General features: G+C 38.3%; 2 protein-coding genes across 2 annotated transcripts in view; both read right to left on the reverse strand.

Annotated features, from left to right (window-relative positions):
• Positions 1-4,546, reverse strand: part of LOC121315398 (Krueppel-like factor 11) — a 7,267-nt gene extending 2,721 nt beyond the window's left edge. The window contains exons 1-2 of the mRNA XM_041249453.1: positions 4,378-4,546; positions 183-437 (exon numbers count right to left, since the gene is read on the reverse strand). Of these exons, the coding sequence (XP_041105387.1) occupies positions 183-437; positions 4,378-4,395 (273 nt within the window). The 5' untranslated portion in view covers positions 4,396-4,546. The remainder of the gene's footprint in view (positions 1-182; positions 438-4,377) is intronic.
• A 7,739-nt stretch (positions 4,547-12,285) lies between these two features.
• LOC121315400 (grainyhead-like protein 1 homolog) lies at positions 12,286-39,118 on the reverse strand. The gene is made up of 15 exons (XM_041249455.1): positions 38,948-39,118; positions 31,441-31,627; positions 31,137-31,210; positions 30,041-30,419; positions 29,503-29,573; positions 29,212-29,368; positions 28,866-28,977; positions 26,447-26,541; positions 23,648-23,894; positions 23,129-23,256; positions 22,546-22,574; positions 22,275-22,363; positions 20,676-20,761; positions 14,383-14,447; positions 12,286-13,955 (listed from the first exon to the last, which is right to left on the reverse strand). Exons 1-15 carry the CDS (start codon positions 38,965-38,967, stop codon positions 13,841-13,843), a joined length of 1,854 nt encoding a protein of 617 aa, XP_041105389.1. The 5' UTR covers positions 38,968-39,118; the 3' UTR covers positions 12,286-13,840.
• Positions 39,119-62,500: the final 23,382 nt, after the last annotated feature.

Below are 62,500 nucleotides of genomic sequence, written 5' to 3' on the forward strand. Positions count from 1 at the left end.
CGATTTAAATGTATTTGAGCAAGCAGGTCCCTGTTAGATCACACTGATCACACAGCAACACGACTTCAGACCTGTATTAGAGTTACAATGTGGAGGTCAAACTTTTGAAAGTGTTACAATGCAGATTTGTGATTTTAGAAGATTGCACAGTACTGTAGTTTCAACATCTCACTGCTACTTACCATTGATGAACACAAAACAAAGTCCTTATGTAGTTCTACGGGGGTCTGAATTAGTGAGTCACAAGAATCGGAGGCCGGAGTGAGCGGCCTCGCTCTGAACAGGTCCTGCTTTTGCGCCCTCTGACCCCCGGAGCTCATACACAGAAGAGCCTCCACAGCCTCAAAATCGTTCTGTTCCAGCGTGCTGCAGGAGGACTGCTCGCTGTCACGCCGTTTTCTTTCCATGATAGATTCACAGATATCCATTATGTCAACCTTAACAAAAGAAAAGAATGTGTAACTCAAGAGATCAACCTCAAATCTCTTTTTAAAATTGTTATATATTTTCTGGTGTTGACAAAACGTGTGATGTTGCTAAGGTGGTGTTTTTTCAGCTGTTGCATGCATTTTCTTTTTATTTCACAGTTCTTATCTCTAACAGTGAGCACACAATCCAGAGGCCAGTCAACTGCCGATTCAAGCCGTTTTGTGGTTGTTAAGTTGCTTTATTTTTGAGGGGACTCATGTATCAAAGCACTATTGCTACCTTACGTTTTTAGTGCAAAACTCAAACACTTAATGTACTGTAGCGTAAGGAATCTTGTAATAGTTTTTGTGTTAGAACCGATTATAATATGCTATTTTGTGTTACAAATTGAACAAAAAAGCTGGGAGTGGTATTTGGGGTTTATTGAGTTCAGGACTGTAAGGAAATCTAATAGTCCATACTCATATTGTTAAAATATTTGGAACTTATGGTACTTTCAATGGAGAGGTATTGAGCACAGAGTTATAGCGGGGTATTTTGGAATGTAGGGTTTGCCTCAATAAACTGCAGATTGACTAAAGAAAGGGCAAACATGACCATTTATGAGGGGGGTCCTTGGTTTTGTTCTGCTTGGTTACCTGGTGGGGGTGGGAGAATCTCAGAGATAACATGATGCAAATGAATGTTTGTGAGGCTTGGCAAATTGCCACGTACCCAAAAATAGTAAGGAGAGGGTACTCTATGACATTATTAAAAGGGTGTGTTTTGGAATCTACAAAACTAAAGTGAAAACATTGTTCGGGGCACAGCTCTAGCAATCTCACTGCAGCGCAAAGTGACGCGACTCTGCTCAATACAATTAGCTATTCCATGCTATACCAGTAAACACACACACACACACACATATGTGTGTGTGTAATATATATGTGTATATATATATATATATATATATATATATATATATATATATATATATATATATATTAGCTCAAAGAGCCAGCTGCCCAACGTTTCGATATGTTGTACATATCTTTCTCAAGGGAGCCTGTGTTTGAATCAAAACATTGGAGGTATTTATAGGTGTTTGACGGCATGACAACTACTTGTTATTGTTTATATTCAAATCCATGATTTATTCTTACATGATGTAATGGTGTTCTATATGTGACATCATTTTTACTTATATCTTTAAATCTATATTAATTCTAATTAACATTATTTTATATAAACTTATATTTATATTATCATGCAATGCTGGCTCTGAGGATCAGCCTTGATATGGTCTCCCCAGCGCATCAGCATGCACAACTTTTGAATTAATTTTGTTTATTTAATTATTTTTAACTTTTATATATTTATTGGAATTAATTAGTTCATTCTTTTCTGTTGAGTCCCGCTGGCATAATTGTGTTCAGTCTATTTATCCATTTACTTTCTTTTATTCTTCTATATGTCGCATTGTCTAATTTTAGCTGTTCTAATACTACAAACTTTACATCATTTATGTCATGTCCTTGACTGGTGAAGTGCTGTACTATTGGTTCATTCATTTTTTTATTTCTAATTAATGAAAGGTGGTTCTGAATTATTTTATATAAAGTTGTTCCAGTCTCTCCAACATATTTTATTTCATCACATTTTTCACAGGCTATTCCATAAACAACATTGCTATTTTTACAGTAGGTATTAGTTTTTAGTGGATATGTGGTGTTCTTATGTTTAATTATATTTTTACTTTTGTCCATGTATTTACAAACTTTACATGTACTAGTGCAAGTATTTGTAGAACCTATTCTGTCAATTATTCTTTTATGTTTACTGTGAACTAGAATATCACCTAAATTAGCTTCTCTTTTGAATGCTACAACTGGGGCCTTAAGAAACAAGTGACAACCTGGGCCTAAGACTTAAACATCTTATGAGTAAAATGGTTATGATTTTACTAAATATCTATTTTTATAATCTAGTAGATCATCTCTGTTTAGTTTATCCACTTTTCTTAACTCTGACTCTATAATTCTTTCTTTGTATCCTCTTTTTTTTTAAGATTTGTTTTTAATACATGTCTTTGTTTTACATAGTCACTTTCTTTAGAGCATATTCTTCGTATTCTTATTCCTAGCCCCTTTGGGATTGCCCTTTTAGTGTGTATTGGATGTGCAGAGGACATGTGTAAATACTGGTGCATGTCAGTAGGTTTATAGAAGAGGTCAGTCTCAATTGAACCTTCTTCAAGTTTTACTACGGTATCTAAAAATTATATTTCTTTTCTTGTCCATCGAAGGTCCACCTTAATATTACTGTGTATTTCATTTGCCATTTTATGAAACTGGAAAAGAGATTCTTCTCCATGTGTCCAAACCCCAAAAATATCATCTACAAACCGAATGTATTCTAAAGGTTCTCTTTCTGATTTTCTAAGTAATTGTTCTTCCCATTTCCCCATGTATGTACTGGCAAAATGCATTCCTAATTTAGAACCTATCACACACACCACACACGCATATATGTGTGTGTGTGTGTGTGTGGATACACCATTGATATGTTTTATAGTTTCATTATTCTCTACAGATGTATATTATCATGAGAAAAGTGGATCTAGCCTGCAGCTTTACATTTTTGCCCTTCTAAGCAGTATTTATGATCCCACCACTAATTTCATCTATGCTTTTTGTTAAACTGTCATTCCAGTTATACAGACATTATTTCTTTGGTGGCAAAGCAGGTTATTCTTCAACAGTGGATAAACCCCCCTCCCCCTCCTTACAAAGCGGAATGCAAAAGAGGTAAGCCCTTACAAAAAGAACAGCACACACCTAGCACAATTAGCAACACATCTGAGAACGTTTTTTAAAATATGGTAAACATAATGAATCCTAATTAAGGACATTTGTCTCAGGTGATAACATTGACACGACTATATATTTAAAACAGAACAAAACATATCTATATGATAAATTATTTTATATACCAGTAGTCACTTTCTCCAAATGTGTTAATGTCATATTTTATGAACTGACATGATGATTACTGTATAACAAATTAACAAAAAATATATATTAGAGAGGGGGCAGGGAACTGGGACATAAACCAGTGCTGTACTCAAAGTAATTATTGTTGAATATGTTTAAAACGTTTTTTGTTTCGTTTTTGTTGTCTGAGGTACCTTCAGCAAGCAGTAAAACCATAGTAACTACTCTTCTGTCCAGATAAGTTAAATGTGTATGCAACTGAAGCCACGGTCTGTGACTAACACAAGATTTATAGCACTGGCTCACTTTATTCAAGTTCTGTGCTTCAGTGTGTGCGCGTCCTTTGTGCCCAAAGTTGTGATCTGCGCTACACCGCACCCTAATTTAACTCGAACACAGGGGAACCTCCCATTTCAAAATATAGACTTTATCATGACGACGCTGGCCAAACAGCTATGCAAGAACCACGATTTAAAAAAATAGCACAAAAACACGCACCAACTTTAACAAATAGTGTCCTTTATGCCGCATTCTGCAAAATCTTACTCAAAACGATAAAACAACAAGTACCGTAATAGCGCAGGTATGTGTTTTAGTAGATTGCATTCCGAACAAAACAGCGTAGTTACAATAGCTTCTATGTAATATATAGAAATGCCCATCTTTAATATAGAAGCGTTTTTGTTTGTTTGTTTGTTTTGTTTTTTTGTGTTTTTTTTGCTAATGAAAAGTTATAAATGGCAATATAACCTATACAAAACTAGACCCGTTACAATTACATAACCGGCAGTTGTGAAGCACTGTAGTAACAGTTACATTGACATCATTTTAACTTTACCATTACAACTTTAAATGCATCCGCTCTAGAGCTGATACAGCACAACAAGTCTGCTAATAAAATGCTGAAATAAAAATAAATAAATAAATAACAATTTTTGCTTACACTCAAATGTGCATGCACTATCACTGTACTTACACCACTCGAGTCTCCCATGTCCGAACTCTGACAACAGGTATAACTTAGCACTTTTTAAAGTAAAAATACGGTATATAGCCGCTAAATTAAAACCAAAACGACCGCTCGATAATTTCACAGCATCTGCACTAAACCCGCTGAACCTCAGCTGTGTTCTACACACAAAAAAGGAAAACAAAATACAGAGAGTCCTGGCGGGTGGCAACACGCGACCAATCAGAAGCAACGGTGCAAAAGCTTTCCACCAATGGGTGAATAAATAGCGCGTGATCAGAGCATGGTCGCAGGGTGATTGGAGGAAATAGGGTGCGTGGCCGTAGAAGGCGTATCGGGGGAGTTAGCGGTGTCAGAGTGAACCTGCTGAACCAAAAGCATGAAAAGTAGGGGAAAGGTCGCCGCGCTGAGGCAGCTGGATCGACGCATGGGTATGTCTGGCGCAGCGTGCCAGGGCCGCCGTGTAGCAGTTTGTTGTAATAATGTATTAAACAGGCAGCTGCTAAGGTGTTACACTAATATTTATATGGTAAAAACAAATATTCAGTGATACATTTTCTGTTATTGCTACACTGACGATCCTTTCGCAGAATTTGTCTAATAATATACCTGGCCTTGCCCTTACCAGTAAAGTGAAATTGCAAAAGGTGGCAGTCTGATTACAAACGGACCTTGGGAAATGAGAGATAAGCACGGACCTTTGCATCCAATAAATGATTTGTTTTGTATTCATGGAAGTGCTGCTGTTTAATCAGAGACATTGCTGAAACCCACTCATCCTCTCTGTGCATCCTCAGTGTTGTGCTTTCTAGGTCCATGTTGCTGCTGTCACTCTACAGTCAGTCAGCACTTCCAATTTGTTGCACGTGCAATATTAGTAGAATATTCCAGTCATGTGGTAGAACTATAAGCACCACAGTCCAGACAAAAGTACTGGCACTCCATGCTTAATATACTTCAAGAAAACATGATAAATACAAGCATTTACTGAACATTAGCCACTAATTTACATGACTAAGACCAAGGTCTGGAAGTTTAACAAGCAATGTGTGTAAAAACAAAACAACAAAACTGCTTAAGCTATTTCCAATAGTTGTTCCTGACAAACATATTGGCATCTTTACATTAAAAGTCTGTAGAATTTAATATAACTCATTTTAAATATATACTCATCAATTGAAAACCATTACACAGTAACTAAGCTGCATTATAAAGTCAATTCTTCCAGGGGAGGGGCTAGGTGGCAGAGGGCTGGAGAATGTTTTCTACAATAGCCAGAAGAAATATTGTCATGACACATCATAGGGGTCTAAATCTTTTCTTTTTTCTTTTTTTTATCTCTATGATCACATGCTATCCAGATTTCAACAAATTATTACTGATGGAGCTCAGTTGTTGGATATGGAAACTTTAGCTAAGCTGAGTGCATGCACATCTCATTGTTATTAGGAACTCATTATCTCTGCATAATAACTCTACACAACGAGAGCCAACCAGAGACTCCAGCTACTTACCCTCCTATATGTTCATATACAATATAATGTTATAATCTGATTGAAGAAACTATATAAAGAAATCTAAGTTAAAAAAAAAAAGAAGTTTATTACAGTTTCAGATAGTCCTGCCCTTATAGTAATCAGGCCCCCTGAAGCAATCACATGTTCTGGTTAAGGTCTACAGGTTGACCTTGAGATTATTGATTAACTAACCCAAGAACATAAACCAAACCATAGGTACCTCATTTTTCTTCTTTTTTTAATACTATTAATTTAGATAAGATAGTTTGGAATGACTCATTATATTGTTACATCTAACTAATCAGACTTCTCTGGTAAGCCTTGTCTTACAACACATGATTAATCGTTGTTCCCCACCTCACTACCGGATTGGGTACAGCAATGAAAGACAAATCTGATCGGATCTCTTAAAAGTCAAATAAGTTCGTATGCTTCAGTGTTTTGATTATAAGCACTGAGGCTGTGAGGGTTGGGCTGAAATGTAACTCAGTACACAGGACACACACATACATACAGTACCCCTGTATGCATATGCTGTGGCATTGTTATAGTGTTTGGATGCAGGGGAGATAAGATCGCAGAGCCAGTTGCTATGGCAGGTGTTCCCAATTGATCGTCAGAGTCCTGCCTGCTAAAGTGTGTAATCCACACAAGGACCTTTTTTTGGTTATAATTTAAACAGGGAATAATACACACATATTCCAGTGCTGTATATTGCTCATGCTCTTCCTCTATGGATAATGGACTTCAATAATGGCATTCAGTGTATGCTAGCAATGTAAATAGACCACCTGAGGATACCACAATCGCCCTAAAAGAGAGGTTCTTAATTTATATAAGATGTCTAAGTTGTTGTTGAAAACTTGAAGTGTAACATGACCTTTCTGTGATGCTGTTGAGCAATGCTTGGATATCTTTAGGCATGCTCCTTGTTTAGTAAGTGGCACAAATCAAATGAACCTAGCAAAGGAACTAGGGGAAAGGTTACTCTGAACATGCGTGTAACAGTGCAGCCTCACTCAACGGAGAACTAGAAGCAAATCTGGGCAGGTTGAGTGGGTGCAAGCAGTCGGGTGATGATTATAACTTATTTTTGTGGCTTGCTGTCCTAGCACGTAGGCTAAAATAACATCCATTACAATTATATTCCCCTCAGCCAATAAATTTATAACTGCACACCACACATTACACTTACATGGTGTTACACCTCAGTGATCTTAAACAGTATATTGTTTACTCTGTATGTAAGTGTGGTGCTGTGTCCCGCCCCTGTGTGAATTTTTGTGTTATGTACGTGGTGTGTTATTGTTGTTTATATATATTGGTGCATGGTTATAAATTGGGCTATGTAGCACAAGTGTTGTAAAAATGTATATGGGAGGATGCTGTAGATGAGGCATATGAGAGGAAGAAACTTCCAGACGCTCAACTAGCATACCACAGAACAGTGAGGGTGGAGAGCCCAGGTTTACCCACTGGAGGTGGGTTGCTGAGGATTTGTAGCACACTCTACAACCCGGTTTCTCAGAGACGTCCGATTCAATGGCCAAAAGTTGTGAGAAACTTATCTGAAGCAGCAGAGAGGAGCAGCAACTGGCTATGTTTGAAATGAGAAGATTCTAGTTGGGGATCTCAAGCACAATAGAAAGAAAGCAACGCTGATGTACGGGTAAGTAAGCTGGGTTGAGTTGAGTGGGGGAAGGAGTGGGTGATGCTTGGATACTAAAATCACTGTTGAGCCCTCTTGAGGTGTCGTGGGCTAGTCAACAAAACACAGAGGATGGAAGGTGCCGACTTGAAGACCCCAGAGATGTACCCATCCTAGGTCAATCCAGATGGTTGTCAAGCTGATGCGCTGGGGAGGCAAAATAAGCTGATCCCTGGAGCCAGCATTACACTTCAGCCATCAACACGAGGCAGAAGGATATCTACATCATCAGATGGAAGGAAATGCAAATGGATGGAGATGCAGATGGATCACATTAGTTTACTACAAAGCTATATCTGAGTTGGTGCTTATCTTGGTGGGAGTCGAGTTCAAATTAGCATGATGTTTTAACATCTGCTCTCACGTAATGGAAATCGGGGATTGCACAATCACTTCACGTGCAGATAAAATGAGTATTAATATGTGGGCACAGGATTGCACATGTAACAGGGTCAAGAATGCCATGTTCACATTTATTTTACACTTTTATGTTATTATTTTTATAGTTTTATTTTATTGATTTGATTAGTGCATGCTTTATGTTGTCTGACACTATACTATTGATTTGTATCATGTTATTTTGGCTTCTCCACCCATTTCCCTTTATCTGCCTTATTGGGCACTGACTAATTGAATTATTGATCAATTTACACACCTGAATATACATAGCACATGTTTCCCCCATGCTGGGGTTTGTGTTTGTCTGTGCAGGAGTAAGAGACAGTGAAATGGATCAGTAAATGGAATAGCCGGACTAAACAGTGGGCTGATATGCCAGCTTTGAATAATGGACATGAGCAGCTTAAGTATTTTTAGCCTGTCAGTAGATGACAGGAATTTAGGAAGTGAAACAGAATAGGCTATACTGCAATGGTGGTTTCTCTCTCTCTCTCTCTCTCTCTCTCTCTCTCTCTCTCTCTCTCTCTCTCTCTCTCTCTCTCTCTCGATTGTGGAATTGTGGGAGGGGCCTGTGAGCAAAGAACAAGGAGCAGTGAACTGTGCGAGCGGTGAGCTGTATTAGTAACTTTAAATTAGTTTAAATAAATATATAAATAAATAAATTTTCTATATAACTTTGTTTTAATATCTGCAGACGTTTTAGTCAGCGTGTACCCCCGGGGAGGGGTTCCCACTCGATTAGGGTTGTTACACTTCAATACATGACCACATTAATAAAAACCTTGTTTAACCATTTGAAATTTCATATCTGTGATTTTCTTGGCGACCTTGTTCCTGCTATTTTATCTGTTTTCTGATAATTTGTTCTGTGCCATATTGCACTGAACTGGTGTAGTTGCTCTACATTCTGTGATATTTTGGAATTACATTATTATTATTACACACAAATTAGTTCGCATGCTGGGATTCAAGAGATTGGTCTGAAGAGGTGGACACCTCAGACGACTGGTTCCACCTCAAAAAAGCGAGCTAAGCAGCCTGAACGTCGACAGCCCAAGAGAGGAGAGGCCAGGTGTCCACATCCTAAAAGGGGTCAGCCTACGTCTTCAGTGTCCAGAGCTCAAGAAAGGGAAGCCCAAGCCTCCAGTGATTGAGGGAGAGCTGCACCAGTCTCAAGAGATATAAATGGACTACCTGCTGCTCCTGCCTCCACCTCTAGAGGGAGACAACCTGCTGCTCCTGTCTCCACCTCTAGAGGGCGACAACCTGCTGCTCCTGTCTCCATTGCTAGCGTGAGACTGCCTGCTGCTCCTGCTTCCACCTCTAGAGTGAGCATTTGTTACCAGTAATTAAATAAACTGTTTAAAGATTCTTTTTTTTAAGTTTTAAAACTTTTAACTTCTCTATAATGGTTGAAAATGGTTTCATGAACTGCAGATGGGATTTAATTGATCAAAAGGGGCTTTCATATACATTTCCTGGCTCTAGCATAAGAATTACATGCTAAAACTTTATGAAACAATTGTTAGACTTCTCATCTCTTAAACAACATACACAGCTTGAACAACAGACTAGACCATCAACATGTTTGTCACTCCAAGTGTACGTACCACACATTTTAACATGTTAGTGCCCTGTGACAGAATAAATCTTGGTTATAAATCTCCCTCCCAACCTGTGATGGTGCTGTGTAAAGGGAACAGAGTGCCCCGGACTGGATGGTCTGACAATTAATTCCAGGGAAAGGTAGAAGTAGGCCATCTAGAAAGGGGGTGGAGCTACGGTACACAAAGTCATCGCCCCAGAAGGGCAGTGATGTGGCAGCCACGGATTGGAGGAGAAAAGGTTGCACTCGCTAACCAAGGGCGTGACTGATGGTACAAAAGGGGACGTGGCCAAACCAACTGGTCCTTTGTTATGGTTGTGAGCAAAATGCTAAAGGAGAACTCCAATTCTACCGTGAGTGTTTAGAGTTTGTTTATTTAGTTGTTTCTAATTGTACTCGTTTGTTCTTATTAGACGGCTAACGTACTGGGAGCTGTCGCTTAAGGCTAGCACCAACCCGGACAACACTTCACAACTGTACACTAAGAAATTGTATTTCACCACTTTCATGTTAGCACTCACTCTGGACTTGTGATTGTGTGTGTGTGTTTGTTTCTTTGTGTTTGTTTATACTGTGTTTATTATTTTGGGACTGTAATCTATTGTTCTGGAACAGTGCAATACACATTGTTGTCTATTGCCTGGGATTATTCTTTGCAATCGCCAGACAGGGATTACAAAACTTTGTATCGTGGATCGTGAGCTTTGTTGTCTGTCTTCTGTTTTGTAACCCCATCACCTCTACACCTGCGCACTGCAAACCACTTTGCCACATGTCCCCAAGAGGAAACACCCTGATTTACCCAGTAGAAGTGCTTGTTTGCTGCTTTTGAGAAAGCTACCCCTTCTGTTACACGACTGAAGTTTATGCTTTGTTTGAACATGGTTACATCTATTTAAAAACTGCTGAGAAATGTTTCATTAGTACCATACCTTGCTTATTTAACCACAACAGGCAGCAGTAGATTGTTTTTAAGATGGAGGTGCAACCCATGTCATGAACAATTAGTCGATTTTCCTGCAAACCAGCAAGTAGGTCCAGGAGACACTAGAGAAACAAGAACACAGCCAGCTTGGCACTCAAACTTCATTGTTTGGAAGTTCTGCCAAAAGAGCTTTGGAAACATTCACCAGCATTCAACATAGTACTGAAGAACATTTTTAACTGCAAGCCTGTTAAATGCAGTGTAATCCACACTATGAGCTTATTTTGGTTATAATTTAAACAAGGAATAATACACACATATTCCAATGTGGTATATTGCTAATGCTCTTCCTCTATGGATAGTAGATGTATGGATACAATGGTGTATAATTGTATGTAAGCAGATAACATAAAAAAAACACAAACATTTTAAATCATCTTAATATCTTACCTTCAAAGGAGAACATCCCTTTTCTGTTCAGTAAGGAGAAAATTCCTCGAAACCGATGTAAGAGACTGACCAACAGTTACAAGAAACGTTTACTTGAAGTCATCGCTGCTCAAGGGGGTGCCACCAGTTACTGAATCTAAAGGTTCACATACTTTTTCACATGTGGATATTGAATGTTGAATCATTTGTGGATAAATAAATGTAGAAAAAGTATTATGTTTTGTGTCATTTGTTTAATCAGATTATCTTTGTCTATTATAAGGACTTAGATTAAGATCTAATAACATTTTAGGTTTGAAATATGTGAAAATCCTCTGGGGTTCACAAACTTTTTCTCGGCACTGTATAGCCACAGACACACACGTGCGCGTGCACGATTGCTACAGCACAGTTAATGGTACGATATTCTTGTGACGTTTGCTTGGTTTGTGAAATTAAAAAGGAAAACCAAACCGTTTTTGGGGGTAGATGTCTAGACAATACATTCTATGCTACAGTACCACAATGTATTACCAATGGTTTGTAAATAGCTTTAACTCAGCACCTCCTATATTACGTCAGTTTAAGAAAAGCTCATAAATCCCTTTTTTTCCTTGTCTTTTAAAAAGACAAATTTAAAAAGTCTATTTAATTGGTTCTTCTGGCCCATTTTAACCCCATTGCCACTCTCTCTGATAGGACTGACTGGCAAGGGGTGTTGAGGCTGGGATTCAGGTAAGCTTGTAGAGCTGTGAGGGGAAGCTCTCCTTCTGCCAGTATGCACTGTACCTGACATTTAACAAAACTGCATTCACAACACCAACTATAATGATGAATATGAGGATCTGAGGATTAAAAAAAATACAAAATCTTAAAAAACAACATCATCCCCCCCCCCCCCCCCCCCCCCCCCCCCCCCTTTTTTTAATTGTGCCTCTCTGCTCATTTTATATTTAAATTGGTGGGGGATATGCACGTTTCTAAATACAGCACTATACCGTAGGCAAAGAGTTGCCGCTCATCCCTGATTCCTGATTATTTCATATGTTGTAGTACAAATGTACAGACCATGTAACCCTAGAGCGAAAGTACCAGCATGCGGCAGTTTAATCATAGGGTTGTATTGAAATATTTACGTATCCTGTAAAAAAAAAAAAACAAAGAATAGAAAAATCTAAATGATTCTGCACTGTTTTAAATAAAGGTTTTGCAGCATTGCAATAAGTGACCTGTGGTGGGCTTCAAGTGGTAATGTTGCCACTGGCAAGTATGCCAGTCTAATTGCCCCTTCAGATAGAATGTTGACTCAATTCAGGCAAGAGCAACAGAGTTCATGATATCATAAACAGGGTTTATTAAAAACAAAAGATCTCATCAATGTAAAACAAACAAACAAAAAAAGCTGAGCTCAATGTTTTCCCTTTGATATAAACATCATTTATACATAATTTATATTACACAAGCAAAACAAAAGGACATACAACCCATTCCCTGTTTTATGACAAACAGTTAAGTACTTTGTGTATGACAAGTACAGTATAGCCTTTTACCAATAAGACTGATATAAAAATAAAAAATAAACATAGCGTTTCTATGACCCGAAATATCCGTAACAGTGAGACAATGCATGACTGAAGTTACCATTTTGTATATGTTTAAAAAAAAAGAAATGTTAACACAATATCTGGACACTGAACACATTTTGTACCCATTCCTTAGCAAAACATTAAGAAGGAGAGTAGAGTATAAAACACATATATTTATATTATATATTTAAAATTATGTATTGCACTTACTATACACATAAGACTGGATACTTCTAGATAGGTTATAGTAACAGGATTCAGACCCCCAGAACTGAGGCAGTAATTTTAAAATAGAAACAGATTATACAGCTTTGTAATTTTGGTAATTAAAAGACCCTGGCTGGCAACAATTCTACACGCAAGTGATGGAAACAGCACCTTTAATAACACCACTTGAACATTTGCTTTCCATGTACCACTCTTCACAAAAAACACCAGAAATGTCAACATTGTTGTTATTTTATTGACCTAAACAGTGGCACGTCTCAATACTGTTAAGGACCTGCTGAATTTACAAGTCTGTGTTGCTCAGTTCAATAACTGAGTTAGGGGTTAAAACAAGGTCCGGGACTGCAGTGCATTGAAAGACACACACTTCTTTATATTAACCAACTAGGGTTTTCCTCAGGGCTGATTACAATAAAAAAAAAAATACAAATAATATATTCAGTGATTAATGGAAACAGGTGTAGAGCAGGGTTAAAGGTTTTCGGATGTTTTTAAGATAACACCATTTGTTTAATATTAATGTAATTTAGTACTATTTACTAAAGATTTTGAGGAAGACCTTAGGTGTTTTGCAGCAAAATATGGATCATGTACCACAAGATCCACAGTACGGGCAAGGCATTCTTATCTTTTCCTTATACATCATCACATATGACAATTTACATTATGTTACTGTGCTAAACATTATTATTATTATTATTATTATTATTATTATTATTATTATTATTATTATTATTATTATTATATATGACATGATGTTTAGAACAAAAATGCCACCAAATTTGCCAGTTCTAATGAAATTCCTTCACACAAAAACATGGGAACCAATTTTCCAAATGCCCACTTGCTACCTGAAAGGCAACAGTAGTTCAAGAAACAGAAAATAATTCAACTTTATAACGCAGAAGATAATAGAAATGTGTAAACTAGTGTCCTGTCTGTATGCTGTAACATTTGTTACAGCCCGCGTATTGACAAGCTTCGTACGTCGAAATATTCATGCACTTGATACCTAATTAATGCACTGTACAATTTATTACTTCATCAATTCTCGAGTTCTGAACCTCTGAATTATATTTCAGTAAGGGTGAGTTTATAGGATCCTCCCATTTCCTCAATCGCTATCTGGAAGGTGTCTTCGTTGGAGTAATGCTTCACAATGTTGTCATCCATATTAACCAGGATCCTGGAACACATGAAGTGCAGTGCTAAGTTCAGGTTAAATTGCATAGACTATAAAATGAGCGATAACTAAGGATTTACTAACAATAGCGAGACTGCTACTGGGTCACTTCCTTATTTTACTTAAATACAGCTAGCTCTTGTCTTGAAAAGTCAAAGAACTGAGATGCATGAAACAGGTGGAATGCAGAAATGGCAAGGAGATCCATGGAAAGTGACGATGAACTCTTCTAAGCTAAAGAGAACAGTTTTATGCTGTTTGATAAAAGCTGATTCATCACGTAATTGTGAGCTTTCCTTAAACTCAAGAGCTACCGCTGTGAAAACTAGGATGTGCATTTCTTTAATCAGAAATTACATCTTGCCCAGGACTAAACTGCAGAGATGATGCCTTTCTAAGGAAAGTAAAATAACAGTTATTATATACTCACCCTTTTTTGCACTTCTTGTAAACTTTTTCCACTTTTTCTATTGGCACATCATATTTCTCTGAAACCTAAAACACAACACCTACCAGTTACATTTTACACCAGAATAATAATAAAAAAAAAAACAATACACACAGAAATACATTGTTACAATTATAAAGAGCAGCTCATTGCCTAAATCAGTGGTTCCCAATTGCCTAAGGGTCAGTTAAATAATTTAGGAATGGAAATAAATCCTGAATGGGTACGGACCCTGGGGGACAGATCTGGGAACCACTGTCTTAAATGGTTCATGCTGTCAAATTATAGCAAGTAAGTATAATCTGAATAAAACATAAATAAGTGAAGTAGCCCTGTGCTGGGAGAATGACATCCAGCCTAGGGTGAAGGATAGAACACAATGAGATCCAGTCCAGGGTGAAGGCTGGCACTCACAATAAGATCCAGCCCAGGGTGAAGGCTAGAACACAATGAGATCCAGCCCAAGGTGAAGTCTGGCACTCACAAAGAGATCCAGCCCAGGGTGAAGTCTAGCACTCCAATGTCTTCCCAGCGACAGCGAGTGGAAGCAACAGCGAGTGGGAGAAGTACAGGCGTGGAAAAGTACAGAGCAGTTTAGAAGCAGTAAGGAGAAATTGCATCTTGAATTGCTTTAATCAGAAAACAAAGGACATTGGGGAAACACACCAGCAGCTCAAAGTCAAACAGCCGCGTGTGTTTTTCTGATAACAAACAAGCTGAAACTCGGAGCAGCTGATTCAAATTCAGTGCCGTTCTGAGACATGGGCGAGGGGAGGAGCCAACAGCACAGCAGAACAACGCAGTTTAACGAGGCAGTCTTTTCAGCGACAGCGAGTGGGAGAAGTACAGGCATGGAAAAGTACAGAGCAGTTTAGAAGCAGTAAGGAGAAATTGCATCTTGAATTGCTTTAATCAGAAAACAAAGGACATTGGGGAAACACACCAGCAGCTCAAAGTCAAACAGCCGCGTGTGCTTTTCTGATAACAAACAAGCTGAAACTCGGAGCAGCTGATTCAAATTCAGCGCTGTTCTGAGACACGGGCGAGGGGAGGAGCCAACAGCACAGCAGAACAAAGCAGTTAAATGAGGCAGTCTTCCCAGCGACAGCGAGTGGAAGCGACAACGAGTGGGATAAGTACAGGCGTGGAAAAGTACAGAGCAGTTTAGAAGCAGTTTGAAAGCAGATTGATGGCTGCAGAAGAAACTCAACTTCAAAAAAAAAAAAAAACCCTCAACATGGTCTTCAAGCCAGTAATCTGTGACACCTGCTTGATGTGGGAAATCTGAGAAAACCCAGCGGAGCTAAACCAATTGTGCTGCGCGATCCAGGATTTGCATAAACTAGTAAGTATGCTAGAAATGGAGCTGGAAGAAGTGAGACAGCAACAGGATCTTGAGGAACTGGCACACCCACAATTCATGGAAGTCTGCATCACCCCTAACAGACTGAAAGCCACCAGGGAGATAGAAGGTCAGAACAGCTGGGTTCAGGTAGGCAGAAGCAGGGAAAAAAAGAAACTTCGTCAAACACAACCACCAGAAATCAAAACAACCAACAAATTTGAGTCACTTCAGAATTTTGATGAGCAGAACCAACAACAAGAGAATGAAAGGAACAACATCCAGGATCCCATTGACAGTGGTGACCAGAGAGCAAAAAGAAGGGAGGTCATGATTGTTGGGGACTCCATATTGAGAAACACAGCAAGTTCAATTCGCAGTTTCGACCCCCTTACTACAACAGTGTGCTGCCTTCCGGGAGCCTCGGTCAAGCACATCACTGAGAACGTGGACAGGCTCCTAGAACGAACAGGAGACGACCCGGTAGTAGTCATCCACATCGGTACAAACAACATTGGAAGAGATAGACCAAAATCCCTGCAAAACAAATTCAGAGAGCTAGGAAGGAAATTAAAAGAGAAAACCAAAACTGTGGTATTTTCTGGTATACTACCGGCACCTTGCAAAGGACCATATGGACAGCTGGAAATAATTAATCAAAACGCATGGCTGAAGACGTGGTGCACACGGGAAGGCTTCACCTATCTTGATCATTGGACCACATTCTACAACGAGGACTATCTGTATAGACGGGATGGACTGCATTTAAATAACAAGGGAACCAGTCTACTTGGAGAAAAGATCCTCGAGCAGGTTCAGAAGCATTTAAACTAGAAAGGAAGGGGGGAGAAATCAACAAAAAAACAGAAGGGAGACCGCATCAAAACAAGAACAACAACTCAGGTAAGACAACCATTAAATGTATTTATCTAAATGCTAGAAGTATCAGAAACAAAATTCTAGAACTTGAAGCTACTGCACTAACAGGTAACTATGATGTGATAGGTGTTACAGAAACGTGGTTGTCTGAGAGTGATGGGGACGAATATAATATTTGTGGGTATACACTGTATAGGAAAGACAGGCAGGACAGAAGAGGAGGAGGGGTAGCGCTATACATAAGAAACAGTCTTGAAGCCCAGGTGTTAAACCTGGACAAAGAAAATAAAACCGAATCAATATGGGTCAGAATAACAGACAAAAATTCAAAGGGCATAATAATAGGAGCATGCTATAGACCGCCAGATTCAGACAGTGAGCACAATAATCTGTTATACAATGACATTAGAAATGCGTGTAGCAAAGGAGAAGCCATACTAATGGGGGATTTCAACTTCCCCCAAATAAAATGGGAAAACCCGGTGGGTAGCGCGAAGGATGAAATAGAAATGGTGGAAATGACAAATGACTGCTTCCTAACACAATTTGTCAAGGCACCGACTAGAGGGGAGGCATGCCTTGATTTAGTCTTTTCAAATAACGAAGATAGAATAACTAAAACAGAGGTCAGAGAACCACTGGCAAACTCAGACCACAACATGGTCTCATTTGAAGTGTTTTTTAAAACCCCAAAAGTAATGACTAAAGCTAAGGTTTACAATTTTAGAAAAGCAAACTATGAAGGTATGAAACAGAGACTAACAGAAGTAGATTGGAGTAAAATAGAGAAAACACCCACAGAAGAAGGATGGTTGTTCTTCAAAAATGTAGTACTGGAGGCGCAAAACAATTACATCCCTAAAGTAGACAAATCTAAATGTAAAACTAAATTGCCAAAATGGTTTAATAGATCAATTAAAAAAATATTCAGTGAAAAAAGGCACTTTACAGAGCATTAAAAAGGGACCAAAAAGAAAGTACACAGAAAGAGTACACGGAACTGCAAACGCAAGTCAAAAAGGAAGTTAGAAAGGCCAAGAGAGAAATAGAAATGAACATTGCTAAGGGGGCTAAAACCAATTCCAAAATGTTTTTCCAATATTACAACAGCAAGAGAACATTCAAAGAGGAGGTTAAATGTTTAAGAGATACAAATGGCAAAATCGTAGATGAAGAAAAATAATAGCAAATATATTAAATGATTACTTTTCACAAGTTTTTCCAAAGGAAGATACTGACAACATGCCCCACATGTCATCCAGTTCCTATCCAGTTTTAAATAACTTTACCATAACCGAGGCAGAAGTGTTAAAGGGACTAGGAGCTCTTAAAATAAACAAATCCTCTGGGCTGGATGAGATCCTCCCAGTAGTACTCAAAGAAATGAAAAGTAATTTACAAACCGCTAACCAAGATCATGCAGCAGTCTCTTGACACAGGGGTGGTGAAAGGAAGATCGTGTCTAACTAACTTGCTTGATTTTTTTGAGGATGCAACATCAAAAATGGATAATTGCAAAGCACATTACATGGTTTATATAGATTTCCAGAAAGCTTTTGGCAAAGTCCCGCGTAAAAGATTAATTCTCAAACTGAACGCAGTAGGGATTCAAGGAAACACATGTACATGGATTAGGGAGTAGTTAACATGTAGAAAACAGAAAGTACTTATTAGAGGAGAAACCTCAGAATGGAGTGTGGTAACCAGTGGTGTACCACAGGGATCAGTATTAGGTCCTCTGCTATTCCTAATCTACATTAATGATTTAGATTCTGGTATAGTAAGCAAACTTGTTAAATTTGCAGACGACACAAAAGTAGGAGGAGTGGCAAACACTGTTGCAGCAGCAAAGGTCATTCAAAATGATCTAGACAAGATTCAGAACTGGGCAGACACATGGCAAATGACATTTAATAGAGAAAAGTGTAAGGTACTGCACACAGGAAATAAAAATGTACATTATAAATATCATATGGGAGATACTGAAATTGGAGAAGGAATCTATGAAAAAGACCTAGGAGTTTTTGTTGACTCAGAAATGTCTTCATCTAGACAATGTGGGGAAGCTATAAAAAAGGCTAACAAGATGCTCGGATACATTGTGAAAAGTGTTGAATTTAAATCAAGGGAAGTAATGTTAAAACTGTACAATGCACTAGTAAGACCTCATCTTGAATATTGTGTGCACTTCTGGTCACCTCGCTATAAAAAAGATATTGCTGCTCTAGAAAGAGTGCAAAGAAGAGCAACCAGAATTATTCTGGGCTTAAAAGGCATGTCCTATGCAGACAGGCTAAAAGAATTGAATCTGTTCAGTTTTGAACAAAGAAGACTACGTGGCGACCTAATTCAAGCATTCAAAATTCTAAAAGGTATTGACAGTGTCGACCCAAGGGACTTTTTCAGCCTGAAAAAAGAAACAAGGACCAGGGGTCACAAATGGAGATTAGACAAAGGGGCATTCAGAACAGAAAATAGGAGGCACTTTTTTACACAGAGAATTGTGAGGGTCTGGAATCAACTCCCCAGTAATGTTGTTGAAGCTGACACCCTGGGATCCTTCAAGAAGCTGCTTGATGAGATTTTGGGATCAATAAGCTACTAACAACCAAACGAGCAAGATGGGCCGAATGGCCTCCTCTCGTTTGTAAACTTTCTTATGTTCTTATGTTCTTATGTTTAATGAGATCCAGCCAGGGTGAAGGCTGGCACTCCCAATGAGATCCAGCCAGGATGAAGACTAGAATACAATGAGATCCAGCCCAGGGTGAAGGCTGGCATTCACAATGAGATCCAGCCAGGGTGAAGGCTGGCACTCCCAATGAGATCCTGCCCAGGGTGAAAGTTGGCACTCCCAATAAGATCCAGCCCATGGTGAAAGTTGGCACTCCCAATGAGATCCAGCCCATGGTGAAAGTTGGCACTCCCAATGAGATCCATCCAGGGTGAAGGTTGGCACTCCCAATTAGATCCAGCCATGGTAAAGGCTGGTACTCCCAATCAGATCCAGCCATGGTGAAGGCTGGCACTCCCAATGAGATCCAGTCCAGGGTGAAGGCTGGCACTCCCAATGAGATCCAGCCCATGGTGAAAGTTGGCAATCCCAATGAGATCCAGCCCATGGTGAAAGTTGGCACTCCCAATGAGATCCATCCAGGGTGAAGGTTGGCACTCCCAATTAGATCCAGTCCAGGGTGAAGGCTGGCAGTCCCAGTGAGATCCAAACAGGGGGGAGGCTGGCACTCCCAGTGAGATCCAAACAGGGGGAAGGCTAGAATGCAATGAGATCCAGCTCAGGGTGTAGGCTAAAACACAATGAGATCCAGCCTTGGTGAAGGCTGGCACTCACAATGAGATCCAGCCCAGGGTGAAGGCTGGCACTCCCAATGAGATCCTGACCAGGGTGAAGGCTGGCACTCCCAATGAGATCCAGCCCAGGGTGAAGGCTGGCACTCCCAGTGAGATCCAAACAGGGTGAAGGCTGGCACTCCCAGTGAGATCCAAACAGGGTGAAGGCTGGCACTCCCAATGAGATCCAGCTAGGATGAAAGCTGGCACTCCCAATAAGATCCAGCCCAGGTTGAATGCTGACATTCCCAGTGAGATCCAGCCCAGGGTGAAGGCTGGCACTCCCAAACAGATCCAGCCCATTATGAAGGTTGGCACTCACAATGAGGCATACTACAATTTACCACCACGTATATAAACAGACACATAAAGAAAACAATGTTAAACATTATAGGCTTGACTGCATGTTGAGATTACAGGGCTCTTTTTCTGCTGACAGCAGTACTTTTCTCTCCGGTGGACCAGGGCATTCATATGCCACTGTTTTTATAACCAAGAAGAGATTTTTTTTTCCAACACCCTGGCATATTGCCAGGCAGTTCCAGAGAGGCTAGATTACATTATGAAGGATTAACCAATCAAGACACGAGGACTGAACTCATGATGACCTCCCTCTGTCTGATGACTAAGTCACTGAATTGCTGTGGCCTCCCCAGCCTCCCTTTCTGTAGTGAAAATCCTGATTACAGAGGGACTGGATACTTACTGCTTCCATCAGTCCTTTCAGAGATGGGGTCTTCAGCAAAATTGCATCAAATACTTCCTCAGACTCTTTCCTTACATACAGGAGCACTAAAGGAATGGGAAGAAAATGCATGTTACAAAAACAAGCCTAGACAGTGAAGATTCAGCTAATGTTACTGGCAGGGTGGTTGCATTGTAAGTTAACATTGCTCTGTGATTGGACTGATGGCTCAGGCTGGCAGGGCAATAATTCTGTGATTGAGAGCATGTGTGTTTAAGCACCTTTGCATACTTTTATTTCTATGTATATCAATAATTCACTTGATTCAGAAATCTTAATGCCATCTGCATCACAGCAGTACACTACCTTTCTTGTGTATACTACTGAACCATTCCAATTTCTCTCAATCTCACAGGTACGATAACAAGAACACCTGTAACTATGGAAACCCCTTCCATACTGCCTCATTGGCTTAGAGAACCATTTAGTCAATGTCTACCACAACACAGCTCATATACTGCAGAATGTATTGTGATTAGGAATAAAAAGCACAACACATCAGAAACAGGTTTCCCAATGGCCACTTCGGGTGGAAGAGACAGAGGTTTACTAGTTAACAGCAGTTCCATGGAACAGTGCATTCGATTCAGTATAAAAACTTCATTTCAGCACAACAAAGCTCACATTGGCTTAAAGTGCTGTGGTGTGCTTAATATAACACTTTTGTTAGTGTCTAAATAAAGCACCTTGTTAGTGTCACCTTTGTCCCTCCAAGTAAAGCAAAATTACTCATGACACCTGCTCCTATTAGAAATGACCATGCATTTCCTCGTGCAGGTTGAAATATGTATACTGCTTGGAAATTCATTATTTGCCTTAAAAGATAAATATAGTCTTCATGCCTTCTGTTTGAATTAACACTAACAAGAGCTCCGATCCAAGTGTGTATAATAAAAACACCAAGCCCTAACAAAACAAAAAAAACAACAGCTCAATGGTTCAATTCACATTTTAAAGCATAGTGAAAATCACACGTACTCCAAGTGTGTTTTATTTCTTTTTCCTGGTCACCTGACAAGGGGACCACTCTATCTGAACAAAGTGCAGCTGGGTTTTCAAGGGCATTGACTTGAAAGGCCAAACAGTGGTTTTGTTGGCATGTGCCAGTCACATGTCACAAGAACAAGCAACAACATCATTTAAGGGTATATTGAAGTTCTTTCTTTGCTTTTCCCCTAAAACCAGAAGATCATGCATAAGTAGATTAGCATAACCTAAACTCTCTACGCTCAAGAAGTTGTTCTAAGGAGTGCCTATATGTTTCATTATCATTTTATGAAAAGTTTTGAAGATATAACCACAAATATAAGTCTGGCATATGTAAGTACATATGGGAGCCCCAACTGTTTCCAGGAAATATTCAACCCTCACAGGGGATTACCAAACTATTCTGTTCAAATATACAAAGCAAACACCATTGTTTTTTTTTTGGCTTTGTTTTTTAAAAAAAGGGGTATCTTATACCAAACCCCAAATCGTTGTGCCAGGGATAAACGAAAACAAGCTCAAAGCACATGAGATAAAAGTATTGAAAAAATAATTTAAAAAAATAATAATAACCTTTTGTGTGCTCATCAATCCTGGCGACTTTTCTCGGAGTTGAACCAAAGTCTTCATCGGACACGAAGGGTCCCCTTTTCATCCCATCCCTAAATTAATGCAAAACTGGACAGTGAGTATCAGCTTGGGCTTTCAAAATCTGTGCTGATGCTACAAAAGCTCGTTTTTTATAATGCTAGCACTAAGGCAATGCAAACACACAGCAGTCATTCACAATCAATTAAAAACTGCCACTATTCCATTTTTTAAAGTTTAAAAAAAAAATCCTTACCCTTCTGCCATATCTTCTGAGCCAAATGGCTAAAAATAGAAGAAGAAAAGTTACAATTATTTTGTGCACTCTTAAAAAAAGTTAACTGCACCCCATGAGTTTTCATACTATGAAGGTTTGGGGTCGTAAACTTATTTTGTGACACACAGCCTTTTTTTTCTGTCCTTGTCATAGAATCTCCAGTACTGTGTTTTGTGTCCACTGTAGAAAACACTACAGTACAGTATTGATTTAAACTTGAAAGCAGTAAAATAGTTTGACATAACTGTTCGTAAATATACTCATTGGATAAATTAGTATTGTAGCCTATTAAGGATGATTTGCAGCTCTACTTAGAAACACCTGATGTGTAGATTTGCTCACTCTGTTTTTTCTTCCCCCTGATGAAGTCAGATACGGCTGTGATGAAACACGTTGGGGGTAACTGTCCTTTAAATGGACTTTTAAATTTACTTTAATAAAGTTTGATCTTTTTATCAAATCCACCTGTGATTAATGCAGAATGGTTTGGATCTGGGTCACAACAATACAACCAGATACAGTATATTAAAAAAGCTTTAACAAAGGGGGAGGTGGGGCTTACATTGCGCTGCAGGTTCGCAAAGTGGAGATCAGGGATGAAGAGAACGGGCTGAGTCTCAAACTCGCTCATCGGTTTGAAAGTTGTGATGTCAGTCCTTTTGACAATAAGTGGAATCTTGACGTCTGAATCTGGAAAGAGAAAGCCAGCCATGACACCCTGCGACTTCTTTTGGATGTGCAACCATAAATAAAGGTGTGGCTTGATATGCACAGAGCAGAAATGATCATGCAGAGCTGCATGGGTTTCTCATTTTTGTTTATTTATTGAATGCAAAATAATTAAATACAAGAAACTTCTCAGTCTAGAAAACAGTTTTGACAGGTTTTTTGTATTTCATTTCCCTAAAGTCACAAACTCTCTTCTAGTTATACACTGTTATTAATAGGATATTGTTTTCCTGTTTCAGATAGAAGAGCCCTGTTGTTCCAGCTATAATACCCATCACCCAAAGCCAGTGTCCGCCTCATTGTAATATTACAGGAAAGCTGTTGCCAGTGTGTGCAGGCCCCGCATACATACAGGTACTGAGGGGAGCAGGGAGGTCAGTGCCCTTCCCCTTCCTCCTAGACTGCTTCCTCTCCTCGTCCCGGATCTTGCGCTCAGCTCCCTTGTCGCAGAACACTTTGATCTGGCAGAAGGCACGGTGGATGGGCTTGTTGCTGCGGTTGTTGTAGCTGTACGTGTCGATCTGGAGGTTGAGGGGAAGGCCCTTGACACCCTTCTGAGAGGAGAAGTCAGTGCTCAGACAGTTCACAGAGATGAAGATCTGCAACAAATGATAAAGAGAGAGTCAGCATAAGCACTGGTGACCACCACTGGTTGTGTGTTCTGAATAACTTGACTACAGGATAGAATTAATCTATGACCATGAGCAGTGCATACATAAATGAATAAAGATGCAATATGTCCTACTGAGTTGCTTTGCATTTGTGATCCATGGTGAAATTTTATACTCCAGCAGGTCTATGGTGGTTTTACTTATTATCCAAGGCGACTTACAGAGACTTGGATGTGTGAACTATGCATCAGCTGCAGAGTCACTTACAACAACGTCTCACCCAAAAGACGGCGCACAAGGAGGTAAGTGACTTGCTCAGGGTCACACAGTGAGCCAATGGCTGAGCTGGGATTTGAACCCGGGACCTCCTGGTTACAAGCTCTTTTTTCTTTAAGCACTGGACCACACAGCCTCCGACGGAGTCTCTGCATTCCAGTTGATAGAAGTTTTTAAATATTATGCTCTGTGGTAAACATCGTGCTGTATCATCTACTGTACCGCGGCTGTTATTTCAATATTGTGATATTGTGAGATATGCACGCACTTTGCCACTTTCATAAAGGCAGCATCAATATATGCATATGGCTCCCCCTGTTGGAAACTTTGTTTAATACTTTTTCAACACTAGTTAATGCATGAAGACTATTGGAAAACATTTTAACATTTAATGTTTAATTCACAATTAGGGATATGAAGATAAAGAAAGAATGAATTAATAAATTAATAAATAACCAATAATATATAATAATATATATATATATATATATATATATATATATATATATATATATATATATATATATATATATATATATATATATATATATATATATATAAAATGATATAATAAATATTTAGATGACTAAATGTTACAATGGCTTGCCAAAGAACTCAACTCTTTGAAAACTGCAGCAATGTTGAAAAAATATGATTGCTTCCATCTATGAGCACTAGATGGCAATGCTAGCACAGGCATTCTAAACTACCATCTATGGTTCCTTGGCCACTGTTTAAATGATTCATCAAATAGGTGGAAAACTGATGGTCTTGTTTACAACGTATCACTGAGGCAAGACAGCCTTCCTAACACTATTGTGTATTGTGCAAACACAAATCCTACAGTTCCTCTTTCAATAAAACAAATGAAGACCATAGTTTTGGCAGTACCTGCAGTTCGTACGTTATGGGATAGAAAAACAGGATATTCTGCCTCTAGTCTGCTCCCCACAATCAAACAATGCAGTTCTGTACACAGAGTCAACTGTCCCATGAAAACACCTTTGCAGAGCTGCTGGTTACGAGCTCATATCATCCTGAACCCACATCCTGCTTCAAGGGAAACCCAGTGTAAAGTCTTTGAGTGTCAAATTCATGTACATTGGAAAGCAGCTAACACTGGCTGCCACACCGTTGTTCTGCAACCCACAGAGAGGAAGTAAGAAAAAGGGAAGTCCAGAGAAAGGAGATTACAAAAGTGGATGGCATCTTGTGGAGATCTTGAGGGGTGTTCTCCACTGAGGGAACCAGTCAACATCCTTGAGTGTGTAGCTCAGAGCTAATGACCTGCATCTTACAGCCATCTCAGTCTTTAGAAAGGGTTAAAGTGTCTCTGGAATTACCCCCATCCAGTCTTGCAAACAGTCTTTCTCTACCTGTCTGGTGAGATTCCACTGCTATGCTGTCAAAACTAGTTTTTTGCACAATGCAGTTCCTCATTCTCTGTAGCATAGGCACTGCTTAGCAGAAATACATTCTGTGTAGCTAGCATAAACAAAAAGGGCTTTGCGATGCCAACTGGGAAATTCAAAGCCCCTTTTTGTCCCCTAACCACTTCACCACTGTAACAGTAAACTGCAGTTTATCTGTGTTTTCGTGAGGTCACTTGAAAAAACGTAGACTTCACTAGAATCAGAGGAAGTTTTCTGCCTGGGGGAGTTTCAGTGTCAGTGCTCAGAGGAGTATCTGTTTTCAGATATAATCCTCTTTAATAAAACAATAATAATAACCGGTTTCTACTTCGCAGCCAAGAAAAGCTAAAGTGACTTTAAACAATGTGTGCATTTCAAAAGAAAATCCCACAAACTTCCTCATCTTCAAACTCTAACTGGCATCTCCTGCCACTTTCAACCATTAAAGTGAGCGCTAGCTGACGGGACAAGGGGCCTTGTTACTTTTACATGACTGCCGCTATTGTTTGGTGAACTGAATGTAGCAGGACTCGAAGTCTGGAAGTTCTTCTTTTGGCTTAACTTAAATATGTAACTTACCCTCAATGCATTTAATCAAACTTTCTTCTATATACATTTTTGGAACCTATTTGAACAAATTCCCTATTTTGGCGATAATAAAAAGAAGGTAAACAGCACATGATTTGTTTCAGCATGTAGTTGCCTAAAAATGACCCACAAAAATTTGTTCCTAACAGAGCTACATTATTTTTTCAGATTTGCTCAGATCATAGCAAATTGAACAAGTTACTCCACAAAACCCCTAGAAATGCTCACAGAACAACACTAGTTTCTAATTCATGTCTGACTCACCTTTGCTTCATCATTTATGTCCCAGGTGAAGGAGATGGCGTTGTATGAAATCTCTTCAATGTTGCTGATCGTATTGAAGCTTTCTTTATAATCAGCTGTTCAAAGAGGGATGAAAAATATTAAGACACAGATATACAATGTAGTGGAGATACCAGGACGGGACACGTTGGAGGATTCTATATTTTCATAATTGCTCACATGAATTTCAGTTGGCTTATAAGGTGCAAAAAGGCTCCTGTTGTACCAGAACCACAATGCTATTTAAGCAAATGAAGGTGGAGTATTTAAAAAAAATGTGTTAACCAGGAGAAAGACAATTTCTCTTGTGAACAAAAGAGTGTATCCAGATCACGTTCCCTCCTGCAACAATGTTCATTTTCTGTTCACACAATAGACACTCGTTTCAATCACAGTGCCAACATTGTTGCAGGAGGGAGCATGATCTGGATACGCATTATCATGCCTATAAGAGAAATGCTCTTGATCCTGAAGATCGTTCCCAAGGAAAAGTTGAGAAATATGTTTCCAGCAGATTTATCGCCATATGTCTATTTTAAACAGTTTGTTTCATTGTCAGTGACAGAAACAGTATCACCACAAAACAAATAGCAGAATGCAAATAGTAAATAACTGGGGAGAAAAGCTGGCAAACAGTCACATTGCTAAATGTGTAATGGGAGCACTAACAGCTAGAATTAATCATTACTGGTGCAGCTCTGGGTCAACTATGCAAATAGGGCTTTTGAGAAAGCAGAAGCTAAATGAAGCCTGTGGATCTCACACAGTAAGTTTTGAAAGTTTGCTGTAAACAGAGAGTAATCTACTACTCACTGTATTTGAGTCAAAACATAAATAAAGAACAACCGTTGCCTTTTATTTTCTTTTATTATACTGTTAAATAATACAAAATAATACTGCAAAGTGCAACAAACTGAATTTACAGTACAGTTCAACTAGGCTGCAGTACACCAGTTTTGACACCAGGATAAGACGAACCACTGACTTGGCAAACCTGAAGAGGGCGCTCACAATTGGTTTCTGAAATGGGGCCGTACATCTTTTAATTAGCGGCTGATTCTATCACACAACTCCACTCTCTTTGCTTATTTGTATTAAACAAGGAAAAGATAAACAGGAGCTGGTGAGCTGTAGGGGTTTGTTGCAGAATCAACGACATGTAATCAAACAAACACTGAAATAGAAACCTGTTTGAGATGTTTGTCTCCTTCTTTGGTGACTCTACAAACAGTGATTTTACTGTTAACAATAACATGACAATGCAGGTCGCGTTATTTACACAATGCCCCCCCCCCCAACCCCGGGGGGGCCCCACCCCACCCCATGCCCAGACTGAGCTTGTGTTCAGTACTATAGGATATCCTCTCATGCAGGGGTTAAACAGGAATCCGGGTGAACCCTGCCCCTCTCCCTCCCTTTTCAGTTCATAGCAGTTAATCTGCAAAACCAGAAAAGCCAGTGACAGCAAGTGTGACAGGTAGCTGAGCCCTGTACCCTGTGGTTATGGGTGAGGAACAGCACATTGCATGACAAGGATTCTGGTTCTTAATAACAGCCTCAGAGCAAGCAAAACAAGAATTTGCATGAATGTCTCTTGCATGAGACAAGTAATTAATCATACTAGGCTGAACTAGATGCTGGCTGAGAGGCAATATCCCTTGCCTGGTTAAAATAAAAAAAAATTAAAAACTGTTCAATAAATAGTTTTGAAGGAAAATGTTCTGAGACAGTAGAGCTAGCTATTTGTCATCTTTCACAGACAGAAGAAGATAAATAATTCTGCACAAGACTTGATTAATGAACTGTGGCTGTAACGATTTCAAGTGAGTAAGTGAGTGATTTGTACATATACTGACATTGTCCCACAGACAGGCAAACTGAAGCTCTTGACTTTTGTTTTTTAAACCTGCTTAATTATTTTGTTTCTGTACATTTTTGTTCCCCCAGCTGATTTTACTGTTGCTATTATTGTTAACTAGTCATTTAGCAGACGCTTTTATCCAAAGTGACTTCCAGAGGAGGTGAGCTATGCATCACAACTGCTGCTGCAGAGTCACTTACAATAGGACCTCGGTTTTATGTCTCATCCAAAGGACATTCAAATAAAACAGTTGTGTAACTGCAGTTGTAAAGTATGAAGAGATACATGAACAGTGACAGCAGTGAAAAAATATGACAGGAGTGGGGAAGTGGAGGAAGAAAACCAACTCATCAATCAATGCTTCAGTCACATAAAGGTAAGCAACATGTTGTACAGAACAGGCTTACTTAAATAGGTATTTATAGGGGACAACATAGGGGGCTAACTTTCTTGTTTGGGTACTTTGTAACCATTCTAGTGATTCCCTTTGACTCCCTTTATTCAAGTGGAAATGAAACGTGAAAGCAGAAGGTTTCTTACCAATGTCAACGCATCTCTGTTTGGCGGTGTGTTGCCGAGAGTGCCAGTATTTCCAGTGCTTGAGCTGGTCATCCCTGCATTTCTCTTCCCCAAACACAACCATGATGACACTCTGCAAAATAATATAATGAAGTCCTGGCAGCAGCATTTGTTTTATTATCTCAGTACGACTCTAAGATAGAGTACTATACAGCAATCGTCAAACAAGCAGGGTTACAGTAAGGTAACTAACTGTCCTAAAAACTACAGTTACAGGAACATTTAAAAAAAAAAAAAGGATTTAATACCGTTCGACTCTCGTAGAAGTACAATATCAATACAGACTGTCTGAGGGGAGAGCGCTCACCCGGACTTTGCTGATTGGGTGATGCAGTCCTTTGCCCCTTCCATGCTCCTTCAGTGTGATTGGATAGAACTGCCCCTTGTTCAGGTAGGTCATTGTGCCATCTCCTGACTTCTGCCGAAGGGATTTCGAGGCTTCCAGTGTGTACTCGAAATGATTCCTAAAATAAAAACCCATACTATTTATTAAAATAATAAAGAAATAAATACATGTTCTTAATGTCAAAATCATTAGGTGGTATACCATGTACAGAATCACAAACGTATATTCAATAAGACAGAAATGATGATTTACCCTGAAATGCTGTCAAATGTATAACCATCCGGCTCCATTCTTAACTGCAGGTCGCTAGGGAAAGAAAATACCTGAAACAGTGAGAGGAGAGAAAGAACATTGCTGTTTTATATATAGAACAAATAATACATAAGCCAACAACATCCTAGAATGGGTCTGGTGTTTTATTAGATGAAAAACATTATTTAAATAACTTGTGAATGAAATCTTTGTGAATGGGCCCTGCCTTGTATGATTAATCATGTTCCGATTCAATTTTTTAAAACTTTTATAAGGGTAAATATGGAAAACTACCTTATATATATTTTTTAATTGTTCTTGACTGGTATGTCACCTGACTAAATATCAGCCATTATTATTTCCTGTTACATAATGAAAGCAAACAATGTTCTAATTTCCAAAAATGAGACCTGTAGCCCGGTCACTTGTATAAATCTCTCACGCTACGCTACCATAACAGAAGTTACGAATATCCAGCTCCAGCCAGGAAAAAAAAAGGAACCTGAGTTTTGAAACACATTAGCGACAATGATTTTACCTGATCGGCCTCGTCTTTGAAGCTCTCTGTGAAGGTGGAGTCTGGTGTCCTGCGTTGGGAGTTCTGGGGCTGGGGGTTGGGACTGAAGTGGTCTGGGTTGAGACGACGGTCAAACACAACGATGCGGCTGTCTGGCTCGGCACAGTGTACACCGGGAGGGTTCCCCACCGTGAAGCTGTGGGACGATGCTTCAGTCTTCATGGCGTAGTTGGGGACTGTGGCAATTGAGACAGTTACTGTGGTATCCGGGGAGGGGAAGTGGTTCCTCTTGTCCTGCTGGTTTCCAGGCATGACAATGTTGAGTGGAAGCCCCTTTAAAAGCTGGAGTCTGTTCTCTCCTGCCAACATAGCTGGTTCTGGCACAGAAACCATGCAGTTCCTGAATAAAGAACATACATATTCAGTATGCATAGGTTTCCTTTTCATGTTGTAATGTACCTCAATAATACATACAGTATGTTAAGCGAATATGCATTCATATGGATACGGCCACATGTGTATGGCAGGTTCAACAGCAGAACGTTTGACTTCACAGTTACCAAACTGTTGGTGGTTCTGTTATTGGAAGAGTTAATTTGCATTATTTTGTATAAGTAGTGTTCTAATTTACTTACAATATGTCATACATTAAAAACAAAACTACCCACTGACAGAAATTTCAAATAGAAAATTCAAATAGAAATTTCAAATAGGTTTATATGGCCAAATGCTATATATATATATATATATATATATATATATATATATATATATATATATATATATATATATATATATATATATATTGCTGTAAGTTACATTTTAATATATTGTAGGGGTCTTATCTGGGTTTGGCCTCAAGCACGGCTCAAGGCTTTTAAGGAATCTTGAGTGAACTAGAGACAAGATGAATACTTACTTTGAAGTTACAATTGACAATTGCAGTTAGAGTACATTGTTTCACAAAGGCAATTATGAATATTTTTTATGTTGTTTAAAAATGTCAGCTAAAGATTGGACTGGAGAAGTGGGGGAGGTCGTGGCTTCAGGTGACTGCTGGTCAACTTAGTGGCCTATCGTCTTGGTCTTATTTCATTTGTAATCAACGCCATCATACCTTTTGGCGAGATCACCATCAGTCAAAGTAACTTCTGGTTTTGAAGTCGAGAGCATTCTCTTTTCTCTTGGCACCTAGAGGAGATCATCACACGGTTATCATCACGCATCTACTCTTACACAAAGGCATAACAGAGGTATTGAGCCAAAGCATGAAACTGAATTTGCTTTGAATTGGAAATCATACCATGTCTATTTCAAATCTGCTTTTCCTGTTGGAGCATGGATGCCAAGCCTGATTGAAATTCATAGCTCATTTTCTTTTCTTTTGCTCTTTTTTTTTACTGTTCCCAAACTGTAAGCACCTTGTAATAATCGTACAGCAACCCCAAAGCCTCTGCGCTGTCGTCATCTCCGTTGATGCTCATCATTGCCTTGGTGGCAGCTGTGAGCGGATTCTCCAGGAAAGACTTCCAGGCCTCGTCCTCGTTGGTATAGGATCTCCGCTGGCTGTACGGGGCTTCATTCTGCAGCACCAGCACCGCCCTTTTGCTGCAAGTCAAATGTGCACATTACTATTTACAGGACTGATACACAGGTTTTACAGAGCAGAAGTGTGGCATTTTCCAGTTACCCTTCTTCACCCTGCTTAAGCTTAGCCAGCAGTGAGACAGGTCATCATGTGTAAATATTTTCAATAAATCTATTTTTCATAAAATGTGATATGCAGCGCATTTATGTATATGGAAATTCTTGACACATGCCATTCCTGACATATTTGTATGTATTCTGTAATGCAGGGGTCTCCAATCCTGGTCCTGGAGGGCTGGTGTCTCTCCTGGTTTTTGTTCCAACTGTGTCCTAAATGACTTAATTGGACCAATTATTACCATTTATTGTTCTAATTAAGAAATTTCGAGTACAGCTGGAACAAAAACCAGGAGGGACACTAGCCCTTCAGGACCAGGATTGGACACCCCTGCAAGCCTGCATCTGCCTTTTGCAAGTCAGTTTCATTCACAACGGGGAACAGCATATATGATGAGCTTTGATAGTCATTCATGGGAACCGACTTTGCTGCAGTTTTCCACCTCCAGAAGGAATTCGTACTGAAGCGATTATAATAATAAAATCCAGGTATGTGTTTATATAGTAATACATGTGTGCGTGCTTCTTTTACCTTGGGTCAATTGATTTAAGAGGTTCTGCTGAGCAGGCTGCAGGAAATGGTTGGTAGAAACAGCAAGGCAGAGATCATTACAAGATGAGCAAAGGCTGCAATGAAGTGTTACTCTATCTTTCAGATCAATAGGGGCCAGATTGAGCAACAAATCACAGTGCTGACTGATGTGTTCACTTCCTTATACAACCTTTTTAGCATGCTTGCCCTGAAGAATGTACACATACAATTTTGGCATTGTGATTGTTACTATTACATTATTCTTGAATTGTTTTTGTCATGGTTGCCGTTTTATCTTCAGAGCACAGACTGCTGCTGAACTGCTGTCTCAATGTGAAATGTCAGCCGGTTTAATAAATAAACAGATACATAAGTAAATCATATACGGGTAACCAAGCTTCATCAGCCTGTGTTGTGAATGTTTACAGCACATGATAAAGACAGCTGAAAATGAGTGGCTGGACTGTGAAAGACTTTATACCGTTGCTGGTCTCAGGTACTTGTCTTATAAGGGCCAACTTTTTTAAGCAGTGATGGTAACCCAATGAGCTCTATAATAGGGAGGCTTCAATTGATTTGCCAAACAGAAAACATAACTTTAGTCAAAATGTATTTTTGATTTACTGTGGAATGCTTTAAATACCCAGGTATGTGGCTCAACGCAAACTTACAGTAGTATAGAAGACACATGGGGACAACTGTTAAAACATGGAAGTCAGGCATGCTGAACAGGATACAATTCTGACTGGATGGTTTGTCCAGAAAACTCTTCAAGCCAGTAGAGTAAGACTCTGCACAGACACAGGCTGGGTTTACGTGCACATGAAAATCGACTCTACAATCATGACTGTGTGATGGTGTGTCACAGAGACGGCCGAAGTGGGCGGCGTCAGAACCAGGAAAGGTAATGCAATACACAAAACACAGGACGGATGAAATGAAGTGATGAAGACGCCTGTTGGCGCCGGTTTAATACAAAATAAAAGGTTTACACAAACACGAAAAACACAGGACACGGCACTCTACGCCAAAATAAATAGACAAACGAAAACAGACTAAACTTAACAAAACGGTGCACGGACAGACACTGACAAACACGGTGAGCGGATACTTTCTCCTCTTATCATCATTACTACTACTACTACTACTGCTGCTGCTGCTGCTTATTTCCTCCGTCTCCAATCCCGTTCTCCGCTCACCGAACACCCAACCCCAGTATGTGACAACGTGCATCTATATATACTATTGTGCTGGGATTCAATTACCAATTAATTATTCACTTGAATCCCAGCACGTGAATTAATAAAGTGCAGTTCCCCGTGCTCACATATTACTACATTTTACTTGCACGTGAAGTGCTGTGCAATCCTCGTGCCTAAATACACATATACATTTTTAAACACTCGTGTTACACAGACCCGTTTATATCCCGTGTACCAATGTCTATACACCAACATTTAAACACACCACACGCAACACATAACAGATAATATACACAGGGGCGGGCACTTTGTTACATGGTGACATGCGAATACATCGTGAAACAGCAAAAGCACGTCCTTTGGTCAACGCGACTTTAAGGGGAGGGTCAATCGCTTTCTAACGATAAAAATAGCTGTAAAAACCCATGTAAACCGGAGCAGGAATCGTGCTTGTGGCTCACAAGGTTTCAGCAGTCAAGATCTCGTTCAACTGGTGGAATCTCACACTACTCCTCAGCAAAGCTGTACTAAATCACAGACACACACACACACACACACAAACACAACACACACACACACACACACACACACACACACACACACACACACACACACACACACACACACACACACACACACACACACCCAACACACACACACACACACAAACACACACACACACACACACACACACACACACACACAAACACAACACACACACACACACACACACACACACACACACAAACACAAACACACACACAAACACAACACACACACACACACACACACACACACACACACACACACACACACACACACACACACACACACACACACACACACACACACACACAAACACAAACACAAACACACACACACACAAACACACACACACACAAACACACACACACACACAAACACAAACACACACACAAACACACACACACACACACACACACACACACACACACACACACACACACACACACACACACAAACACACACACACACACACAACGAATACATGTTGTTAAGCACAACTAACTGAACTTTTAGCTTCATATTATTATTATTATTAGTAGTAGTAGTCATAGTAGTAGTAGTAGTAGTAATTCTTTTAAGATGTCCCAGGAACAATAGAGCTCCACCTCTTCTTCCACTGCTCAGAACTGGAATGCATTGTTTGCATCAATTGGCATATTGTGCAATAAGTAATGGATATAACTAACAAACAACATAAATGTACCGTATCGCTTTAAATAAAGACTTTTGTTTGAATGTATATAATATTACAAGACATGTGTGTCAAACAGATTCGGCGCCTGGCACTTCTACCGTAGCTGCAGACCAGCAGTCACTGGCTTCTCGGAGCAGAGGCAGGGTATAGGGACCGGCAGATGTGTACATGAACATTGGGATGCTCGGCCTGTTACTCTGCTTATAGAACTGCCGGTGCATGAAGCTGCTCAGGAACCTTGTATGTATTTTTACACATCCCCCTGTTCTTAATCTTATATTCATATAGGCCTAAGGATCGAACTGATTTTTACTGTATTGTAGTGTAACCCCCTGTGTTCCCACATTTTCCACATACATTTATAGACTACTTTAATTAAATAAAACTTTTAGATATTACACATATCTATTTTTTAAGTAGTAAAACTTGTACTTAGTAGAAGTTTTATTTTATATACTTTTGTGTGTGTGTGTGTGTGTGTGTGTGTGTGTGTGTGTGTGTGTGTGTGTGTGTGTGTTGAAAAGGTAACAAGACACAAACAAGTAATGCGTGATAATTCGGAATGTGCGCGACAACAAGTTCCTTAATTTCTCTTGTTAAATGTTTTTATCTTCATGGCAATGCATGAAGCTCTCCTCACAATATCAGAGTCGTTCCTTTCCTACTTAGTAAGCAGGCACGGACATTTAAATATCCCCTCTCTAAATGACTATGAATTGAGTAATCTGCAATGGTACGGATGATTTTTTTTCCTAAATCAGTGTGAAGAAAACTGTCGTGACTTATCCATGTAAACGCCTTCACAGATAGTCAGATATGATAATCCAAGCCCTTATCCTAATGAGAGAACAATGTGTTCTTGTTCTTTGGTGGACTGCTCGTGATTTGGGTTTCTATAATTTTCTGACAAGTAACACACCAAAATGGCCTGGACTTTTGACCAAAATATTTGAGCCATTGTTAACTGCTATCTGTTGTAGTATGTGTGCACTATGACATCTAATCCATTGTCTGTCTCATCTAGACTTGAAAACAGATTCTCTCCAGTTAAACATTCTATCATTTTCAAAAGTAGCATTGATCGCTGCAGTCAACTTTGAAGACTTATGCAGCACTGACTGATCCAACAATAGCCTAAAAGGCAAAATAATGCTAATGTAACAAGATGGAACCTGTAGAAACTGCCTCAAAATCCTAATTAATTAGAAACATTTGAAATAATAAATATACCGTAAAGAGCAAAGCTTTCTCCTCAAAAGTACAGACAAATGCCACAAGCAGTTCTTACTAACAGTAACTGCTTCTTTGTAAAACATGTCTTAAATGATCCCATATTGAATCACAATGTTGACAAATCCTGTGCTCTGAAAATGCATAGGTAAATGGCAAACTACATAGAGCTGGTCAAATTGAGTATAGCTGTGGTCACACTAATTCATTTGAATTGTAACAGCTCATATAGATTCCTATCTAACTGCACAACGGTTTTAGCTAACAGCAAAGCAAACTGCTCTATTGCAGATACTTTTCTGTTGAAGAGTTTTGAATGAAAAAAAGAACGCTAAGGTCTAAACATTTTCTGCAATTTTTAGAAAAAGAGATTGGAGGACTAGACCTACGGTAGGGTGACCACCTTTTCAAATGCAAAAATGGGACACCTGTCATTTCTTATTCTCGATGGGCCAGGGGTTCTGGATAAAGATTTATACATACTTTTTTAAAAAATTGTTTCAACTGGCAAGCGACCGAGTGTAAAGCATAGCAAAATAATGCAGCAGTGGCCATGCTATGATGTGCTATTAAACAGATAAGCAATATGGTTTGACTGGTGCTAAACTGTTAGGACAGGTGGTCATCATTACCAATAGTCTCTTCAGCAATGTACACCCGAGTGTTCTTCACCTCTTAAATAGTTCCTAATAAAGAGGTCACACTCAATAAATAATAATAATAATAATAATAATAATTTTTATCCTTCAAGGAAAAAGAAAACGCCTAGAATAATTTCCCAAGCTTTGTAGCTTCTGCCTATTGGGTTCTTCGCACAATGCTGTTGATTTCTGTGATCTGGCTGTCCCCACTGTCTCACAGCCTTCCAACAGATTACCTGTGAATTAGTCAGAGGAATGCAACCAAAGAGGATAATAAGCCAAAACGAAAATACAATTTTCTGGCATTAGGGCCTGCACTTGTAAGGTTACCGACAATCAGTCAGTCAGGTGTGTCTAACAGGGGGTTGTGCTCAGACATGCGCAAGGCCCTGTCAGGTATGTTGTATTTGCCAAAAAGATCCACCAGGAAGTTAGGAGAGAAATATATGAAAGACATTGTAACAGAAAACACCTCAGGGATTCCTTCTGCATAGCAAATTAAGCTGCCATGTGAGGAATGGCACAATTACTCAAAAGTATTTACAACATACTGCAGGTGTTTCTAGCAGTTGTACTTCATTTATTAACTTAAATATTTGGAATGGGTGCTTACTCCCAAGAAGGCAAAAATTCTACCAGAAACTACCATAACTGCCTGCCTAGGTCTCATTACGAATTGAGTGAGGGAGTCAAGACGTTAGCTCTGCTCTAGACCTACATGTAAAACTAGTTTCACATCATTTAGACCTATTTTCTTTCTTTAACTGCTTAGCCATGGTTTACCCAAGTAAACAAGCCACAGTAACGCGAAATCATGTAAAGAAGCTGCTTATGCCAAAAACAAAAAACAAAAAAAACAAAAAAACAGGTGTTTCATCAGCCCATCCCGAATTTAAATGACTTAATCACCGCCTAACAACTTCAAGGTTTGCAAGCCGATATAAAATCCGTACAAAATTACACCAAAGTACTGGCAAAAAAAAAAAAAAAACTGTAAGATCACTGAATAGAGAGTACAAGAACTAAAGTTGAATTACAATGTATTTAATTACAGTACAACTAGAAAGCTATTTCCTATTAAATGTGTAAGTACCTGTACCTGTTTTTTTTTTTCCTCATTACTGTATCGGCCACAGGGCTAATTTTGTTTCAAATTGAAACGTTTACATCTTTTTAAAAAAGCAAAAACTGACCTGGAAAATAACCTTACGATGAGGCTGCATCTTCAACATACAGAATAGTAAAAAGTGATGATTGTGGTGGTAACACTATTGTTCTGATAGTAGTGGGTATTTAAGTTAGGTACCTGTTGGCGCCAATGTTATGAATAGAGATCCCGTAGTGCTTACTTTAATTTAAAGTATTCAAGAACAAACAAACGAATGTAATGACGTGAACCCATTGCATTGCTACCAACCCAAACAATGCGCAGTGAATGCACCAGTGTTAAAGAGCTGTGTTTTCGAAAGCCTGCTAGCAAAGCGATTGTTCTGTGATTTTAAAGAAACCAAGGACCAACGCCTTGCAGGTGTTCAGTTTCACTGGAGCTAAATGTCTCTATAATATTCTTTATAAGACTGTAAATATTTTATCTCAAGAAACTAGTATAGATACAAACCAAATATGAGACTATACTAGATAAAATCGCATTTATTTAAATCTGTAGGAATAGCGCGTAGATAGTTTTGTATTTTTTAAATAGAAAGAAATATATGTTAAATAAAATATATATACAAATAAAAGCAAACCAACAAACAAGCAAAACAAAATGAATAACACGTATTTACAATTTGACAGAGGTTCTCGTTCAATAGTTTTTTTTTTTTTGTTTTTGTTTTTTTTTTTAAACAAATATAATCAGTCCATGATATGTGAAACAAAATAAAACAGTTGATTAGAAGGGAAAAAAGGGAAAGCGTTACAACTGTTAATAATGTTGAACAAAATCTTGCTGAAAAGGCACAGTGTAGTAGAATGTAAAAAATATATATAACGTTTCAAAACGCAAGCTACCTGTGTAGCAGGTGCTCATATTCACCTGCGCGAGCTGCAGGTTGCAGCTTGACAGGTGAAACTACAAAACGTATCTTTCTACACACTGTCTATATCTGACACACACGCACCCGAAACTCCCGTCTGCTAAAAAATAAACTGATGCAGGTTTAACAGAGTCAGGTAAGTGAGAAGGGAAAAAAAGCGATCAAAAATTAAACAGGTTGTTCATTTTAATCCATCTGCTCAAACGAAGGGAGAAATATATCACTCATACTCTCCACCTGAACAAACTGTAAAATAACAAAAGTACGAAAGATATGTTCAACATAAACAACACGTCTGTTCCGCTGGACTTCACAATACAGTGAGATGATGAGAACTTACTTGTCCTGCTCTTGTGTCATCTCGAACGGTCGAACTGGACTTTCTAGTTAGGACGGTAAATCCGATCTGGCCGCTTTATTTGAAACCCTAATTTGAGAAGCAGAATAAGGGCTATGTGAGAGGAGTCCCTGAAAGAACGGGTTTTGTTCGCTTTTCTCGCTTTTTGAGGTGTATATAGATTGACGGTTTTACATGTGATTGGGGTGGGGATTGGGTTACCTGTGGAGAAGGAGGAGACTGTATTATAATAATATTGGTTTCCTGGTTTTCATTGGGTTGTTGGGATGGGGTGGGTTGTGCAGGGCAGGGCAAAGGTTTGTGAAATTGCTCAAGGGAAAAAATGGGATGTTGCGGATTATGAAAGGTGTGATAGAATGCATCATGCTAGATTTATAGTTTCATTTTTACCTGTTGCTTTTGCCTGTTTTCTTAGTAAAACCCTGCATTTAAAGAGAACATGATGTCACAGTAATAATAAAAACAAACAACTCTATATAGCGCGAATATTGCAGGCTAATAATTACAGAATTGCCCACATACGTACCGTGTTATACTTGCCCAATTGCAATCTTATTCGTTTTTAGAATAGGACATTTTACACACACAACAGTTCTTTTTTAGGACTCCGCTGGAAAGCAGGTGTTGTGTTCAAGGCGAGCTTCTCTGTGAAGGTGAAGGCTAATCCATGCTAGGGCTGCATCCCCTGCGATTCAGTTTACTTCAAGAGGAAATATAGGACCTACCAAAAGGAAAAGAACAAATGAATCAAGCTAATCCGCTTTAAATTATAATTAAACGAATACCATTTCAATCCAAGCATTGTTAGATATATATATATATATATATATATATATATATATATATATATATATATATATATATATATATATATATATAGGGTAGGTCCAATTACCGTCGTTTAGTTTATTTAAAGGGCCTCATTACCTTGTTGTTTCGAGATGTAGCGCAGTCAACAATCCAGTTCATAGTAGAGGCTCTTCACAAGATGTCCCATCCCGTAACTATACTCTGTAGACAGTGAACTTTTTGCAACATATTTAAACACATTTCAGTTTTGTTTCAGAATATACTTTAAAGTAGATGCACGTTTGCAAAATATTTACTATATTGTAATATACTGTATTTGGTTTACAGCGTGCTAAAGCTGAGTTGTCAGTTTGTCGTAAAGCGGTGGTACTGGAACAATTGTTAAAGTGGGGATGCTGAAAGCCATTGAACAAAACTAGAACCCCTGTAGAAGCCATTCAAAGTCAAGGAGGTACTACCGCACCCCCAGCAACCCTAGTTCCAGCGCATTTGCTGTTAAGTGGACGACATTTGACTTGGTCACCCAGGTAAGGGTGGCCTCCTGCATAGCAAGGGGCGATGTTATTGAACTCTGGCCGATACTGTAGTGAGAAAAAAAACACACACAGGTATTTGCATATACCAGAGGGTAGCCTATGTTGTTGCTGTTGTTTTTAAGGGTGTGTGTAAAAACGTGATCATTAATAATCTGTCAAAGGATTACAAGCTTTTATTTTTAATTAAGAGACCTTCAATTGCCCAATGATAAGATCTCATAAAGTCAATCTTCATGTAAATTAAATTCAAATGTGTGACTACCGCAAATAAACCTATATTGAAATGAAGATAATGAATTTATCAATATAAATAATAGTTTAAAAATAAAATGAAAAATGAGTCACTTAAATATAGATGCCAAAAACCGTTTTCTGTTCAAACAAAAACAGATCTTCAGCACTAGAAAGTTTTATAATGTTGGAAGGAATGACTAGGAATACAGAGTAAAGTGCAGGCTACAGGTTCATTATGTTTTGGAATTACGACCTAGTACAGTGTTATGGTTTGAAGCTCATGAAGTGACTCTGCTTTTGCCCCTGCTTGTGGTGCGTAAGTATCATTTGTATAAATTTATATGGAAACTAGATATTCGTTTGTGATAAGTATGTGATGCAATCTAATGTGTTGCAGCATTGCCAAAATGTGCAGAGACTTGCAACAATGGTTTGTAAGATCCAACGGTTTGAATGTCTATCAGAAACCCCCCTGTAGTTGTGTCATCATTTGTGTCCATACAGTTTCACCAATGTTCATGTGAAGGTGAATGCAAAGCGCCCATGAATTTGAGATCAATCTCCTGTACAGCATGGCACTTTTAACTCAAGGATGGCATCCAACCCTGCTGTTAAAATAAGTTTGCAGGTTCATTTGCACATGATCTTTAAATCTTTACATGATCTTTACATGATCGTTACATCTTTACATGCTTTCACAAATGATGCGCTTGTTTTCTTGGCTTTGGTTTTTCTCCAAAGATTCTTTGATGCTTCTCCTTTAAGAAGCTGTCTTTCTGTCTGTTGATCAGATTAAGTATGAATAAGTAGCTCCTCTGATTTGGAATGCTCTTTACAGTACCTGGAAAACAACACAACTGCATTAAAACCCATATAACTAAATGCAATGTTCATTTCTATTTGTAAGCATTTCTAGACTCAATAGTTCCTATTGTTTCTTCAATTCATCATGCACTGTCTGAAAGCTTGCTTGCACTGTTGTAACTGTATAGCGTCCCAAGACTTGGTAACTCAGATTATGCAGGTGATAAGTAAAGAAACTTGGTTCTCTATTAATTCATTTACTATTTTGAATCAAATGTTGAAAATGTTGTTTTCGTAAACAAAATTGATGATGTCAGACCCAGCTATTCTGCCTTGTTTATTGCCAACCATTAATTTCCCAATCTTGACTCCAGAGTAACAATCCCTCGAGCTACACACAGAAATCAGCCCGGCCCTGGCTTATTGTGTGCTAAACAAGCCTACAAAAACAGTGGATAGAAAATAAAAATTACACTTACAACTGGCTTTTCATTTTACACTTCAATGTACTTTAACTTAAACATCTTACTGTAAGGCACACTATGCTTTCTGGAATCTATTTTTTTAAGCAGGCCTTTCTCTAGCTAAAACATTCTTTTTTTTCTGGAAGTGATAGCAGTGATAATACAGCCCCACATAGCTAGGGGAGGGAGTGCTGTTGCAGCAACAGAAGTGTCATGTCTTAAACAGACAACCCGTTTATAGGGGGATAGTTTATACAGCAACGTCTCAGCAGAGGTCTCCAGGGAAGATACTATCACCACATTTACTGTTTTATGCAAACATTGAATCCTTCTGGATGCACTATGCATTTTTGCCCTTTACGTTGAGCAACCTTCCTCAACAGTTACCTGTATGGGGTTGTTTAGGGCAGTGATTCTCAATCCTGATCCTCGGGGACCTGCTGGTTTTCATTCCAACCGAGCTCTCAATTACTTAACTAGACTTAGACCTGATAATTTGCTTAATTAGACCTTTGTACTTGTTTTCAGCTCTTAAACAGATTTGAAGTCAGCTATAAGTAACTTGAACTATGCAACTGTTTTAAGAGCTGAAAACAATTAATAAGGTCTAATTGAGCAAATTATCAGTTTAATTAAGGGTCAAGTTAAGTATGAGAGCTCAGTTGGAATGAAAACCAGCAGACATAGCAGGTCCCCAGGACCAGGATTGAAAACCACTGGTTTAAGGAACCACTAGCTGTAAATGTATGATATATGTTAGCTGTGATTAAAAATAAATATTGCTCAAATCAATAACTTAAAAAAAATAAAAAGTTTCTGTTCCAAAAAATAAATATAATTTAATCCAGAACATTTGTTCCCAAATCATTACCCTTGACTGTTAAGGGATTGTATACTGTAGGTAAAGTTTTTTCAAAAACACAGTGGTTGGTGGTTGATGGTGAAAATTATATAAAAAAAAAAAAAGAAAAGAAAAAGAGTTCAAAATTGATGACTGAAACACAGATTGATGGTGTGCCTAAAGCAACATAGCTAAAGACAACACCCCAAAAGTACATTCCACCCACACACAGATGTGCACGACACAGAAATAGGAGGAGTGGCACACACCGTTGCAGCAGCAAAGGTCATTCAAAATGATCTAGATAGCATTCAGAACTGGGCAGACACATGGCAAATGACATTTAATAGAGAAATGTGTAAGGTACTGCACGCAGGCAATAAAATGTTCATTATAAATACCATATGGGAGATATTGAAATTGAGAAGGAATCTATGAAAAAGATCTAAGCGTTTATGCTGACTTAGAAATGTCTTCATCTAGACAATGTGGGGAAGCTATAAAAAAGGCCAACAAAATGCTCAGATATATATATTGAAAAGTGTTGAATTTAAGTCACGGGAAGTAATGTTAAATTGTACAATGCATTAGTAAGACCTCATCTAGAATATTGTGTTCAGTTCTGGTCACCTCGCTACAAAAATGATATTGCTACTCTAAAAAGAGTGCAAAGGAGAGTGACCAGATGGAGATCAGATAAAAGGGCACTCAGAACAGAAAATAGGAGGCACTATTTTACACAGAGAATTGTGGGAGTCTAGAACCAACTCCCCAGTAATGTTGTTGACGCTGACGCCCTGGGTTCCTTCAAGAAGCTGCTTGATGAGATTCTGGGATCAATAAGCTACTAACAACCAAACAAGCAAGATGGGCCAAATGGCCTCTTCTCATTTGTAACCTTTCTTATGTATACAGACACGATCACAGAATGCCCAAAGCAGAGCAAAATCACTTCAACTTTACCACTGGTGAGGGGGTTTATCCCAGCAAATACAACATTTAACAGCCAAAAACCTGTTGTAGTAAACAAGGATGCCCTGCAGATAAAACATTGAGACCAGAGAAGCCATCTATAAGCCTGCAATTTTACAAGCAATAAAAAGCTAAAGCCACAGAGGTCTGTATGACCAGGAAGAGTTCCCATGGTTTGCACTAAATTGTCGATTACCTGAAACCAACAGTCACACCTAAATGCAAAAATAAAATTCCCTTTGAACAGCATTTATGTTCTATGTGAATCACGCAAATACTGTATATAAAGAGAGAGAGAGAGAGAGAGAGAGGGAGAGAGAGAGAGAGAGAGAGAGAGAGAGAGAGAGAGAGAGAGAGAGAGAGTGTGTTTCTACTTTCCCAATATGAATAGTTCATCTGAAATGAAGTAAAAGGTGGTTGATCCTGGTGGGTTAGTGACAGATGTATGATATTGTGAAAGAATATGTGAATATTGTGTCTGTGTTGTAAACAAAGTTTGTTTAGGGGGGAGGGGGAGTTTCCACTTCAGTGCTCCGCATGCATGAAATTATGAAATGAAAGGTTAGGCATACGCTGTATGTGTTTGTTTACACTCCTAGATAGACTTGCAATACAGGTATTAGTCCTTTTTTTTAGGATTATCTGAAAGTAGTTTATTTTTTTTAATTGAAATGTAGCAACCATAAAACAAGAGCTAGATTCCATACCTTTTTTATATTGCAATACTTCTGCAAGTATTATTTTATTATTGTGAGTAGCATTAGGTATACTTTATTGTCTAACAGCAGCTGCATTGGTAAAGTGCATCGTAGTAAGTAAGGATTGTTGAGGTCTGCCGCACCTGTACCTCAAAGACTCTCCTTCACACAGCTCTGACTTTGATCGGCTTTGCCTTGTAGTTTACTGCTCAGACCTAGAGCAAGCCGGTACAGGTAGAGGTTGTTTTAAAAATAAAATGAAGAAATAAAAAAAGCAGCTTGTGTGTTGACTTTCTGGGATGAAGTTGTATCCTGTGGGAAGCAAACTCTGCTCTGGGATACTCTGCAGTTAGCACCCTTGCTGGAGCTATGCCAACATATCTAGGATGTCACAAAAATGAAATGTAAATAAAATAATCTCTCCCAATTTTCCTGTGGTTGGTACATCACGATTGATTACAGCCAACAGTCGTGCCTGCAACCTCCAAGCAAACAAATGAATGTATACTCCACACAACTCAAACAAGTAACACGGCCAAACAAAAGAAGGAAGATCTCTACCAAGCTACAGCAAACAACTTACACTTCCCTGCACTGCTTGAGTGCAGTGCCAGTAGCTGGTGTTCACAGTTAGCGTCCACCTTCAGGAAATGTCCATGGAAGTGTAACCGGGGCGCTCCTGATTTTAAAATTCAGTCCTGCTCTGGCTATCACTCCTATATTACTCTGAGTTGTGTTGTTGTGAAGTGAAGATTTCCCTGCCTGTCAGGCCAGCTACTGTGTGTTGGTCAATGAAGGACACTAAGGCAGTGCATTGCTGATTAGAGGTTTCTTTAATCTCTCAGAACTGCAAAATATAGTTAAAATAAAACAGAAAAACATCAGCTCCCACATATTTCTGCTCCTCTTTTCCCTTTTAGAAAAAGGAATATAGGGAACAATGTGTACCACACGTGGAAGGCCGGATCATTATCTGGCCAGCAAAAACCATGTTGTTCAAAATAAATGAAATAACGACTTTATCACAGTTTTAGAAGAATACAATATATATGTCAAGTCATATTTTATTAATAATTAGGCGGTCTTAATAACTTTAATTAAGTATTTTATTACAAGCACATATCTGTGCTTACCTCCTCTCAGCCAAAGGAAAAGCAGACTGAGGGAAGCAGAGCGATGACGTGATCAAAAGGCGCCAAGAACAACCAAAATGCCAACAAAAACAAAAAAATGCAGGCTGTTGAATCTCCTATCACAATAAATATACGAAACGCAACTAACCAGGGATCAGAAGTTTGCTGTAAATACACAAACGCCTTTTCATTCCTGTTTCAGAAGCATGGCCTACCCTGGCTCTCCTCATCCCAGTTAAACTGGAAGCTGCAGTCCTCTGCTGTGGAGTCCTCTGGACGATCCGGTGAGCTTCTTCAACTGCTGCCGGAGGTTGACCACCATGCCTGTGCCAAACAGAAGCCAGTTACCAGGAGGCTGAGGTATTATTAGGTTCTGAAGTGACTGTGTGGAAGGTACAAGATGACCAAGATTCGGTGTTCAACTACATTAGGACACATTACAGAGCCATTTGTTGGAAGTTAGGAAGTTTTTAATTTCAGAGTTAACCCTTGTTAAAATTAATATTCAGAAGTGTGAAAGTTTAACAGAGTTTACCTTTGTTTTGTTTAATAGTCCAATTACTGTGATTCATTCCTTTAGGCTTGCTTCAAATAGTGTTCAGACTAAAACTGCATACACATCTCTCCTCAAAAATTGTAATCTAAACATCCCCATCAAACATGAATTCACAATGCTTCTTACTCTGACATAACGTTTTCCTGACCCCAAGCAAAGCCACAGTGCTCACATGCAAAGAGACTCCTTAGCAGTCAGGTGGGCATCTACAAAACTCAGGTACCATTGAGATTGACAAACAGATCAGCTAAGCTGCCTTTCAGTCAACTAAGGACCTGAAATTGCTTGGCAGATGCTGGCTCTATTCAAGCAAATAACCTGCTTTTATATTCATTATAAGACTTCCATATAAAATATTCTTCAGAGGAATAATTTTGGACAGTAATGCCCATCGGACAAATCTCCTTTTCAAGACTTCAGAAAAAAATAGCAGAAATGTTACAAGTCGGAGTTTGCTTTGGGCATTTAGATCCTTTTTTTTTTGCAATAACAAAACAATTGCTTTACCTTACTTTTTTCTAATCTTATTTATTTTTAACCCCAGTTCTGTGTTTTATCTTGGTCTTTACGCGGTTGAGTTTTTTTTTTTTTTTATTTACGTCACGATTCTTAAACACGTATGTATTATCATCATTTAAATATCAATTTGTTACAGGTTACATCATGTTATTCGAGAGTGTGATGATAATTAACACGGATTTTGGCTATTGATATGGCTGTCATGCACTTGCGGTCAGGTTATTTTTCCATTAACAATAATCACACCTCGCTGATAAAAGTTCCGACTGGCCGTGGCAAGTCCAGTTCTTTTTCTATATATTTTATTTTTCTATAGATAAAGGCAACAGGAGGATGCTCAATACTTTCATTCATAAAAGGATTTCATGGATTTCTTTTTTTTTTTTTTTTTTTTAATTTAGTGGTTTTTTTTTTTTTACCCCGGTTTTCTCCCCAGTTCAGTATGTCCTCGGCTCACCACTTGAAACTGGGGCATGTGGTTTTTGTGTGTGGGATTGAAACCTGCCATGTATCTCCCGATACTATAGTTGGTAGAGGGGCGGATTTATTATTTGTTATTTAAAATAAAGATGGACGTTTTTGAAGGAAAGTACTGTCTGGACATTGGCTTATTATTACCCACACCACTCCCACCTGTCACAGGGGCCATAAAAAATACATATCTTGGGATGCTTCTTACTTTTCCAGGATCTTGCTCAGTTTTCACCTGGGTGGTTTTTATTTTTACAATCCCTGTGTGTCTGATTGGGCTATCTCACTGCTCCTGTCTGAAACTTTAGCCCCGATTCAAAAAGTGTTTTACTCCAAAGAAATGTCCACATTATAGAAGTGACCACAACCTATCCAGATTTGGAGGAATAAAAGATGGGCTTCTTGCATTTCCACATGTACCTAAACACAAATAAAAAAGGACATCCTTATGTAAGTGATATTTTCTTAATGTTACGTGATTTTTATATACATGTATATATTTTTTTCTTTATAATTCACTTTAAAATGTATTGGGCAGGTTTGTAGGGCTTTCCTTTTTGTATCTTACTTTCTGAGGTATATTAGCTGTACCACATATTTGGAAGTGTGTGTTGCGTCAGTTTGAATGAAACATATTGCATCAAGTGAATGTTCTCTATGAGCACTACTCTCTAGTACAACCTGCCAGCTCTTTGTGGATAAAAAGACTATGTTTCATTTTAGATACAAGTACAGTCTATACACAGACCCTTAAGAACATAAGAACTTAAGAAAGTTTACAAACGAGAGGAGGCCATTCGGCCAATCTTGCTCGTTTGGTTGTTAGTAGCTTATTGCCCAAAGAATCTTATCAAGCAGCTTCTTGAAGGATCCCAGGGTGTCAGCTTCCATAACATTACTAGGGAGTTGATTCCAAACCCTCAAGATTCTCTGTGTAAAAAGTGCCTCCTATTTTCTGTTCTGAATGCCCCTTTGTCTAATCTCCATTTGTGTCCTTGTTTCTTTTTTCAGGTCGAAAAAGTCCCTTGGGTCGACATTATCAATACCTTTTAGAATTTTGAATGCTTGAATTAGGTCACCACGTAGTCTTCTTTGTTCAAGACTGAACAGATTCAATTATTTTAGCCTGTCTACATATGACATGCCTTTTAAACCCGGAATAATTCTGGTCGCTCTTCTTTGCACTCTTTCTAGAGCAGCAATATCCTTTTTGTAGCGAGGTGACCAGAACTGAACACAATATTCAAGATGAGGTCTAACTAATGCGTTGTACAGTTTTAACATTACTTCCCCTGGGTTACTGTCACCAAAGCTGGATGAGCCAAGATTGTTCAGTAAAAGCTACCAGTCTTAATGAACAAAGATAATGCTAACCCAATCATTACTGAAGTCTCTGGAGCCACATTACTCACTGTTGTGTAAAGAGGTTGGAAACTATAAAATGTATTCATCCATGGCTTGCTGGGTAAACCTGCCCTGTTTTTGTTGAAATTAACTGTAGGTAAATTTAGTTCAGGTGAGTGGGATTCTAGCCAACAACTAAAATGACACTGCCCATTTGCTGTAGCGATCAACATTCCTGTTCAATGGGTTCCATTTTCTATCTGCAACAGACTTTTTGTGTAGAATTTCATGCATTGTTTTAATAGGTAAGTGAACATAGAAGGATAAAGACAATCTTCTTGGCAATGCTATCTGGAAAAAAAAAACAAGACACTCAGGTGAATCAGTTGCCACACTACCCAGGTTTTTTTTCCCAGTAGCTCCAAGAACAGTGCAGATCAATAAAAAATACTGCTATGATCAAATCATTTCCCTGCAGAAATAAAATATCTGCATGACATGAACACCTGGCTGTGTCCTCTTTCACATTCTCAAAAGCTGGCTTCAGTCTTTTGTACCGTTTTCGGTTCCCGAAACTTCCCACGCCTATCAAAGTAAGTTAAACAGCATAATTGCGATAATATGTGTTAATGGTGGCAGCATTGCCAAGAAATACATTAATTCATGAGTGGTTCACCTTTGTTAAAACATTTAGGAAGAAGTTTAGTTTTAATAACCTAACAAAAAAATCACGCCATTTCAAATGTAATGGATATAGTGGTCATGGTTTTGGAATGTGGTTTATATAGCTATACCATTAGTACAGCAAATTAAATTGAAGTGTGTACACCTTTAAATGTTGCACCCTAATTATTTCTCAATTATGGGGTTTGTAGGAAATATCTTTCATCTGCATTTTGTTTTTTTTTGTTTTTTTACTAGTCAATCAATTTTCCATTTAAAATACCAATGGAGGTGCTAATGCCACACTAACCACCCTTTAAAACTGACCAGGAACTGTGCCGATAATACTCAAATATATTCAAATATATTTAACCACAGGAGCATTCCTGCAACTGCAACATTTACCAACATGTAATTACTGTTAATAGTCTTAACACCTCCTAAGTAGAATATGATAAAGTTTCCAACATTCCATTTTTTTAGCACTTCAACAAGTACTGTATACGAGTAACATACATCCTCTACCACAGTCGTAAATACAAAATTACAAAAAGTACAAAAGCTACTGGTTTTAGGAAAAAGTGGACCATGACGGCTTAAATTCACAGTACAGTGTACCAACATATAGCTTAGGTTCCTCAATATTTTTCCCAAATTCTGACCAAATTTCATTACATGTAAAAATGAAATTGTGGCATACATCCATATATACACACACGTACATACCCAACACAAGGCACATGCATCCCCTGTGGGGTGAAATAACAGTGCCAAGGAATCATTTGAATTGTTGCATTCAATTTCTAAACACAGTAAATAGCTTACACTTGGGCAATCCAAATGTTTTTTTTTTTTTATATTTATTTATTTATTTCAGTCTTCCAAAAACACCCCAATGACAAACAATGTAATTTCTTCTGGAGGACCAGGTGCGGGTTAATTAAAATGTCTCTCCAAAACAGAAATGGAATTTCACTGCGTTTGCATAACCATCGCCCCAGCCCCCTCTGAGCCTCAGTTTGCACTGTGGCTACACCATGTAAGCCACTGCTTTACAAGAAGAAGACTCTGAAAGACACATGGTCAGATTCACAGCTCAAAACTCTATGGCGTAGTTGATTTGTGTAAAGACTAGTTAGTAAAATCCAAAGACTACAGAGGCCAATTCTGCCGAGTCGATGCACAATGGTGCTGCAATTCTCTATTTAACAAAAATAACAATAATAATGATAATAAAATTGGCTTAATGGTAGTAACATGTGCTTTTGCCCATCTTATTGCTGTGTGGACTCCCAGTGGTATAACTTTGAAAAAAAAGCTTTACATTTGTTCAGATGTGTCTGGTTATTCTGCAGCAAGGTATAGAAATTCATACAAAATATCTGGTTGTACTGCTCAAATATAATTATCTGCACTAAGTTTTTTTGTGCTGTTTTTCTTATCCTTCTGAAAGGATTACTATACAATAATGAGCCTGGTAATTCTATATTTACACACAACATAAAACACGTCTGCATCAGTATGATGTATGAGACCTATTTAATGCATCATACAGAGACTACACCAGACACTAATGTTTAAATCTTTGAGATTAAATAAAAATAAATAAGTAAATAAAAAAAATAAAAAAACATTGGGAATAACTGATTTGTTAGATTAAATGATCCATTTACATTATTTTGGGGGTTTCACCTTTATTTAGCAGCAGTATTCAAAAAACAGAATGAACCAAGGTGTTTTTTTGTTCATTTTCTTTTTACACGATAAAATTACACTTTTAAATAACTGCCATGTTTCTGTGTTGTAACCGCATTCTGTTTGGAAATAACAAGGCGACTGTCCCACAGCATACCTGTACTTGTATCCATATTACGCATACCCAGAATTCTAGATGTGTTTTGTTCTCCAGTGAGAAAGTTTTGGAATCTGAGCCTACATGAATATTCAAGAATGATAGGTTCAGTTCTCACATCTTTATGGATCAAGGTGAAATTACAAATAAGAATATGAGTATTTAGTTGTTAAATATCCAACATTGCCTGTTCTTTATACTCTTCCCATCTTTCATAAAAGGCTGATTGACCCTTCTGGCTGATCAATAGTGGCTGGAATTGACTATGACTTCCACTCTTTCTAATTTTGTAGATTTTTTCTTTAAAACTTTTGTTCCGTCTTCTGTTGAAGATTCTGGCAATACGATTGATCTTCCTTAACCCATTATCCTTGTAACTTTTGATTTTATAAGTCTCTATATTCCTCATGATGGTGGTCTAAAGGCTCTTGAGCATTTCCTTTGCAAACAGGACGGCGATCATTTACCTTCAGCTTCTTGTATACTAACTTTAGCTGAACTGGTGCGGTCAAAAAATTATTTCGTATTTCAATCAGATTTCTTTCTTCAAATTAAAGGTACTGCAAAGGCCCTTAAAATGGCACCAAATTAGCCAATTTATATGTAGACTAATTAAAGGATTATTTCTAATGCTTCAGTAAATGTCCACCTATCTAATATTGTTCTTTGAAAAGATACAGTGACACTATCTTGGTCCTGTAGAAAGAAAATGCTAACAACCTTTCTTTATTTAATGATTTTTTTTAAATTCTTGTAATGAACATCTTTAAATTTACAATGGAATCTGATTTTGAAAAGATAAATTTCTTTGATTTATAAATTGTTAAAGAAGGTCCTTCTCTTTATATCAATTTATATAGAAAACCAACGGACCAGAATATATTGCTGACAGCAGACCGTTTTCATCCACTTCCATTAAAGAATAGTTTACCTTACAGTTTTGTAGAATTAAACGTATTTACAAACGAGAATTTGATTTGTCTGATATGCGGGCTAGATTTGAAGCACATGGATATAAAGACAAATGTCTTGATGCTGCTATTCAAAAAGTTTAATCAAAAGCAGGTAGAGACTCACTCCAGCACAGTAAAATGAATACATCTAAATGCAGTTCTGTCATTTTTGTTACAAAATAATCTACATATACAGAGAAAATAAAAGGAATTATAAAATGACACTAGTATATTTTGAAGTCGGGTCCCGCTATCTCAGGTTCACTTACTCTACCACCTTTACTGTCATTTAGACGAGGAGGTAACAAAGGGACACTCTTGTGAAAGTTGATTTACCTCAGTCTCTTTTAGCTCCCATACGTGATGACAGTTATAAATGTGGCTCTCGAGCACAATGCAATAGCACTTTTAAATGTCACTCTCTTAAACCTCCACTTACTGGAAACGTCAGTCTTATTGAGGGAGTAATCACCTGTACAACTCAAGGTGTAATTTATATGATTCAATGTTCCTGTGATAAATCTTATACAGGTAAAACGAAACAAGATTTTAAATCTATAATAGCTGCACATCGTAGTGCAATTAGGTTCAGATAATTAGTCTATCCACTGGCATTCAATGTATTTCATAAGGTAAGCATTGTCTCCTCGAATGACATTGAAGTACAACTAAATCCTGTATTCTGGATGGTGATACTGCAACAGGACCATCATAGCCTTGTTTCCCTATCTATCCGAAAACTGTCTTTGGTAAGCAAAAACATTTATTTTCATTCAAATATTAAAATACGTTTAATACAGTACAGTAAGCAGGCAGGTGCGGTTTTCTGCTTTCCTTGCAGACACTTTTTCAAAAGTTCAACAGACACCACTTTCACTGAAAATGGAGTGAAGGACTGGAATCATTTAAAGAAAAAACTTAAGAAACATTTGTAATCTGGCATCACCAGCAGTTTAATGAAAGGTGGCATTTGTTCAAACAGTCGAAGGAAGTACGTTCTGACTGTGACGTCAGTTACCAAATTCTCACAAAACGGTGGTGCGTGAAAACAGACAGACAGTATGCTAGAAAGTATTTTGCCACAAGTTCTGTAAAATCAGATTGGGATCAAGCTGTTTGTGTAGATAACAGCAATTTGAATAAATGTAGAAATTGTGAAGAGGATGTTCCAGGCAAGGGAATTTCGTCGGCTGCCTCCTGCAGAGGAATGGGGGAGCTCAGATCGGCGGGAAGAATTGACAACCAGCCAAGCACTGACTCCTCTAATGACATAGAAATGCCAACTAAATCCTGTATCTATACTACAGTGTTGATTTTGATATCCCAGCTGCGCCAGCGGTGGGGGGGCATAGATCTTCTCTCACAATTATTTTTTGTGTGGGTCACAACAATTTCTTATGAGGTTTTGGCAATTTATTTTGGGGAGGCTTAGCCTATTACCAGCAGTATTTCATTTTTTATATGTGTGTCATTCATTTTACATACTATTGGGATGTCCATTTAATCTGCAACACAACAAACTCTTCCAGGCGCGTCTATTCTATCTGCATCATTAGATAAACACCTGCAAAATAAAAATCCACAATTATAACTTTCTCAAATACTGTGTCATTTAAAACCAATATCAAACACACAACCAAAGCTGTGGCTGGCTTGTTTTGATAAGGAACAGTAGGAAGTCTGTACATATTGAAGAGAAAGGAAGGTGGGAGCAACCAACAAAAAACAGAAGGGAGGCTACATCGAAACAATAGCAAGAACTCAAGTTACTGCACTAACAAGTAACTACGATGTGATTGGTATTACAGAAACTTGGTTATACGAGAGGGATGGAGACGAACATAATATTTGTGGGCATACAGGAAAGACAGGCAGGACAGAAGAGGAGGAGGGTAGCGCTATACATCAAAAATAGTCTTTAAGCCCAGGTGTTAAATCCAGAAGAAAAAAAACTCAGAATCAATATGGGTCAGAATAATGGACAAAAAATAATAATAATAGTGGCATGCTATAGCCGCCAAATTCAGCCACCGAGCAAAATAATCTGTTATACAATGACATTAGAAATGCGTGTAGCAAAGGAGAAGTCAGATTAATGGGGAATTTCAATTCTTCCATATAAAATGGGAAAATCCGGTGGGGAGCACAACAGACGAAATTGAAATGGTGGAAATGACAAATGACTGCTTCCTAATGCAATTTGTCAAGGCACCGACTAGAGGGGAGGCATGCCTTGATTTAGTCTTTTCAAACAACGAAGCCAGAATAACGTTAGTTATTCTATAACAATTTAGAAAAGAAAACTATGAAGGCATGAAACAAAGACTAACAGAAGTAGATTGGAGTAAAATAGAGAATGTAAAAAGGATGGCCGTTTTTAAAAAATGTAGTACTAGAGGCGCAAAACAATTACATCTCAAAAGTAGACAAATCTAAATCTAAAACAAAATTGCCAAAATGTTTAATAGATCCATTAAAAAATATATATTCAGAGAATAAAGGCACTTTACAGAGTGTTTAAAAGGGACAAAGAACAAAGTACACAGAAAGAGTACTTAGAGCTGCAAACACAAGTCAAAAAGGAAGTTAGAAAGGCCGAGAGAGAGATAGAAATAAGCATTGCTAAGGGGGCTAAAACCAATTCCAAATAGTTTTTCCAGTATTATAACAGCAAGAGAACATTCAAAGAGGAGGTAAAATGTCTAAGAGATACAAATGGCAAAATCATAGTTGAAGAGAAAAAAATAGCAAATATATTAAATGATTACTTTTCACAAGTTTTTACAAAGGAGGATACGGGCGACATGCCCCACATGTCATCCAGTTCCTATCTAGTTTAAATAACTTTAGCATAACCGAGGCAGAAGTGTTAAAGAAAATGAGATTCTGAGATCAATAAGCTACTAAACCAAACAAGCAAGATGGGCCGAATGGCCTCCTCTCATTTGTAAATGTTCTTACATTCTTAAGAGCAGGCCTCCCTGACAATTTTTACAAGTGAATTATCAACCTGCAAGTTGCAGTTCCTGTCAAAAACTATTGCACATGTGAGTTAAATAAAGAAAGATGCTTAGCAGCATTTTGCGCTTTCGATGCTGAAAGTTTTTGGATGAACTGTTACCTCATCATCTCTAACCTGGATCACTGGATATCTGTGAACCAACTGTTTGAGTGAAACACAAGGATGGCAGTTACTTTATATATGCACTCTCTCCTCTGATCATTTTACAAAATAATAATAATAATAATAATAATAATAATAATAATAATAATAATAATAATAATAATATGTACACTTCAATTCGTGATACTAGATGGCCATTATGACCCATAACCTTATGGGCACGATCGTAACAGAGCAACAGTTAAACACATGGAAATAAAGAACTAGTTTGCCAGGTCTGATGCAAATTGTTGCCATAGTTACAATATTAGGTCTTGGAAGGCTTGATTCTAAAGTGTTCTAGCGTTCATTACAAAGGGACCTTCTCAGCTTGTCATCATAGGTATAAAAAAAGGGTAATACATAGATACTATAAATGTAGACCGGTCCATGTCAAAAAAGTAATTTCATATCCTGACTTCACAAATTCGTGCTGTCAAATAGTAATTTATGTCTTTTCCTGTCAGTTGTCTGCCACCCTTGAGCCTTCTTGAAAACACACACCCCACAAACTGGTAAAGAAATGTCCACATCTAAAAAAATATATAAAATAATGCTAAATCCATATAAATATGAAGTAAGATATGTAGAAAAATTAGCTGTTGTTGTTGTAAAGTGGAAGAACTACTGTCAACAATTTTGAAAATATAGCGGAAGCCAAAAGCAAATTGTGGTAATAGAATAGGGTTTGTTTGCAAGACATGATTACAGTAACTGAGAGAACCCGAGAACGCGGCCATGGTTCATTCATATGACCACCGAGTGTGACACACTGACATGCAGCTGCAGTTTCACATTTAAAAATTTCATATTTAAAAGTTTCACATTTGCAATAATTTTTTTGCAACAAGCAGAAATGTAATTAAAAATGTGCCTACTTTACCAAAGGAACCCACCCCAATTCCTCTAGCCATTTAATGTATTTTTGTACTAGGTACTATATTTTTATTTACTTAAGGAAGTACTGAAAAATAAAACCAAGTATGTATAAGGTTTCAACCAAAGCCAAAAGATTAAGCTGTTGCCAAGACAACTGTAAACAACAGCTTTCAATGTACGCACAGCTAACTTGTTATTATTGCTCATGCAAAACAGCTGTCAAAATATGTTTCCCCTATGTGTTTTCCTAATTACTCTCCTGAAAATAAGAGACATTTGTATTGCTGAGATTAATTAGTAGTTTCTAATTTACTGCAGAACCACAATAGGGACAGATGAGTGACAGATGAATATACTCTCAAACAAGCACAGTGACGGATAATATACTCTCAAAGTGAAGAATGCCTGCAGACCGACAGGAGCTGGGGTATTGGTTGTCAGTTTTGCCTCCTCTCAAACCCATTTGATTAAAGGTCAGTTGCACTCAGGTTAGTAGCGCTTGCTGAAAGGGAGTATATGCACTGGGATGTGTAAGAATATTTTAATGAGGTATTAAATCCTGAGGACAGCAATTCAAATTGACTGGGCTTGCTTTACATACCTGGCAAATTAGCTTCCGTGAGGTATTTAATGCAAAGCATATTGGGATGCAAAACGCAGTTTTCAGTTATTTCTGGAAAACGGGGCAGGTCCAAAAAGCTGCAATCTTGTCAGTGTGTTGCTGTATGCTTTTACATGATGGGAAGGATTAGAATTTAAAAAAAGAAAAATAATAATTTGTGGCCTTAAACATCTAAATATTACCCAGTTATTTTTTGTTTTTCCATCATTTTTATCTACCCATGTTCCAGCCTTTTTCACTAATGTGGACTGAAGTGCAAGACTTGGAGGGATAATGACCTCATGCATGTTACCTATCAGTTAACCCCAGGCTACAATCAGCACTGTAAATCCTCCCTAGTTTAAATCACCTTGCAATTCAAACCTTCTTCTACTAAAGCTTTGCATAAGTCAGGCATGTCTGATCAGATCTGTGTACAATATCCAAACTCAGAAAAGTCAGTTCAGCATCTTGATCTCATTGTACAAGGCCTTTGTTAACAGAGGAGCACCTCCCTGAGATTAAATACAGCAATTAAAATAGATCATTATCACAGATTGTGTAAAAAAACTGTTCAACCTGACAGATTTCCTTACAATCTTTTAACCTACTTTTAACCAAGTACAAAGCAATGCTGGTGGTGCATTTAACCCATTGAACCACCAAGCACCCTATAGAGGGTGACTCAGAAAGGATAGCCCTCAGGGACTTAACCCCATACATTATTTTTTGCGCTGATGCAAATTTGTTGAGAATAGTTATGTCCATGTGTATCTATTAATTTTACAAAGTTTAATCAGAAAGTTACACATTTAATATTTGATAACTTTCAGGCAAGCAGCTCCCAAGATATAGCTGCACTATTAAAGTATATAGAAAGAGAGAGACTCAAATCGCACAGCAGTGTATCAAATTTGAAGTAAATAACTTAAAAACTGCTAATTCTACGTAATGCAGAAAGCAAAAGGGCATTTTTATTAGACAATACTAGAGAGTCATTAATCAAAACTGTGTACAAAATTAAGAGCCAACAGAATACCTCAAAAAAACTCAAAATTACACCAGAGTCAAAATACACCAAACAACTCAAAATTGTAATTAAAGGGCTCAGATGTGTTCTTGTGTTTATTTATTTTGGTTATGCGACATTTTCCATTTCACACAAATTGGTATAAAGCTGGAACTTAGTCACATGCCGTACAGCAGAGGTCAAAGTTGAAGGTGAAATTTGTTATGTTTTATGTTCAGTGATTTAAAAGTGTCTTTACTATAAATAAATATACTGCACACCATATATTCACACAATCTGGAAGCGTACCTGCCTTGACAGTCCAGTGCAAGACACAAGATAAAGTAATTCAAACAATTACACAGATCTGAAAGGCTTTGAATCCCATTCCCTTTCAGTCACCTAAGCATTCCAAAAGGCCAAAAGTACAAGTCATTTTTTCCTATGGGAAATCTGCGATTCCTTTTCTCTTTTTTAAATACGCAGGAGGAGGGAAGATGTAGTGATGCACCCAAACCAACAAAATCAACATTTATCTATATTAATACAGTGAACCGCAAACGACTGTGTAACACATGCATGAGCACCCGAATCCTGGCAACAGCTCCAGGAACAAAGGAGGCTGTAACTCTAGTCGCTGACAGGCCAATCCAGGTGGAACGATGAAGGATCAAGACAAGTAAGAACAAGCAGAAGTTTCATTTGCACAAACTGCCAACATGAGCTGATTGCAGTGCTTTAGTGAGAACCTGATCACAGGCAGGAGCAATTTGTTCACCCACTTGCTCCTTCTAGGTGTAACACACTGAAGAATGAAACGATCATGAAAAGAAAGAAGAATAAAACAATCCTCTAATAGAACTACTATACAGAACGCACCTGCTAAAGGAAAATGTAGCGCCTGTAATAATGTGGTCCAGATTCAATAATATTCATATATTACAGTACATTTCTTGATTATATTATTAAGTGGATAAGGCTTGACTGTTATTTGTCACACTTTAATAATTTAGAAGTGTCTCTGCAAGATTGCTCAGCTGAGATGTATTTTTGATTTTGTTGCTTTGAAGTACAAAGCAGAACGAACCCATTTTTTCAATCAATTGTAATCAGTTGTAACTACGTTCTCAAATATACTATCAGATATGTGCAGTCACTGTACAGTCTTAACCTATAGTTACAGTATGTAAGTGTAACATGTACAGCAAGTATATTTAGTAATTTACGGCAACTATAAGAAGCAGCGTTATTGATAATATCATATAACATTCTTGTAAACATATTGCAAAGTGAACATATGGGTTACAGGGCATTTGCATTTGTTGAGATGTCACTGGAGGATGCAACAAACGTGGCCACACAACAAATATATATATATATATATATATATATATATATATATATATATATATATATAATATATATATATATATATATATATACACACACACACATACATTTATTAGACAAATGACCATGTTGAAACTTTGTCAGTATAACCATAAAGTACAACAGTGTTACCAATATTATCAAGAGGTTTAAACAATGTAGCTGTGAAACGGTTTGTACTGGACACCTGCAATGTAACTTCAATCTTAGCCTCTCAGGGTCTGGTATTAACCATTAAACATGCGACCTTCATATGGCAGTCTTACTAAGCCACAGACCAAAGTTATATTTTGCCAGAGTAATGTCGACAATTTTGAAAGCAGTTTATGGCATATGACCAGTTGATTAATAGTCCCTGTTTATAACAGTTTGTTTGTTTTAGTCCCATACCAGCACACTTTAACCTCCACCAACTAACAGCAACTCCCATGAAGAGAGCGGGTGGTGAGATAGCACCCTCATTAGCTGTGGGGACACGCATGACATCTGATCTGCTGCTGAACCTACCAGGTTATTGGGGTCGAATCATCGTCTTCCCACATGAGCCACATCTGCACAAGGAGACCATTCACTCATTTACAAATGCAATCCATTCATCAGGTCAGTACAGAGACAAAAGCATAAAGCATATGTAGCACATCACAACACCAAAGCAACCTATGACAATAAGGCACCTCAGAAACTTTGCAAGACCTTTAAGATTATGGTGACGCAAGGCAGTCTACAATCCCTAATACTGTAGGTACATAAGGATATACAGTCCAAAACTGAACAGACTCTGCCTCCCATCACATCTGCTACCTCTAAACTGCAGTGACTGAACTATAGTTAACTGCAACTGCAGTAATTCAGCTACAGTAATAGGGTACTTGAGTTAAACAGCCTGAGTTCAGACACAAAGTTATAAATAACAAGACAGCAATGACGTATGAAGGAGCACAGGAGAAGGGAGGAGCCTATAACGGGCTTGGGCAGTATTTCTACAGCCCACTGCAAAGGAAACACAGAAAGAAGGGTATCAGTGTATTGAGATGCTAACAAGAGGCTGAGATATTTATGGAATCAAGGCCCTGGCACCTCCCAGTCATATAATTAAGTGGTAGCATTATAGGAATAACCACACCTTATATAATCGGTTCTGAGAACTGCTCAGTACAAAAGAAAAACGTGCAAGAAACTCTCCTAACATAGCAGAAAGCATTCTTGTGTTGTACCTTGCTATATATATATATATATATATATATATATATATATATATATATATATATATATATATATATATATATATATATATATATATTTATTTATTTATTTTAATTTAGACATTTTATCTGGAAACCCCCATTTTAAACAATTCAGGAAACACTACAGTACAAACACAGGATCTGTGAGTGAACAGTTCACATGGTCACGCTTTATTTTAAGGGCCGTTTTTTTGTTTTTTGTTTTGCTTATTAACGGTTAACAAACAACATGCCAGCTAAAACTGCAAACACCAGAGCCCTATGGATGATCAATCAAACACCAGAGCCCTATGGATGATCAACCCGGTAGAAATGAATGAATGAAATCGGTTCAAATTGTAGTAATGTTTAGCAAATTAAATCAGGTTTTTATTAACCCTAACCCTTAGCTAACAATTAACAATGTTTGTTAACAGTTAATAAACTAAAAAGCGTACTTAAAATAAAGCTTGACAGTTTACAAAAAGGCATTAAAAGAAGTTGACCATCCCAGTACCCACACAAAAGCACCAATAGGCAGGGTCAAATGAAATGCATTGCGATTGCTTTCCGGGGGGGTTTTATTGTACAGTGCGAAATAAAAGAGCTTGCCTGATAAAAAAAAGGTCTAACAATGCCTCTTTAAAATTCTCCATTTCTCTCCTCTTCTGATCTCTTCACTCTGCTTAAATCTTTTATTCAATTCAGTTCTCTATTTAGTCAGGTGGAATCTACGGATTGCCAGTTCTTATTTTCAGTGAGACATTCACCCGCTACCACTGCTCTTGTGAAGACACTAGTCCCCCATTTGCACTAGCCACTTTTAAGCTTTTTTTCTCGTTTTTTTTTTTTTATCATGGCTCAATCCTTAAAGTTCAGGTGAAGCAAAAATTTTGGCCAGAAACTTGTACAATCTGTCCTTATGAGGATGCCTATAAATATTACAGGATGATCAGTCTCCATTGAATACATTTAGCAATTTAGTATGAAACAATTATGATACAGCAGTAAGCTACAGGAAGGAAATGATGACACCCTGTTTACTCTACCTCAAAACCACAGTACTTCCTTTTAGACAAACCATTTCTTATAGACAAACTTTAAGGCATTACATCATTGAAATTGTTTTGTGAGATACTATAACCTTTAAAATTGTTGTTTTTATTGAGAACTGACTTTCCTTTTAACAGCATATACAATACTATCTCATTTTGAGCCAAAACATGAAATCTCGTAGCTGCATCTGCAGGCCCCAAAACTCTAATTATATACAACCAAGCTATGCCTTGTGCTGAATCTGGATTACAATGGATGTGGGATGCTAATCAGACTTGCTTTACTAGCGTGTCACTTTGTTTCTATTCAAGTGATTCTAACAAGGAAAAAACAAGCTCTTCACTTCGCTGAGCACTTTGGTTTGGTTCTTATCTTAAATCAGCACATTGAATTAGCTTGGAAATCCAAAAACACAATCTCATTCATTACTGCAAGATTTGGGCAGGAGAGATTGGAGATTGCAGGACGTTTATTCCATTACAAGCACACCAACCATTTATTTATTTATTTATTTTTAAATTTAGTTGTTGCCAATTATTTTTTCTTTTCTCCCAATTTGAAATGGCCAATTATTATTTACCACCTACCACCCCTGCGCTAACTCGGGAGCGGCAAAGATCAACACACACTGTCCTCCGAAGCGTGTGCCATCAGCCGCCCGCTTCTTTACACACTGCGGATTCACCATGCAGCCACCCAGGAACTACAGCGTAGGAGGACAACGCAGCTCCTGGGCAGCTAACAGGCAAGCCCACAGGTGCCTGGTCAGACTACAGGGGTCACTGGTGCGCGGAGGACACCCTGGACGACCTAGACCCCCCCCCGGCGACGCTCAGCCAATTGAGTGCCGCCTCCTGGGAACTCCCATCCACGGTCGGCTGTGGAATAGCCCAGACTCGAACCAGCGATGTCCAGGCTATAGGGTGCATCCTGCCCTCAAGCAGAGAGCCTTTACTGGATGCGCCACTTGGGAGCCCAAGCACACCAACAATTTTTATAGCATAGAATTATTTAATTCACCTGTGATATATAAAATACTGGCTTTAAAATGCTGGTGTTGATGTTGCTATTTTGTACACACATTTTGTACCCGGAAGATATGCAAATCTTGTCCATACAACTTTATCTCCTCAGGAAAGCTCTGCTACACATTGATGTAGGGAAGGATGCCCTCCGCAGCAAACTTGCACAAAACAAAGTAGTCATAAAGTATCAAAACTTGAAGCATTACTAGAATTGATGGATTACAGAGTGAGTTCCAGCCCGGAAGAGCTGTAAAAGATATAAACTCAACATTGTACTCAGTAACTTGTTGTGGTTTTTAATGCATGATTTGGTATTTGATTTTTAAAATAAATACACATC

The sequence above is a fragment of the Polyodon spathula genome, chromosome 5, assembly GCF_017654505.1.
Source record: "Polyodon spathula isolate WHYD16114869_AA chromosome 5, ASM1765450v1, whole genome shotgun sequence".
In the NCBI taxonomy this organism is placed as follows: Eukaryota; Metazoa; Chordata; class Actinopteri; order Acipenseriformes; family Polyodontidae; genus Polyodon; species Polyodon spathula.

What these genes read in the sequence shown, in the direction of transcription:
- LOC121315400 (XM_041249455.1), bottom strand. Translation starts at nt 38,967, where the DNA reads ATGACACAAGAGCAGGACAA. An exon ending in TTGCGAACCTGCAGCGCAAT is followed by an intron (nt 22,575 to 23,128) that starts GTAAGCCCCACC and finishes TTCTATTTTTAG; the next exon opens with CCATTTGGCTCAGAAGATAT. An exon ending in TACAAGAAGTGCAAAAAAGG is followed by an intron (nt 13,956 to 14,382) that starts GTGAGTATATAA and finishes CATGTGTTCCAG; the next exon opens with GATCCTGGTTAATATGGATG.